The sequence below is a fragment of the Megascapheus bottae genome, chromosome 10, assembly GCF_031878675.1.
Source record: "Megascapheus bottae isolate mThoBot1 chromosome 10, mThoBot2.hap1, whole genome shotgun sequence".
Lineage (NCBI taxonomy): Eukaryota > Metazoa > Chordata > Mammalia > Rodentia > Geomyidae > Megascapheus > Megascapheus bottae.
Window position 1 is genome coordinate 14,622,476 of NC_143518.1, and position 72,089 is coordinate 14,694,564.

Sequence of the window (72,089 nt, forward strand, 5' to 3'; positions counted from 1 at the left end):
TTATGCGGGCCGTTAGCTTGATAGAGTTTATTCCAACCTCTCATTTTCAAAAGGTGTTTGTTTTTTTGGGTAAGATGTGTCTCTTGAAGGCAGCAGAATGATGGATCCTGTTTTTTGATCCAACTAGATAATCTATGCCATTTAATTGGAGAGTTCAGTCCATTGATACTGAGAGTCAGGATTGAGAAATATTTATTAGTTCCTGCCATTTTTACAAGCTTTCATTAGGGCCTGTGTCTTGATAGTTTTTGTGATTCTTAGATGTTATGAGTCTTAGGTGCCATGTCTTTGTATTACATTTTTGTTGGTTTTCCATGTGTAGAACATCTTTGAGAATTTTCTGTAGTGTTGGTTTTGTTGTTACATAATGTTGAAGCTTTTCCTTGAAATGGAATATTTTTATTGTTCCCTCAGTTATGAATGAGAGCTTAGCTGGGTACAGTATTCTTGGCTGGTATTTACTTTACTTCAGGGCATGGTATATATCGTTCCAATCTCTTCTTGCTTGCATGGTCTCTGCTGAGAAATCTGGGGTTATTCTGATTGGTTTGCCTTTATAGGTGATTGTTCTCTTGTACCTGACTGCTTTTAGGATCCTATCTTTTGCCACTATTAATCCAATTCGGATTAAAATGTGGTGGTGGGATGTCCTTTTCTGGTCAGGTCTGTTTGGGGTTCTAAAAGCTTCTTGTTTCTGGATGGGCCTGCCCTTCTTGATATTTGGGAATTTCTCTGAGATGTTTCCCTGAAGTATATTTCCAATGGCATTGACTTCTTTCTCTAGACCCTCCTCAGTACCAATTAGCCTGAAATTAGGCTTCCTAATTGTATATTGGACCTCCTCTAGTGTTTTCTCATATTTCCTAGATTTGAATTAACTCATTTTCTGTTCTTTTCCTATAACAACTAAATTATCTTCAACCCCGGAAATTTTCTCTTCTGCATTGTCTAACCTGCTATCAAAGCTATCTACTTTATTCTTCATCTCCCTTGCTTCTAATTGCTCATTTTTGATCCCTTGCATCTCTTGTTTTAGATAATGTATGTATTTCTTTAGCTCCTTGATTTCCATTTTAGTGGTTAGCTCAGCAGCTTTATTCTCTTTGGACATTTGTTGGAGTTCAGTCACCTTTTTGTTTGTGGATTCTATGAATTCATCCATTTTTATTTGAAAAACATTTATTATGGCTTCCTTTATGGCTTCCCCTTTTTCACATATCACCTTCTTTATGGTTTCCTCTTGTTTAGCTGTGGCTTCCTCCCTTACCTCTTTCTTTATGTTTTCACATTTTTCATTGATGTTGTTTATCAATTGCATTTGTATAGCACTTGGAAGGCTCTCCTCTAGATTTGCCACTGACTGCTCTATTGCCTGTTTATGTTGGGTGGGAGATACTAGTCCTTGATTTGACATTTTTCTTGAGTTTCTTGTTCTGCGCATTTGAGGATGGGAGCAAGAGAAATACTAAACAAGATTATAATTTTTCAGATATAACCAACCTAGACCTTTTTAGTTGGCTGACAATTTATATTAGGTATTTTAGATTGGTAATAACACTCTTTCTTTTTGTACACTTACATACAAAACTAATACAATCATAGATGACCAATTTATGACCAAAACAATAAGCCCCTCAATCCAATCTCTATTGTATTTAAGTTCCTGTGGACGTAGAGTAAAACTGAACACCTAGACACACAGCATTGTTCAACAACTATCAAATATAGATCCATGCATTATATGAGTTGAAGGACGAACAGAGGACCAGAGATAGAAAAATAATATGAAAGACGACAAGGGAGGTAGGAAAAGAATAATACAGGAGTGTAAGAATATTATAGTTATGAAGAAAGGGTATTGTGTAAGGATAACTGACCTAAGGTGATAGACAGGTAGAGTATTTGTGTAGTAAGTTTAGATGAACTTAGATAAAACTTATCAAAATAAGAAGAGTAATAAGAAGAATATATAGAGAAAAGAGAGAGAGGTTGATATAGGTGATTTCAATGATACCAATTTAAGAAAGAAAAAAGAAAAAGAAAAAAACATAAAACAGCAACAAAATAAAAGAAAACAGAACACACACACACACACGCACAACACGAAAACAAAACAAAACAAAACAAAAAAAAAAAAAGAAAAAAGGTGGAGGTAGATTCCTTGCTGTTCTGTGTTCTTACCCAAGAGATACTAGGGTTGAAAACCCAGAGTTTAAAAAGCAGGTGACTGTATTAATGTGGGTATCGTTTTTGTTCAAACTGGGGGAAAAGAGAGGAGAAAAAAAGAAAAAAAAAAGGAATGAATTACAACATTAGAAAAAAAAGGTGTAGGTTAAATGGCAAAGAGAAAAATAAGAACATTTAAAAATGCAAATGAAATGGGGTAAAAAATAGATTAAAAAAGTGTATTCTCCAGTTTTTTTTTTTTTTTCGGTGGGGGGAGAGGTTAGGAAACTTGTGTCTCCACTAAATTCGGGATCTAAACACTTCACAAAGTCTTTTTCTCTTGTGATTTGGCTTTCCAGTTTTTCAGATGAGATTGCTTGTTTGGTAAAACAAAGCTGAAAGATCCATGGGTGGCTTTGTTTACAGGTCTGCGGGTGGCGCAGTGGGATGGACTTCAGCAGCTCTGGGACCTGATTTCTGGCTAAGGGATCTCTGAGAAATCCTTTGCCAATTAGGTGGCGCTGTAAGCAACACCTCTCAGGCTCCAATTGCCTTGGCCTGGGTCTTTGCCAGCAGTCAAGATGGTGCTGCTCTCAGCTGGTGGGGGAGGGGCTCCCTCCCAATGCCATTCCCAGAGCAGAAGTGGAAACTTCTCCTCGGAGCTACTCACAAATTGCTAGATTCTCCGGTTCAGTGAAGCTGGCAGGTCCGTGAATGACCGGGTGTCGGCTCTGGGCTCGCGCAGGCTCTGTGTGGCTCTGTCTGCAGCCAGCGGGTCTGTGCTGCTGTGGAGCACTTTTTCTGCTCTGATTCAGAAGAGCCTTTGTCTCCCCGGCCACTCCGTGGCGGAGCTCCATGCTCTCTTTTCCACCCCAGGCTGGCTTTGAACCATTGTCCTCAGTTCTCAGCCTCCTGAGTAGCTAGGATTACAGATAAGATCCACTGGTGCCTGCCTTGTGAAATTCTTTTTATTTCTGTAATTTATTGTTATTATAGTAATGATATACAGAGATATTACAATTACATGTATCAGGTAATTATATTCCCTTCCACACAGTGTCTTCTGTTCCCTAGCTTTCTGCCCATCCCCACTTCCTGTGTCCAAACCCTCATGTTGCATGGTTTGCTTTCATCAGTGTCCACTGAGTTTGACTGCTACATTTTCACCCCTTTTCTCTTGATTTCTGTACCCTACCTCCAATCCTTCCAAAATTTACATTTGAATACCCATACAAAAGAAAAAGAAGACACAGTCATAAAAAATAAAGACCAAAAAATTAAAAAAAATAAAAGAAACAAGGAAAGAGAGGTGGCTAGTTTCCATGTCAGAATTTATTTCAGTATGTTTATTATTTTATGTAAATATGAAGAAGCACTTAAGTATTAGTCTTTGTGCTTCTCTTCGAGAATCTTCTTTTGGCGTTTCTGTGTGTGAGCATTTGGGTTGCTGTATAGTTTTATCATAGCCCAGTGTGTTTCAGATCTAATTTCCCACATCAGAGAGAAAATGTGGCTTTTTTCCCCACTTAGCTCAACTTACCTCAGTTAATATGATCTGTTCTAAGTCCATTCGTTTCCACGAAAATTACGTAATTTTATTATTTCTAATGGCTGCATAAAACTTTGTTGTACATAGGTACCATATTTTTTGGATCCATTGATTTATTGAGGGCCATCTGGGTTGTTTCCATATCTTGGCCATTGTGACTAGTGTCTCAATGGACATAGATGTGCAGGTGAGGGCTAATAAGGGTCAGGGCAGAGGCCCAGGAGTGGTATGGGTGAGTTGTAGAGAAGGCCTATATTTCATTTTGGGGGAACAAACAGACTGCTTTTCAGAGAGGCTGTGCTAGTTTGTATTCCACCAACAGTGCAATATGGTTCCATTTTTCCTCATCTTCACTGACATTTGTTGTTCAAATTCACAATTTTGGCCAAGGGAATCTCAGGAGTTTTGATTTGGATTTCCTTTATGGTCAGGGAGTTAGAGCACATCCTCATGTGTTTCTTGGTCAATCTTGCCTCTTCTTCTGAGACATCTCTCTATAGTCCCTTTGCCCATTAAGTGATTGATTTAGTAGGTTTGAGAGGGGTTAGATTTTTGAGCTCCTTATGTATGTTTGATATATTGTTGGTAAAGATTTTCTCACAGGTTACCTTTCTACATTCGTAAATATGTCCTTAGCAGAGAAAACACTAGCAGTGATGCATTATCTTTTTGATAATGGAGCCTGACATGCAGTGAAAAAAATAGCTTATTCAATTGGTGGTGGTAGGTAAACGTGGCATCCATATGCACAGAAGTAAAAGTGGATCCCTGCTTGTCATCAAGCAGTAGAATCTATTCTAAATGGATAAAAGATCTCAATGTTGGACCAGAAACTTCTTGAAACTACTGCAAGACAAATGAGAAGAAACATTAAAACTTATATTGTTAGAAACTTGGAAAGAGTCTCGGTGCATAACAAATAGGATATAGATTTTGTGGATAGAGCCGGTCAGATCTGGCTGAGTCAGCTAGAGCAGCAGTAGAAGCACACTTCCTGCTCATAGAGACGTGACCCACAGGCATACCTGCCTATCTTGCTGGCCATGAGCTGTCCACACTCCCTGCACTACCCCCAAGGACCAATTGGTACCCACCTCAAGTGCCTTACATCAGCTCCCTGCTAGGTGATTGGCCGGGGAAGACTCAGGAGGTTGAGGTGTAGGGGATATATAATTCCTGATCTGCGCAATAATAAAGGAGACCTGCTCTTGCTTGTTCTTCCGGCTTCTGTTCTGGGTGCTGGTCATTCACACTTACCTTCTGCCAGAGATCTAACCCCATAGATTTGAGAAATGACACTACATTAAACTACAATTGTTGGCATTCTTATTAAGTGATCCAAAGTAAACCATTCTTGATGATGTGTTACAGATGCAAAAACTTCTAAATTGAGGTCATCAACCAGAGTGTCTTTACATTTTCCCAATGATTGAAATGTTTATGAATGTTTTTTTGCTGATTTTTATTTATTGTAAAGGTGATGAAGTACAAAATATTTGTTATATAAGGTAATAAGTACATATATTTTTAGTTTTCATGAAGGTTTTCTTAGTCCTAACCATTTGACTTCGTAGGTAAATAACAAAAAAGATTAATATTGAAACCTGAATAATTCCAATTTGATCTACAAGAGAGTTTTCTTTACAAAGACATTATTTGAGACATAATATTAATCATTATAAGCAATAAGTAGAACAGACTGGCAAATTTAATGATATTTTATGTGCATATTTTTCTTGGGCTATCATGGTGATGAAGTATAAAAATATTTAAGAAAAGCACTGACAATTACGTATGAAGAGACAATGATAATAATAACAAGTGGAGATTAACCACTTGGAATCATCTGTAGCATTCTGCATGGTGGTTGTTAAAAACTTCAGCAACATACCCAATAGTGCATTATTGGTGGATTTGATACATCACAGGCTCTCAGAAAAATTTAGCTACCATGAGAGAAAAAATGAAAAAAATGTGTGCTGTAAGCTAGCAAACTTCTTTCATAAGTGAAGACAATTATTTTCTCTGTGAGTCTATCAATTTTTTGTTTTGCTTGTGAAATATAAACAAATGTTTCAACTTGAGTGACATATTATTTTTTCTTACTTAATCGTCCTATATATCTTATATTTTGGTTTTTATATTAGCTTGTAAATACAAAAAAACCTGATATTTTGCCTCCAGGAAATATGTAAGATACAATTAATAATATGATTTGAAAGTAGAGTAGCAAAAAAAGAAAAGAAAAACTCTGAAATAAAATGTGACAGAAAGATAAAAAACATGTTTCTCTTCTTAAATTTTATTTCTTGTTGCTCTAATACTAAAAAAATGATCTATATACTGGTAAATTAAGGAATATGCACTTTAAATGAATTTAAGTCTTTATAAAATTCTACTATACCAAGACAAGAAAGCATTGCTTAGATATAATGGAAAAAATTACTTGGAATTATATAAAATTTATAACACAACTATGAAATTTCAAGTTTCATTGTCTATATCTCTGTGAGAATGGAGCTACTGAAAGACTAAACAATGCAGATAACTATTTTGTTTATATTATTGATAATTAGAATTGAATTAATTTATTAATGTTTAAATGGTATCAAATTTTCTTCTAAATATTTCAGCTTATCACTTATGTTAAAATAACATGCATTCCCGTATTAAAAACAACACCATCCCATTTGTTAGGAAATGGAAAGTCTTAGAAAAAATCATATTAAGTAAAGTAAGCCAGACTCGAAGGAAATTAGGCTCAATGGTTCCCCTCATTTGTCATAATCAGTAGAAACCTTGGGCTCTACTTGCAGAGACCTGCAATAGAGCAAAACCTTGATACATAAGGCCATATAGTATGAAGCTAATTGAAAGACCTCCAGGATATTGAAACAAAAGCCATACAATGAATGATTATTGTCCTTAATGTACTATGTTATTTCTCATCTCTTCTGCTGTCCCTTGGTTATCTCATACTGTTACAGTATCTCACTTTGTTATCTGATATATTGGATTTATTTGTATTGGTTATTTGAAATTGGATAGGGAAGGGGGGAAAACCAAGGCGGGGGGGGGGTGGAGGGGGGGTAATGGGGACCAAGACATGTGAAAGGGTATCAATATATGTGAATTAATACACCTTCTATCTGGCAAATATCATGTAACCCTTTTATTAATTACAATAAAAAATATATATAATAAAAAAATAAGTAGCCAAAATAATTTCCATAAATTCGATATTACATTTCAAATTCTTAAACTGTATAAACATGTAATCCACGCAAGAGAGTGTATATAAAGGATAGATTATTTGAGATTACTTAAGGTTTTGGGTACTTTTTGAAATACATTAAGGAAAACAAAGCCTGAGAATTTTATTTGCATTGTTATGCAGATCAAATAGCATATATCCTATAACAATGTTGTTTAGAGATTCTTATGGTAATTCATTTCATATGTAGTATTTGTCAATGAGCATACTAAATTTATTCTGTTTTATTCTTTTATTCTTTATTCTTTATTTATTTATTCTTTGTTCTTGTATTCTTTTATTATTGTAGGACAATAATTTGAAGAAAACAAGTATACATGCCTAAAAGAAATGACAAATTTCAGAAAGATAAACAGATAAAGCAATTTAAATCTAAAAGTAATTGATTATGTTAACATTATTCACATATATTTTGTATAATTAAATAAAAAATTAATTGATTCAAAGATTAAATTATACATTGGAAACAATTTCTAAAAGTCTTATCTTCATGAATATATATATATAGTTTAATTACGTATGTGAATATATGTGTAATTAAGACAATTTATTATTTGAAAAATGAACAACTGAGTTAAAATATTTTATGTAAATAAAACTGAAAAATAATTACTTAATTCTAATTATGAAGCTCATTTGCATTAAAATGACATTCAGCCTTTTACCTTGAAAAACAAAGAATTCTACCATCTGTTATCAAACAACATTAGAAAGCATTAACTTGAGTACCAGTAGAAACTATTATTTTCTTTTGTGTGTGTGGGTGATGGGGCTTGAAATTGGCATGGGCACTGTCCCTGAGCTCTTCAGTTCAAGGATACCATCCTACCCTTGAGCCAAACCCCACTTCGCATTTTCTAGTTGCTAACTGGAGAAAAGGGTCTCAGGTCCTTTTGTGCCTGTGCTGGCTTTGAACCTTGATCCTCAGATCTCAGTCTCTTGAGTAGCTAGCATGAGTCGCCACATCCAGCTCAGTAGAAATTAATTTTAAGAAGAAAATACTTGAGGAATGATCAATAGTTGGCATTTTAACATAAATGCATAAAACTTTAAAGTCAAATCAACTCATTAGAAATTCCCAAACTTTGTATTGGCTTATCACAGTTTCTACATATGTAAAGCACTGATGATCATCTATTCACATCAAGGAATAGTGAAACTCTTCCATAAAACATGATTTTAATTCTATAGATTGAATTGGATTGAAACATTATTCTTTTGGAAGTTCAAAATTTACAAGTAATTCTCTAGAATTCTTTTTCTACCACTGCAAATATATGAAAACAGTCACCAGGTTAAATTTATATTTTAAGAGAAGCCATGATTGATTTGGTATTAATAAATAATTTAATAAGAAAATAGTAGTATGCATATTATATTAGATTTCCAAATACCTTAGTGTGTGTATATCTATTTATCTCTCTATCTGGATAGATACACACACACATGCACACACATATGTATACATATACAGGTATGTATCATTTCCTATCTGTTAAATCATTTTTGTATTCATATTTGCTATTATTTCAGCCATAATTTTTTGGGCTTATCTCAACTTCTGTGGAATTTAATCACTACCAAGTTTAAGCTGCAATTACTATATTCTTGTTTTAATGCCAAGTATGTATGCTTTTAATTTAGTGAAGGACATGGAAGTTAAATTTCATCTTGAACATTTGAGATTGCTACACATAATTTAACTTTAGTAATGAATTTTTTGCATGGATTTTGCATGAATTTTACAGATGATTTTCATATAAGATTTTCTAAATATTCTTAGCATATTTCTATTTTTAGTTTCTTATCCCCCAATCATTTTAAAAGCTGTAGCTTCTTTTTCTGCTCTAATTTTAGTAAGTTATATTACTAACTTCATAGGAAACACAAAATTAACATGTGCTATAAAAAAGAATATATCAGAGGTGGGAGTTTGACCTAGTGATAGAGAGTTTGCCTAGTATGCAAAAAGATCCAGGTTTGATTCCTTATTGTCACGTACATAGAAAAAGACAGAAGTTGTGCTGTGGCTTAAGTGGTGGAGGTCTGGCCTTGAGAAAGCCCAAGAATAGTGCTCAGGACCTGACTTCAATCTCCAGGATTGTCGAAAAAAATAAAGAATAAACCAGAAATATCTTTGATATCAATTATATTAGACAATGGTGGACTTTATTTAAAAGATATTATAAACTACTCTAGTTTTATTCATCAAATGTACTAAATAAACGAAGGTGACATTAAGACAGCTACATTGTCTACATTGTGATATTTAGGTTTTATTGATAAAATATATAGTCATTCTTTTAATTACTTATTTTTCCTCAAGAATATCTTAAGTGTAAGTCAGGAGCTGAGGCTCCTGTAATCCTAGCTACTCAGAATCCTAGATCTGAGGATCACGATTCAAAGCCAGCCAGGGCCCTGAAGTCCCAGCAGTGGTGCTGTGGCTCAAGTGGTAGGGTGGTATCCTTGTGCTGCAAGCTCAGGAATAGGGCCCAGTTCCAGAGTTCAAGCCAAACCACCGACAAAAAAAAAAAACAAAGAATATTTAAACGTATTAAATACTGAGTTTTAAGAACATTATAGATGATCTCCTTGAGTTTCTATTGCATAATGATATTTAGTAATGGCATTAATATTCCTGGCACTGCGATGGAGAAATACACTTTATCTTCGTCAGGGAGACATGAGTCACCATAAAGCATTAGGAATGCCAAACGCACACAGGTAGATTGTACAGAGTTGTGCCATCCTGGGAAATTTTCATTAGCATTTAAAGCAGTCAGGAGGCGCTTTTCACAATCTATTGGAAGGAGGCAAAGCTTTTTGTAGAAGCTATTGATAAAGATGTACTTCGTAATGCAAACTGCGAGTGATTTTAAAGAAAATACTAATCACTTCCTGGAATTAGCCAAGACTCTGTATCAAGCTGCAGGTGTTCCAGAAAGGTGTTTTGACACTTGCAGGAGATCAGTTAAACCTGGAATAAAAACTTGAAATATTTTTTGGATGATTAATGTTTCACTTAGGAAAGTGTCTGTATTTAGTTTTAGAAAATAAATCTATGAAGAGAAGGATTAAATGCCTTATAATTGTTATGTATTTAGCTAAGGGTGGATTCCTATTGTTTGTATTATAGGAAAATGCCATAGGGGTGTGTGTGTGTGAGAGAGAGACAGAGACAGAGACAGAGACAGAGAGACAGAGAGAGAGAGAGAGAGAGAGAGAGAGAGAGAGAGAGAGAGAGAGAGAGAGAGAGAGAGATGGGGGGGAGAGATCTCCAGGCCAAAACTCAGAGACTTATCCTTTGTAAGCAAGGAATCCACCATTTGAACCATGTTCCAGAATAATTTGTTTTATATTTTTGGAATAAGGTGTCATTTTTTTATATTCAGGCAAGCCGGCACAATGCTCATCATATGTATGCTTTTAATGAAGATGCAGTGAAAGGCACATAGCTTTTATTTGTTGAGATGAGATCTCTCTAACATTTTGTTAAGGCTGGTTGCACACTATGATTCTCCAGCTCTCCACCCAATGAGTACCTTGGACTACCCATGTGAGCTATATCAACCAGTCCTCATAAAGCTTTGGAAACATGCATCATTAACTATATAGACATTACCTGCATCAGGAACAACTAAAAGTGTTTGTGGCAACTCCAATAAGATATTTCCAAAAGAGAGGTTTCATGTGATTCCATTTCCATTAGGTACTTAGAGAACTCTGATTCTCAGGAGCAGAAAGTGCAGAGGTCATTACTAGTGATGAAAATGGGAAGCAGTGATGTCTAAAAGATTCAGAGATCAAAATCTTACATGGCTACAATCTCTTTCCTATATGAAATGAAATGGTCACCTATAGATTGTATCAACAAAACTCATTTAGACCATACTCGTTTGCTTCTTCATGTAACACAAACTTCAGAAAATATTTCCTATGTAGTAACAAAAAATAAGCAGAGGTTATCACTTTACTAGTAAAATGCTTAAAATATTAACACAGTATACACACATGTGGGGAACATAGAATTCGATGCAAGTATATATTGTATATTAACCCAATTAGAGTAATCATTGTTGCTATCTCTTACTACAACTTTAGATCTCCTCTTGTAGTTATTCAAGAATCCTTCTTTTTCTCTCAATGAAATATAACGAAGCCTTACAAATAAAATCCTTCCTCTCATTTGTTTTACTTAACATAGTGCCTTCCAGTGAGGAGAAGAAAGGGGGAGAGGAAAATGAGAGGGGATAGATAAATATTGAAATACATGGTGTCTCTGTATGAACATAGAAAACGGAATACTCATAGAAACCAATTCCACAAAAGAATTAGGTGGATGGAAAAGGAAAGGATTACAAGCAAGTTTAATCTGAATAAATGAATATATACCTGTGTAAATTACCATGGCACAACTTATTTTTAAAAGATTTATATTCCCAAGAATGTATGAATCATCACATGAAAGTAAAATAAATCAGAATGGGAATGATGTAAATATATAGGAGGGGAAAGTGGCTGAAAAGGGTAAATGAAGGTGAATCTTGGCAAAGTACTTTAAATGAAGGTGTAAAATAGTAAATATTGTCTAAGGTGGGGTAGAAAAAGAGTAAAAGAGAACAGTGAAGAAGGATAATTTGAGTATACTGTATGCATGTATGACAATGTCAAATTGGACATCACTTGTAAAGCTAATAAAAACAAATTAAAAAAAATAATAAATGGGATACATAAGGCTTATGTTTCCTACCTAGTAATCACAGCTACTCAAGAGTCTGACTATAAGAATTATAATTGGTTAAATGAGCTCAAAAGACTAAGCATAGAGCTCCCCTATTGACCCAGCAATTCCACTACTTGGCATTTACCCAACCGTCCAGAAACAAGGGCATACTAAATCCACTAGCACAATGATGTTCATTGCAGCACTATTTACCATAGCAAAGATATGGAACCAACCCAGATGTCCCTCAGTTGATAAGTGGATCAACAAGATGTGGTATTTAAACACAATGCAATTCTATGCTGCTGTCAGAAAGAATGACATCGCCCCATTTGTTAAGAAATGGAAAGACTTAGAAAAAATCATATTAAGTGAAGTAAGCCAGACTCAAAGGAACTTAGGCTCAATGGTTTCCCTCATTTGTCATAATCAGTAGAAACCTTGGGCTCTTCTAGCAGAGATTTGCGATAGAGCAAAACCTAGATACATAAGGCCATATAGTATGATGCTAAATTAAAGGACCTCTATGATATAGAAACAAAAGCTATATAATGAGTGATAGTTGTCCTTAATGTACTATGTTATCTCTCATCTCTGTTGCTGTCCCTTGGTTATCTCATGTTGTTACAGTATTTCACTTTGTTATCTGATATATTGGATATATGCGTATTTGGTTATTTGAAACTGGATAGGAAATGGGGGAAAACAAGATGGGGGGGCGGGGGGAGGGAAATGAGGACCAAGTCATGAGAAAGGGTATCAATGTATGTGAAGTAATGCACCTTCCATCTGGTGAATGTAATGTAACCCTTCTATTAACTACAATAAAAAATATATGAAAAAAAGAATTATATTGGGGCTGGGAGTATGGCCTAGTGGCAGAGTGCCTGTCTAGCATGCCGGAATCCATAGGATTGAATCCTCTGTAACATATACACAGAAAAAGTGAATTGGCCCTTTGGCTCAAATGGCAGAGTGTTATCCCTGAGCAAAAAGTGTTCAAGGATAGTGCCCAGACCCTGAATTCAAGCTCCATATTCAGAAACCAGCCCTGGCAGAAAAATCCACGAGGCTCTGTGTGTGTGTGGGGGGGGTGGGTGTGTGTGTGTAAGAGAGAGAGAGAGGCATAGACAGTGACAGAGAGACAGAGATCACATGAGCACATGACTATCATAGGGCTTGAAATCTGCCTGGACAAACAGATGACTATGACACTGTCGGTGAGAGTGAAAACTCATTCAAATACTCTAGGAATCCATATGGCTATTCCTCAGAAGACTAAATAATCATAGAGCTCCTCCATGGCCCATCAAACTCACTTCTTTGCATTTACCCAAATGTAGAGAAACAAGTACATAGTAAATTTATTAGCACAGCAATATTCATTGCACCATTATTTACAATTACTAAGATATGGAACCAACCCAGATGCCCCTCAGTAGATGAATAGATCAACAAGATGTGGTACTTACACACAATAGAATTCTATGCTGCCATCAGAAAGAATGATATTGCACCATTTATAAGGAAATGGAAAGACTTGGAAGAAATCATATTAAGTGAAGTAAGCCAGACCCAAAGGAACATAGGCTTCATGGTTCCCCTCACTTGTAAAAACTAGTCCATATCTAGGACTTTCCAAGCAAAGGATCACAATTAATCAAAACATGGCACATAAGATCGTATATGATGAGTCTAAATGAAGTGAACACTAAGATTTGAAAACAAGAGATTTATATTTGTGATTGTTTTTTAATGTACTATGTTATTTCTTTTCTCTTTTTTTTCTCTTTATGGTTAACCTCATGTGGTTACTGTATCTTTGTTATTCGATAGAGTGCATATACATTTATTTGTATACTTGTAATAGGGAAGGTAAGGGGGAAAACAAGATGATTGGGAGGGGATAGGAGGAGGGAAATGGCAAAAAAATGAGAAGGAGTATCAATGAGCAAAAAGTAAGGCACCCACTACCAGATGAATGCAACTATAACTCCTCTATAAATTACCCTGACAATTAAAAAAATGATGGAAAAAATATGCATGGCCACTGTCACTATATTTTCCCCCAAGGAAAAGTACTCTATCACTTTAGCCACAGCTCCATTTCCAGTTCCATGACAAGCATTTTGCAAAATCATTTTTAATCAGCAAAAAATAAAAAAAAATGAGGTATAATTCAAGTGATCGAGCATCAGACTTGAGCAAAAAAGCCAAGACCCTGAGTTATATTTCAGTACTGAGATACACACATACACACATACACACACGCGCACACACACAGAAGGCACAAGAGGAGTAAGAAAAGGAGGAAGGAGGAGGAAGAAGGAGAAGCAGTAACAGCAACAAAATGCTAAGAACATAAGAAGTACTTTACACAAATAATAGGCTTAACAAGTGAGTGAGTTTGGAAAATGAAAGGAATTTGATGACATTTTTAAACATCAAAAAAAACCCCAAAATAGTGAAAGAAGTAATAAATATAGAATGTAAAGGATGTTTTGATGAAAACTTTAAAACCCTGAAAAAGGAAATTAAAGCCGACCTGAAGAAATGGAAAAACCTCCCATTCTCCTGGATTGGAAGAATTAACATCATGAAAATTGCAATCTTGCCAAAGATTATCTACAAATTGAATGCAATACCCATCAATATTGCAATGTCATTCTTTAAAGAAATAGAAGAGGCAATCCAAAATTTCATGTGGAATAATAAAAACCCCATATAGCAAAAAGAATTCTTAGCAGAAAGAACAGCACAGGAGGAATTTCAATACCAAACTTTGGACTCTATTACAAAGCTATAGTGAACAAAACAGCTTGGTACTGCCACGAGAATAGGCCTGAAGACCAATGGAATAGAACTGAGGATGTAGATATTAACCCACAGACCTATGGCCAACTAATCTTTGATAAGGGAGCCAAAAAAATAGAATGGAAGAAAGACAGCCTCTTCAACAAATGGTGCTGGCAGAACTGGTTAAGCACATGCAGAAAACTAAAGTTGGATCCTTCTTTGTCACCGTGCACTAGGATTAACTCCAAATGGTTCAAAGACCTTGAGATAAAAGCAGATACACTGATTGTTGTCCTTAATGTACTATGTTATCTCTCATCTCTTTTGCTGTCCCTTCTTTTTCTCATATTGTTACAGTATCTCACTTTGTTATCTGATATATTGGATTTATTTGTATTTGGTTATTTGAAATTGGATAGGGAAGGGGGAAAACCAAGACCGGTGGGGGTGTGGGGTGGGAGGGAAATGGGTACCAAGACATGTGAAAGGGTATCAATATATGTGAATTAATGCACCTTCTATCTGGCAAATATCATGTAACCCTTTTATTAATTGCAATAAATATATAAAAAAAGAAATTCTGATTTGGACATTAAAAAAAAGAAAAGAAAAATAAAGCAGATACACTGAAAATTTAACAAGAACGAATGGGAGATACACTGGGTCTCCTTGGCTTAGGTCGAAACTTACTTAATAAGGACCAGGAAACAGAACAAATCAGAGAAAATCTGGAAAAGTAGGATTGCATTAAACTGCAGAGCTTCTGTATGGCAAAGGACATAGCTAGCAAATTAACTAGATAGCATACAGAGTGGGAGAAGATGTTCAATAACCATACAGCAGACAAAGGCCACATATCTAAAATAAAGCAACAGCTCAAAAAATTGAATCAGTTCAAAACTAATCGCCAAAGAAATAACCATCCCATTAAAAGATGGGCCAAAGACTTAAAGAGAGTCTTCTCTGAAGAAGAAATATGAATGGCCTATGGACACATGAAGAAATGCTCGACATCTCTGGCCATAAAAGAAATGCAAATCAAAACAACTCTAAGATTTCACCTCACTCCAGTTAGAATGGCCAGGATCAAGAAATCTAATAACAACAGATGCTGGAGGGGATGTGGCCAGGAGGGTCACTACTACACTGTTGGTGGGAGTACAAACTCGTCCAACCAGTATGGAAAGCAGTATGGCTGTTCCTCAAAATACTAAACATTGAGCTCCCCTATGACCCAGCAATTCCACTACTTGGCATTTAACCAATCGTCCAGAAACAAGGACATACTAAATCCATTGGCACAATGATGTTCATTGCAGCACTATTTACCATAGCAATGATATGGAACCAACCCAGATGCCCCTCAGTTGATGAGTGGATCAGTAAGTTGTAGTATTTATACACAATGGAATTCTATGCTGCTGTCAGAAAGAATGACATCTCTCCATTTGTAAGGAAATGGAAAGACTTAGAAAACATCATATTGTGAAGTAAGGCAGACTCAAAGGAACATAGGCTCAATGGTTTCCCTCATTTGTCATAATCAGTAGAAACCTTGGGCCCTCCTAACAGCAATTTGCAATAGAACAAAACCTACATACATAAGGCCATATAGAATGAAGTTAAATGAAAGGACCTCCAGGATTTAGAAACAAAAGCCATATAATGAGTGATTGTTGTCCTTAATGTACTATGTTATCTCTCATCTCTTTTGCTGTTCTTTGTGTCATATTGTTACAGTATTTCACCTGGTTATCTGATATATTTTATATATGCTTATTTGTTTATTCAAAATCAGATAGGAATGGGGGAAAAATAAGGTGAGGAGTGGCGCCGGAGGAAAGGTAATGGGGACCATGACATGAGAAAGGGTATCAATATTGTGACGCAATGCACCTTCTATCTGTTGAATATAATGTAACCTTTCTATTAAATATATGGAAAAAAGAACACTGCTTAGATGATGTTTTTTGCTTGTTTTTATACTGCAATAGAAAATGATAAACCGAATAGTAATAAATGCATCTTTCACCTTGGAAGATATAAAGGAGTTTAACACTAAGCCAGCAGCTGACTTTGTGTCAGGTAGAATTTTTTCTCTGTGAATTCATGTGTCAGAAAGGAGAAGGAACATTCTGCATTTGTCTTCGGAGCCTCTTTTCATGAAACCATCCTAAGGATGTAATCTTTTCTGATCTTCCAAATACCATCTCTAAACTTTCATCTCCACTTACAGTTATATCAAAGATTGTACTTTACCATAATGAATTTAAGGTGTACAGAAATTATCAGTCTATCTTCTGGATACAGTCTTCAGACAATTAGGGAACACGAACCAGGTAGAGCATATTTATTTTGTATTGTAGGATATCAAATTATTACATATTTAAGTGCTTAAAGCAACTCAATCCTTATTACACTGGAGACTTGGACCAGCTTTCTTGATTCTCAGTCCTCACACAGCTGAATTTAGAAGTATGAGTCTGACAAGATAGTTTTGACCCTGGCACCCTTTTCCCAGGGTAAACAATTCAAAACATATAAATATATTTGTGGTCTAGAGTAATATTTTACTATTATTTTTATCTATTCTTGTGAAATGTTTTCACTAGAGCAGTTCTATAATTTGTTAAATCGGTGTCCTGCAAGCCTAGTTTTGTTTATCATGATGTGGAAAAATACTTTACCACATCTCCATTATAGAATTTTATAGTGATCTTATTTTCAATGAATGATTTATCCCCTAAATATTCTAAATAATATTCAAGGTTTTATTTTTATTTATATATTTTTATACTGCTTTTGACATTCCATTTTGGGATTTCAGACGACAATAATTATATCTTTCATTTCTTAGTTTTTAAATATCTCTATTTCTCAGCAGTACTATGCTTATTATGTTTGGTAGAGGGTAGTATTGGAGTTTTACCTGAAACAAAGTGGTTGATTTATGTCAGCAAGAGCAAAGATGATTGGCAGAATTGACATCTTGTCCTACATCATTTTATTTGACATGGTTCAATGCACAGGCTCATCCCTGTTTATTGGCCTCAGTAAATATTGTTATCCAAAATATTGTCAAGCCAGACATACAGTTTTAATCGAAACATTTCAGGCACACATGAGAGAAATGTCAAATCTTAGAAAACATGCCTACAGATTTTTCTGCAATACTGTGGGAGTGTAGGGATATGTGGCTATTTTATTACTATAGAAGATAATATCAGAACCTATAGGGTTCAGAGGGTTTTCATCACCCATTCTCCATGCATGTCTCAAGGAAACAGGAGAAGAAAAACTAGTTTCTCAATACTTCTTTGAGTCATATATAGCTACAATTATGAATTTTTGTTTTTAAAACACTATAATTTCTATTATTTTTGGCCAATTATTTGACTATACACTACTACTTTACACAAATATTTTAGTGCATATGAAAAATATATTCTTCCATTATCTCTCCATATTGCAGTTTTTTATTTATGCATTTTTGTTGCTATTATAAAGGTGATGTACAGAGGGGTTATAATTTCATAAATCAGATAAAGAATACATACCTTTTTTATTGCAGCACTATTAACAGAACAAGGTTAACAAATGGTATTTAATGCATCTGTAAGTCAGTTTAAATTTAATTTATATTCATATCATTTTCAATAGTTAAAGGGCCTTTCTATTGCCACTATAACCCAGGCCCAAATCTAAAATCCTAGCATCTTTCAGTTTTATATCGATTGTCTTACAAAGAAACAATTAGACCGACAGAGCATAATTTAATTCTTATCATAGAATCCAACTTGTCATTTATCCAAGAGATTAAAAGTAAGGATGCAGTAAAGACACTTGCACAACCATGTTCATTGCTTCATTGTTCACCAATCCCAAGTTATAGAAATAGTCCAGACACCCTGCAGTGTATGCATGGATTAAGAAAAATCTGGTATATATCTATAATTGAATTTCACTCATCCATTACAAATAGTATGTCATTAGCATGGAAACAATGTTGTAACTCCTTTGAACAACTAATTTATATTTCAACTAAATGAATCACGGAATCTGAAACGTGTCATCAGGCTAGACACTAACTTCAGCGGTGTGGGAAAGGCAGAGAAGTAACCAGAGCGTAAATACAGTCATAATTTCCAATGCACATGTGTGAAAACAGAACCAGATTAAGTGAGGAAATGTCTGGGGTTGGGAGAGATAAGGATTGTTATCTTAGCATGTTTTTCTCCCAGGCAACCTATGGCCATATTTGGTACAAGCAGTAAGTAACCGGTTTTCTTTGCCCTTAGCCTTGAGATGGTACTCCTTTGGGCCAGTTACAACTGTAGGAGCCACAAGATTCCCTTAACGTAACCTTCAAGTCTGAGCAGCTGCAGACCCCTTTTCTGCCATTTGGTCAGCAGCTATAAATTGTAGTCACCATAATGAAGCTTCTCTCCACCTGTCCACACCAGAGTCTCTGCCTCCTCACATTGTAGGTTATATAGATCATTTCAGACAATAGCCCACCTTCTTCTCATTTTCAGAGAAGGGGTCTTGCCAGTCCCTTTGCTGGCAGAAAACCTTTCCTTTGTTTGTTTGCTTAGTTGTTTGTTTTGCCTGCATATTTACATGGTTTGTATCAGGGCCTACCAGGAGAGATAGATAGAAGTGATGATATTGCTCAAGATGCACCGTTTTAACAGACATGTTGAATTAAAACACCATTGTACAGATGTCTTCATCAGTAAGTAAAAACACAAAATATATGTAATTAAAATTAGGAAAAATAAAAATGAAAAAATATTTAATAAAATGATTGTTTATTTTGCCATTAGTGGTGATGATGTTCCCTGGCTCCATACATATTTAAATATATCCATATATGTGCAACAATGCATATTAATAAATGCATTTGACAAATTATAATATATAAATACAGATATTTATTTATACCAATGAAGCATCTGAAAATGCTATTTTTATTCATTTTTAAGAGTTTTGAGTCTGGCTTTCATATCTAATTCCTATTATACTAGCTACACAAGAAGCTAAGGTCATGAGACTCTTATCTCCAATTAATCACCAAAAAACTGGCCCTGTGGCTTATAGTGGTAGAGGCTTAACTTTGGGTAAAAAGAGCACAGGGCCAATACCCAGTCTCTGAGTTATAGCCTCAAGGTCAACAAAATTCACACACATACAACACAGACTTTTGGATTTATTATTCTAGAAAGCAAAGAGATTTTCTCTAATTAGTCAAGAATCAAATGATATTGTAATGCCTCATGTTTGCTTTTACACCATTTAAATTTTGTTACTATAAACAATGATAGTACTTATTTTCCTATATTTATTCAATCATCTTCTTTCATTAAGCCTCATTGTCCATGTTTTCTGCCTGTTTTATTATTCATTAATGATTTATTATGTATTATCATTATTATTATTAGACTGAAGTTTCACATAGTTTGTTTAGAAAATCTTATAGTTATTGGACAGAATGAAATGAATTTTGAATCCTGGTGTCATCTCTTACCTTCTATGAAAGACTTTAGTATTCATTTAATGCTAACTGGATACTGGTTCTGAAGCTATCCTCAGACACTTACCTGTTAAATTGTCTTTGTACTGAAGAACAAAGTAATTCACTTTGAATGTCTCTGGTTATTGATTTTTATGCAGACTTGGAAAATATTTTTACATTTTTCAGAATGCATACTTTTGTAGTCCTTTTTCCCCCCAAAATTACATGCATATGCCTGTTTTATACTTTGGTTGGAGTTAATATAATGAAATTATATTTATAATTTTCTTTCAGAATTGATTTATTATTCATTCCTGTAACCTTTTTCTCCTCTTCTCTCCTCTGCTTTCCTGTCTTAACCCTGTCCTCTCCTCTCCTTTCTTTTCCTTTCCCCCTTTCTTTCCCTTCCCCTTCTAGGCTTCAGCAGACTATTAAAATTTCCAAAAGAGACACTTTTTAAATTATGTATTATGAGTTCTTGCTCTTTATAGATGTTACATATTAATTTTTAACATTTATTAATATTAAATGTCTTAATTATATTGGTGAGAGTCACAAGGGTACAAGGGAGTCTCTCTTTCTTATATTAAATATTTTCATAAATAACATTAATTGCTAGTCCAATTCATAATTATATCACCAATTATTGACAAGGATATTGATCATTTTTGTCATACAGTTTTAAAAATTATATCTTGTTAGCAGTCACAATATGAGTGTTTTTTGAAATGTAAATAACACATTACATAAAGAAATTTCTTTCCAAATAATTTATTCTTAATAATTGTTCTTCTATTCTTTTTCATGTCTTTGGATGAAAAAGAATTTGTAGGTATTTGTCATATTCTTGACAATCTATGAGCCCACAAGTTTCTTTTTGGCTAACAATTATTTAACCATATTACTAATTCTGATGTTTGTGATAATTTATTTACCATTTCTTTGGTCAGCTTAGGTAGTTATAAAAATATTATGAGTGTTTTAAACAAGAGATTTTTTTTGCATATTAGTGGAAGGGAAAAAGAACAAGTCTAAAATGCTGATTGATTACATTCCTGCAGAGGACACTTTCCGTTGCCTATTGAACACTCTTCTCTCTTGTTTCCTCACATAGAAATATAGAGGCATGGGACAAAGAAAGATAATGAGAAAGACGGGAGAAGAGAGATAGGTTGCAGAGGAAGCCAACTCTCTTTTCCCTCCCTGGGGCCACTAAGCCTAGCTTGATGTCCTCATTACTTCCAATAAATGGAATTACTTCTAAAGATTGCCCCAACCTCCAGGTGAAATACAGCTAGTATAATTTTAATTTTATATAATATAATTTATTTAAATTCAATTAAATATATTTATTTTCTACCACAAGTTGTTTCTCTTCTGTATCCATCTACATAGTTGTTTATTAAATATTCTTGATAATTTTAATATTCCAAATACAACTAATTTTTAAGACAAAAACCTGTTTAATAAGCAGTAAAATATGCAAATAGAATGACTTAATAATTATATTTCAAACTATATATATCCTGCATTTTAACATTTATCTTTTTAAAAAGAAACAAAGATTTTGCAGACTGTATTACTAAAGCTTGTTTAATAAGCACATTAGGAATTAATATCTTTCCCAAGTTCCTCCCAAATTCAAAATGTGTTTCAGCCAGGAACCATAGCTCAGATCTGTAATCCTAGTTACTCAGAAGGCTGAGATCTGACAATCAAGGTTCAAAGCCCCCCTGGGCACTATAAAGCCAAGAGACTCTTACCTCCACACTAATCACTAGAAAATGGGAAACGGGGCTGTGGCTAGAGAATAGGTTAGTAGCTTTGAGCTGAAGAGCTCAGGTTCAGTGCCTAGCCCAGATTTCAATCCCCATGAATCCCCCCCCCCAAAAAAAACCCTCAAAAAACTGTTTCAATCTTGACTCACACATAAAACAAGTTTAGAGCCAGATTTTATTTTATGTGGGTGAATAGTGGGAACATGTATTTCAGCCATAATCCTCATGTCATCAGGGTATTGATAACATGAATATTTATCTAACAGCCAACCTGTGGATTAACTATTGCTATCAACTTCCCTATTTCATATGCTTGCATCCTTACATATATAGACCAAGGATTTCCTAGACAACTCTTCCTTTTTCTTTCATTTTTTATTTTTTTTATTATCAAGGTAATGTATAGAGGGGTTACAGTAAACATTCTACATAGTAGGTGCAGTACTTCTCGAACACATTGATACCACTACTTATGTTTTCGTCCACATTTCCCTCCCCTCTACCCTCCCAATCATCTTGTTTCCCCCCTTTCCTTTCCTATTTCACATAAACAAAAGTATATACAATATACCAAGCAACAAAGTCAGATACTGTAACAACATGAGATTAACCAAAGGGCAACAAAGCACATCAAATAGTACATTAACAACAATCACACAAGATAAAGCTCTAGTTTCCATGTCCTGGAGGTATTTTTGTTTAGTCTCATCCTATATGACCTACGAATCTAGGTTTTGCGCTATTGTAATCCTCTGCTAGGAGAGTCCTAGATGTGGACTAATTATTACAAATGAGGGAAACCAATGAGCCTATATGTTCCTTTGAGTCTAGCTTAATGTGATTTTTTCCCCCAAGTCTTCCCATTTCCTTACAAATGGTGCAATGTCATTTTATCTGATGGCAGCATAGAATTCCATTGTGTATAAGTACCACATCTTCCTGATCCATTTATCTATTGAGGGGCATCTGGGTTGGTTCCATATCTTAGCAATGGTAAATAATGCTGCAATGAACATGGTTGTACTAGTGGCTTAGTATGCCCTTGTTTCTGGACTTTTGGATAAATGAGGAGTGGGATTTCTAGGTCATAGGAGAGCTCTGTTTAGTCTTTTGTGGAACTGCCATACTGCTTTCCAAAGTGGTGGAACAAGTTTACACTCTCACTAACAGCGTAGTATCCATCCCGCCATGCCACATCCATGCCAGCACCTGTTGTTGATTTCTTGATCATGGCCATTCTAACTGGAATGAGGTAGAATCTCAGAGTTTTCATTTGCACTTCCTTTATAGCCAGACATGTCGAGCATTTCTTCATCCCTATAGGCCATTCTTATTTCCTCTTCAAAGAAATCTCTCTTTAAGTCTTTGGCCTATTTTTTAATGGGATGGTTGCTTCTTTGAAGATTTGTTTTGGAGCGATTCAATTTTTTAGCTGTAAATATATTTTAAATATGAGGCCTTGTCTGTTGTATGTTTAGTGAAGATCTTCTCCCACTCTGGGCTTTCTATTTAACTTGCTAGCTATGCCCTTTGCCATACAGAAGCTCTGGAGTTTAATGCACTCCCATTTGTTCAAACATTCTTTAATTTGTTGTTTCTGGGTCTTTGATCCATTTGGAGTTAATCCTGGTGCAGGATGACACAGAAGGATCCAACTTTAGTTTTCTGCAACTCTTTCTAATGCTGAAAATATTCTCTATTAAGGCTAAGAAATACTGTCTGGAAATGGCTTTTGAAGACTTGAAAATATGGCTAGTATAGCATTTTGTTTTGTTTTGTTTTTGCTAGTCCTGTGGCTTGAGCACAGGGCCTGAGCACTGTCCTTGAGCATTCTCAAGGCTAGAGCTCTACCACTTGAGCACAGCACCTCTTCGGGCTTTTTCTATGTCCGTGGTATCAAGGAATTGAACATGGGTCTTCCTGCATACTAGCCAAGCAAAGCACTATGCTAAACTACTGGCCCCAGATTTTTAAAAATTATTAGATCATATAATTAAAATTGAATGACACAACTACATGTGGGTAGAGTCATGCAAGTAGAGCAGCATCTCTGATAGCAAGCTATATCAAAGATTTTAAAGAAGCTCCAAATTATACCGTTCCTCTTAATCAATATCACAGAAAAAATCCTGTTTGCTCATTTCTCTAAACTGTTGAGTTACCACAGATGTTTCATTCTCACATAAATTGAAGGAGATAACATGTCAAAAATTTCATAAAACTAATGGCAAAATCATAGCAATTTAAGTTTCCTTTAAACTCTTTGACATCATTCCATAAATAACCTTGTATATTTAGTGCAATCATGGTATCTTGATTTTATTATCTGCAAGATAATCACACTGGAATGGCCTATTTCATACAGCTTTGAATTAGCTAACCAGAACGATGCATACATCATACCATATCACGCTTTACAAAGCATGAAGTCAGGATAATGAGGTGGCTCAATGCATGAGCTTGGAGGTCACACAAGTTGTGGTTCACTGAGAGCCCTACCATTTAGTAATTGCCTTATACTGAACACAGTATTCAACTACTTTGAGTTTCCAATTCATCATCTGTAAAAATATCAGTAATAATGTTTACTTCTAAGATGTTTGTGCAGATTAAAGAAGACAGTGTTGACAAAGCCCTTGGTACAGGGTTACAAAGAGGTTGGAACAAGGTAATAGATCAGAGACACAGATGTGTTCATGCTGTTATTGTTGTTGTTCTAAAAGCAGTAAATGCAATCTTCTCTCCAAAGGATTCTTATAAAGTTCTTATTGCCAAGGTAAAGGACAAATGCCTCCAACAGAATAAAACAATCTGTTTAATTTGAATATGCTTTGTATTAATTACAAAACAGCTAAATGCCCAAAACAATGGGGTCTCAGACCTGAAAGCCTTCTGGCTGCATTTGGACAGTAATGCACTTCTTTGTAGTAGTTTGCAGGTTCAGTCTCCCTTAGGCAGCAAAAGAAAGGAATATACTTTGTTGATCCAAAAAAATCATGATTAATAGTTTCCCATCGCAGTCATTTTTATGTCCTGCCTTTTGTCCAAATTTGGCTTGGCTAAGATCCTAAATAGAACACGGGTGAACTTCTTCATAGAAATTAACTCAGTGGTTGGCAAAGACACTTAGCATTTTTTTATTGTCAAAAAAAAGACATATCCTTAAATGACTTTAATTTTCAGATTCTGTAAAAATATATAGGAAAGCAAAAGGCAAAAACTTTCTAAATCTACACTGTTTCAATCACTACTTGGCAAGGCTTCACACAGTGGTGTTTTCAGGTGTTTGAAAAATAAAATACGAAATGTATAGCTGTGCATCACAGCAGAGAAGTCTTTGCTTCTCATAATTAAGGTGATTCTGCCCTGTACCCTTAAATATTTCTTCTATTCTGTTTTCAGGACACTGAGTTGTCAACTCTTCAGATACTTTCTTCTCTCCACCCACATACCCTTGAATCATCTGCTGTTTTTCATCTTTGTACTTTAAAACCCATGTGACCAATTCTTAAAAAATAATTGTTCTCTACTACAGCAACCTTTATAATCAAATCAATGTGATTGGATATAAAGATTAAACTAACACCTAGCTGAAAATGGGCTGCTTTACGGTGGTCACTGAGTCTTTCAGCACTAAGTTATGGTTCGACTGGCAGGGTGGCATGATATACAACACTATATGTAAATAAATTTAAATATATACATAAACATAGTACATATAGTTTATATGTCATATATAAATATCTTTACACACTGCTAGGATTGTACATTTAGCAAGTACTCTTTTTGACATTTAACATATCATAATCTTCAAAAATGATAAAACACACACACACATATATATATATATATATTTCTTATATCTTGCTTAGAAGTTCTTCAGAGTATAAGCTCTTCAAAGCAGAGCTCACACCAATACTCCTCAAGCTCTTCAACAAAATTGAAAATGAAGGTTCTTTACCAAACTGATTCAATGAAGCCAATATAACCCTCATCCCCAAACCAGACAGAGATTCGTCAAATAAAGAGAACTATAGACCTATTCCTTTGATAAACATTGATGCAAAACTTCTCAACAAAATACTGGCCAACCGTCTACAACAACTCATCAAAAAAAAATTATACACTGTGATCAAACAGGATTCATCACAGGGAGGCAAAGCTGGTTCCACATACACAAATCAATTAATATAATTCAACACATCAACAGAAGCAAGGACAAAAATCACATAATTGTATCAATAGATGCAGAAAAGGCATTTGACAAGATCCAACACCCCTTTCTGTTAAAAGCTCTGGAGAAACTAGGAATCCATGTAACATTCCTCCATATAATAAAGGCTGTATATGACAAACCCACACCTAGTATTATACTTAACGGCCAAAAGCTAAAGCCATTCCCTCTAAAATCAGGAATGAGACAAGGATGCACACTCTCTCCACTCCTCTTTAACACAGTATTAGAATTCCTAGCCAGTGCAATAAGGCAAGAAGCAAGCATAAAGGGGATCCAAATAGGGAAAGAGGAAGTAAACCTTTCCCTCTTTGCAGATGACATGATCCTGTATTTAAAGAATCCTATAGACTCCACTCCCAAGCTCCTTGAGCTGATTCAAAACTTTGGAAGGGTAGCAGGGGATAAAATTAACCCTCAAAATTTAACTGCCTTTCTCTATACCAACAGTGAGAGGAATGAGGCAACAATCAGGAAAGCGACTCCTTTTGCTAGGGCCTCAAAGAAAATAAAGTACCTTGGAATTACCTTAACTAAGAATGTAAAGGACCTTTTTGATGAAAACTTTAAAACCCTGAAAAAGGAAATTAAAACAGAACTGAAGAAATGGAAAAACCTCCCATGCTCCTGGATTGGAAGAATCAATATCGTGAAAATGACAACCTTGCCAAGGGCTATCTACAAATTCAACGCAATACCCATCAATATCCCAATGTCATTCTTTAAAGAAGTATAAGAGGCAATCCAAAATTTCATATGGAATAATAAAAGACCCCGTATAGCAAATACACTTCTTAGCAGAAAGCACAACACAGGAGGAATTTCAATACCAAAGTTTAGACTCTATTACAGAGCTATAGTGACTAAAACAGCTTGGTACTGGCACAAGAATAGGCCTGAAGACCAATGGAATAGAACTGAGGACCCAGATATTAAACCACAGACCTATAGCCACCTAATCTTTGACAAGGGAGCCAAAAAATAGACTGGAAGAAAGACAGCCTCTTCAACAATTTGTGGTGGCATAACTGGTTAAGCACCTGCAGAAAACTAAAGTTGGATCCTTCTTTGTCACCCTGCACTAGAATTAACTCCAAATGGATCAAAGACCTGGAGGTAAAAGCTGACACACTGAAAACTTTACAAGAAGGAATAGGAGATACATTTGGTCTTCTTGGCCCAGGTTGAAACTTTCTTAATAAGGACCAAGAATCACAGAAAATCAGAGAAAGGCTGGATAAGTGGGACTGCATTAAACTGCAAAGCTTTTGTATGGCAAAAGACATAGCTAGTAAATTAATTAGGAAGCCTACAGAGTGGGAGAAGATTTTTACCAACCAAACAACGAAAAAAGCCCTCATATCTAAAATATATCAACAGCTCAAAAAATTGAATCATTCCAAAACTAATCTCCAAAGTAACAACCATCCCATTAAAAAATGGGCCAAAGACTTAAAGAGAATCTTCTCTGAAGAAGAAACGAAAATGGCCTATACATACATGAAGAAATGCTCAACATCTCTGGTCATAAAAGAAATGCAAATGAAAACAACTCTAACATTCCACCTCACTCCAGTTAGAATGGCCAGGATCAGGAAATGAATAATAACAGATGCTGGAGGGGGTGTGGCCAGGAGGGATCCCTACTACACTGTTGGTGGGAGTGAAAACTCATTCAACCACTATGGAAAGCAGTGTGGCAGTTCCTCAAAGGACTAAACATAGAGCTCCCTGATGACCCAGCAATTCCACTACTTGGCATTTACCCAATCATCCAGAAACAAAGACATACTAAATCCACCAGCACAACAATGTTCATTGCAGCACTGTTTTCCATAGCAAATATATGGAACCAACCTAGATGTCTCTCAGTTGATGAGTGGATCAGCAAGATGTGTTATCTGTACACAATGGAATTCTATGCTGCTGTCAGAAAGAATGACATTGCCCCATTTGTTAGGAAATGGAAAGACTTAGAAAAGATCATATTAAGTGAAGTAAGCCAGACTCAAAGGAGCTTAGGCTCAATGGTTTCCCTCATTTGTCATAATCAGTAGAAACCTTGGGCTCTCCTAGCAGAGATTTGCAATAGAGCAAAACCTTGATACAAAAGGCCATATAGTAGGACGCTAAATGAAAGGATCTCTAGGATATGGAAACATAAGCCATATAATGAATGATTGTTGTCCTTAATATACTATGTTATCTCTCATCTCTTTTGCTGTCCCTTGGTTATCTCATATTGTTATAGTATCTCACTTTGTTATCTGATATATTGGATTTATTTATATTTGGTTATTTGAAATTGGATAGGGAAGGGGGAAAACAAGATGAGGGGTGGGGGTGGGTGGGAGGGAAATGGGATCCAAGACATGTGAAAGGGTATCAATGTATGGGAATTAATGCACCATGTATCTGGCAAATATCATGTAATGCTTCTATTAATAACAATAAAAAAGAAAACACTATATGTAAAGAAATTTAAATATATACATAAACATAGTAGATATAGGATATATGTCATATATAAATATCTTTACACACTGCTAGGATTGTACATTTAGCAAGTACTCTTTTTGACATTTAACATATCATAATCTTCAAAAACGATAATCCATATATTTATATATTTCCTATATCTTGCTTAGAAGTTCTTCAGAGTATTTGTTCTTAGCTTCAAGCTTTTCAGATTTTTATACTATAAACTCCTTCAAATGACTTTTATTTCCTGCAATACTATTGAGTCTCCTTTTTTATATTTAATATAACATTTTAAGAAAAGTATGATGAAAAATTAAAAATAATAATTACCTTAAAGGTAATTATTAATACATTTGGAAAAAGAATATTCAATAATGGAAAGTAGAAAAACACTTGAGTGGTTATTGCATTGAGGAAGATATGGCAAGGATGAATGAGTTACCTGTTTTTCCATAGTAACACTATTTCTCTTTCTCTAACTACATCAGTCTTTAATACAATGACTTATTATTGTATGCGATAAATTCATAACCCCCACATATTTAATTAAAATATATGCCCATTTCATGAAACTTGACACAATAGTTATTAAAATATATATTGTGTGAATATTCAGTGAGTATTCCACACTGAAATTCAACTGCATATGGATATGCTATCTTTTTCTCATAATAGTCTTTATCATGTTTGAAGAAAGGGTAAAAGTGAGAATACATTCTATCTTTAGAAGAATTGCTTTGCTTTAAGTTTTAAATACTTGCCATTTCACTTGTGTATTGAGGCACTTGGGAACCACTTGACATAAAACATTAAAAATTGGCAACATTTCTTAAAATATACTACTATGATATAGGCTTTAGTGGCTCATTCCTGTAATACTAGCTACTCAGGAGGGTGAGATTTGAGAATCCTGGTTCAAATCCAGCCTGGACATGAAAATTTCTAAAACTTTTATAACAAATTAAACACCAGAAAACTAGAAGTGATGCTGTGGCTCAAGTGGTTGAGTGTTATCCTTGGGCTGAAGCGCTCAGGGACAGCACCCAGGCCCAGAGTTCAAGTCCCATGACAACAACAACTATGCAAACATTTTTGCCTCCACTATTGTTTTTTTTTTTATTTTAAACAAGGTCTATTCTAATTCAATTTCACTCCAAAGGATGAGCAGAAGAATTTGAAATATTTCTCCCAAGTACAATTCAAAATAAAAGAGCCACGTGCTGCACATCCTTTATCTAATATACAGTATTCTAAAATTTATAGCTAACTTTCATGAGTTATTACACATTCCCCACCACCAATGGAAACTCCCAGCTTTTAAAAAAACATAGCAATTTATTATAGCAATTTAGCAAAAGTATGTCTGCTTCCTGTAAGAATTTACTGGCATCTATGCCCACAAAGTGGACATTATCTATGCCAATATGACCCTTATATGTCTCTGATGCATATCATTGATTGCATATACTCCTTTTTCCAATTTTATATCTATGTCTGGTAGTTCTGATAAACACTGAACACTTCTTCATTTCTGTAATGAAATGCTTATAGTTAAAGAAAATAAATTGTTCTTAGCACAATAAAATTGGGAAACTCAGGAAAATTTAAGAGAGACAATTTATGTAACCTGTTAGGAAAGGTAATTATTTACTTATTTTACTGATAGTAAAGGTAATAATTTACTTATTTCATGAATCCAATGCTTCATAATGACAGTAGAAATATGTTATTATGAATTCCTTAGTATGACTGGTGTTCTATTTTGCTATAGTCAAGTTAATATTTCCTATCTAAAATAATAATGAAAATGCTTTCTATTTTTCCTATGCAATGATGTAATCCAAATAATAGTTAATAAGTAGAACCAACAGCATTTTATCTTAGTATAACACTATAAATGAATTCTGTTCTTCAAATTACATCTGTGTCTAACATCATTGTGCCATATTTGTGTGATCCTATAAAATTTACAAGACCCAAGAGCAAGATCTTGAAATTGCTCCTCTGCTCTATTGGCTCAGTTTATACTAGTGTGAAAGGACCTCACGGCTCACATGGAGATATAATTTCTGCCAGCAAGCTTATGTGTTCTTCGCTGAAAAATGGAAAGAAAAGACTTAAAGCTATTAGAAAATTTTCTTAAACTCGAGTTCTTTGAAGTGACATTAAAATCCTTTATGCTTTTTTACTATCCATTCATCCACTGAAGGGCATCTGGGCTGATTCCACACTTCGGCTATGAGGAATAGTGCTGCAATTAACATGTCTGTGCTTAGTGCTTTTGTCTATTCTGGATTATAATCTTTTGAGTGGAATCTCAGGAGTGGAATTGCCATGTCCTCTGTCAGTCAACAATGTCCTTCCCTGAAATACCGTTACCACCAACTGAAATGTTGCTTCTAAGAAATATGTTTCCTATCTATACATGTAATCATATAAGATTCTTAATCATTTAGTTAGAAAAGGAGTGTGTGGTTGTTTTTAGCAATAAGTTTTGATTTACCTCTATCTGTGAGAACAAGCAATACTTTCTGTCAATTCTGCATCCAATTCTTAGATATCCAGAGAAAATATTTCAAAAAGTGTGCATAAGTTATTGTTGAAAAATAGGTAATTTAAATAAGATTTAGCATCCACTTGTAAATAGAACATCAACCACAAAGTACAATGATGATATCTCTTACCTAGAAAATTACTTCAAATTCATTTAGGAACTATTCTGAACATGTATCCTATTGACTTATACATATTATATGATCACATTATCTATACAGTGATGCATATATATTTACATTTAAATATTTTTGGCCTTGTTGGCATAGATGGACTATATATTTCCTTCAGATAGTGAGCACATTTTTTTGAACATTTTTGACCAATTATACTTCTTAAACAACAGTTTATTCATGACATTTGATTATTACTTTATTGTTTCATATTCAATATTTTACTTTACTTTTATTCAATATATTCTGCATGTTAATGCTTGACAGATAAAAGATGAAAATGATTTTATCTTATTTTTGTAGGCAGTCTCCACTCTGGTAATTGATTTGTTTGTTATTTAGAGCATTTTAATTTTGTATAATCCATATTCTCAATTATTGTTATTATTTATTGAGCTATTGATTAATATTCAGAAGGCTTTTGCCTATTTTCAAATAACTTCCCTATCCTTTCCTCTAGGAGACTGAAATTTTCAGGTCATACATTATTTGTGGTTCATTTAAAATGATTTTAATTGAAGCTGAGATAACATTATCAAATTATTTTTTCCTATATGTAGGTACCAACTTTCCTAACATCATTTCTTGAAGAAGCTGTTTTCAAAAACATGTGCTTGTGGCCATCTATAAGTGTTAAATGAGTTTACTTTTGGTCTTATATTTGAACTCACTGCTGCTATTTATGTGCCAATATCATATAGATTTTGTTGCTATGGCTTTGTAATATAATTTTGGGCCAACATTATGATTTCTTCAGCGATGCTCTTTGTTCAAAATGTATTTGACTCTTTGGGGAGTTTTATATTTCTATAAGTGTACATGAACTTTATTATTTTTGTGTGTGTGTGAAAACCAGGTGGGGTGGCTCATGCCTGTAATTCTAGCTACACAGGAGGATGAGATCTGAGGATTCTGGTTCAAAACCAGCCAGGGCACTAAAGAATGTGAGACTCTTACTTCCAATTAACTACTAGAAAATGGGAACTGGGGCTTTGTCTCAAGGGTAGAGTGATGGCCTTGAGCTGAAAAGCTCAGGGCCAACGCCCAGGTTCAGGAGTAGGAGAGTAGCTTTGAGCTGAGGAGCACATGGATAGTGCACAGGCCCAGACTTCAAGTCCCATGAAACACACAAACACACACACACACACACACACACACACACACACACACAGAGTGAAAATTTATTTCAGCAATATGTTAATTTTCAAAATATTAATTCCATGAAAATGAAAAACACATATCCATACTCTAGTGACTTCATCAATGATTTTTTGTATCTTGTAATTTGTATTATACAAGTCCTTCACCCATTTACAGTGTTCTTAGGTGTTTTCTGTGTTTATTTTATATTATTTTTGTTTTAATGCTATTTTGAATAGGATTGTTTTACTGATTTCCTCAATATATTTATTGTTTATATATTGGAAAGTTATTAAATTTTCTGCATTGATAATGCATTCTGCTATATTGCTGAATTGTTTATCAGCAATAAAATATTTATCGGTGAATTGTTTGGACAGGATCCTATTGTTTTAGAGGATCGTATTGTTGTATTAGATTCTATTATCTGCACATAGCTCATTGTTGAATTTGTATTTTGCTTGAATTTGTAATAAGTTTCTCTTTTGTAATTTTAGCATGGGTTTATTATTATGTGAGTTTTAATACTTGTCATTTTCAAAATAGCTCAAATTTAGAAAACAAAATCGGGAGAATGTTTACAAAAATATAATAGCATTAAAATATACTACTATAAAGAAGTACTATTTTAAAAATATTGACTAGATCCATGAATCAAGCATCAGATCACCATGCTAGCAAGTGAATTGTTTCAGTAGTGCCAAATCAAATTATGATTCATGCTAAACAGGTCCTTTATGATATATACATTATTGGTGCTGGGAGTATAGCATAGTGGTGGAGTGCTGCCTAGCATGCATGAAGCCCTGGGTTGGATTCCTTAGAACCACATATACAAGTGGCAGAGCGCTAGCCTCGAGCAATAAGTATCTGTGTACAGTGCCCAGGTCCTGAATTCAAGCCTCAGGAGTGGCAATATATGTATATGTATATGTGTGTGTGTATGTGTGTGTGTGTGTGTGTGTGTGTGTGTGTGTGTGTGTGTGTAAAAAAGGGTTAGATTCGAATGTTAACCAAGCAATGTTGCTTATTGAAAATATAGAAAACCAGAAACAGAGGGTTAATTGCACCCCTCTTGCTGTGGTAAAAACAACAGTATTTACTGCTCTTTTCTGTCTTCCATGGCGCTCTGGATAACTTGATCTTCATTTTGTGAATATAATACAGAACTGTGCATATATAATAGCAGATTATGTTGTTCATCACCAAGTTGTGAAGTGTATATACCACATGAACTAAAAAAATAAATAAAAGGGAGTTTTATAAAAGGCAGATTTTTTTTCAGCTCTCCTTTTACATAAGAATGTACACCATAGGCTGGACACGGTGGCTCTGGTCTGTAATCCTAGCTAATCAGGCAGCTATAATGTCCAATTAGCTTCTAGTAAATGGGAAGTGAGGCTTGGCTCCAGGGTAGGGTGGTAGTCTTGCGCTGAAGAGCTCAGGACAACACCGAGGCCCAGGGGTAGGATGGTAGGCTTGATTTGAAGAGCTCAGGGACAGCGTCCAGGCAGAGTTCAAGCCCCACAAAAGAAAAAAAAAAAAAAAAAGAATGTATGGCAGTAAGTGAAGGAAGGGGTTACACTGTTCAAAACGATATGACTATGTTACTGGGACCCCTCTGTACATCCCTTTACGAGAATTATTAAAAACTCAAATTACAAAAAGAAAACTCATATACCTACCACTTTTGCATGTTTACCAACCCCCCAAAAATTGCTTCCCAGGATTTGAAATATTTTACAGTAAAAGTTTGTAGAGAACGATATGAAGAAACATTTAAATAGAAATTTAAATATTTAAATAGCACCGAAAAGTTGATCAGGCGGGGCCAGAGGCTTATGCCTATATTCCCAGCTACTAAGTAGGCAGAGATCTGAAGAGTGTGGTTCAAAGCCATCCCAGGCACTAAAGACCTTGAGACTTTTATCTCCAATTAACTATTAGGGAACTGAAAGTTGCACTGTGGCTCAAGGTGTAGGACGGTAGCTTTGAGCTGAAGAGCTCAGGGACTGTGACCAAGCCCAGAATTCCAGCCCCACGACTGACAAAAAATAAAATAATATAAATAAAAATGAGTTGATCAGTGTAAGAGCCACAGTTACATTGCCTCCCATCTCCAGCTGCCTCTCTATTTGGGTAGATCCCTTATGACAGCTTATGCTATGAACTTATGTTTATTTCATAAGACTGATTATGGATGCTAACCACTCCTACCTCACTTTTCCCCATTAAACACATTTTAAATTTAAATACTTTGTAATGTGTACTCTGGGTAAAATTTCTGCATCTGAAATAAAGTCCCAATTGATAGATTGAAATCTGACACTTTTCTCTTTTCTACTCAATCTGAAAGTAAGGGAAAGTAGAAATAATCAGAGTAGGTGTAAGACAGAGTTCCTTCAATAAATTGTAATATCAATGTTACTTTCAACATTTTAATCTGGTAAAACTAGTACTATGAAGCTTTGAGGTTAAGTAACAGTTGTTTGGTGGTTTGAAGTTTTAGTTGAATTAAAGTATAGTTCCAGAATTGCTTAAATCCTTTTTGCATGCATTATCTCATGAAAAGAGATCAGATGTGTTTATCTGTCTTTAAAAGGATGTTAGGAAAGGAAAGTTTTATCTCTGTTTAAAATGTTCCTTTTTATTTTTTATTTATTTTTATCAAAGATTTTATTAACATAGATTTTTACCTATTTCAAATGATGTGTTTAACAAACAAGTATTCAAGAAGGGAATCTCTATATACAATCACTGGCACTTAGATTTTAAAATTAGGCTGAGGGTTTGTATGTCACAGATACATATTAACCTATGTAAGAAAACATTATGTCTATAGAATCATAAATTTTTATGTTTATGTAGCTGTGTTTATATTTCAAATACCATGTCCTTAGCATTGGATATTCAAATATTGAGTCCTCACTCTTGCACTGTTTGCATCTAATAGCCACATATTAATGATACCATGTGCCTTTTGTTCCTTTGATCTTGACTTGTCTCACGCAACATGATTTGCTCTAGATTCATCCATTTCCCTGCGAATGCCATTATTTTATCTTGCCTGTTGTCTATGTAGAATCCCATTGTGTATACCACATTTTTCATTTCCATTCATCTGCAGTAGGGCATATGGATTCTTTACATCGCTTGGTTATTGTGAATAGTGCAGAAATGAACGTGGCTGAGCAGGTGTCCTATCATATCCTGGGTTATGATGTTCAGGATAAATGCCCAAGAGTGGTATGGCCTTTTGTAGAGAAAATGACAATAGGCAAAAAGAAGGACTCATGAAGTAGTATTGGATAGAGAGTAAAGGATTAAGAGTTCTATTGCAAAGATCACAAGGACCATATTGTGTAAGAATAGGGAAACAAAGTCCTAAGTCCTATTATTGATGAAATGTCTACCTCCAGGGCTTCTAGTGTTGGTGCAATAATGGTGACTTATTTGTTGTCTTACTCACTTTGGACTATGTATGAAGCCACAGCAATAAGTTACAGCAAAATGTGCAAGCCTAAGGCCACCACCTGTTTACATACAGACTTGGCAAAAAAATGAATCTTGTGAATCATTCACCAGATAGGAATTTTATTTACTTTGACAATGCTACATTCTTGACCTCCTTGCAGGAGAATTGTTTCCTGCCAATACTGTTGACATGTTCTTTAAATCATGATATATCCTATTACTTATAATGGCTAACAGGATTATTTTAGCCACTCTTTTAGTTTATTTTAATGTGTAGTATGTACCAGTTATTTCTGCAGGAAGTCAACAGGGAAGATAAAGGTTTTTATCTGTTCAGGGAGCTTTCCTCCAGGAGACAGATATTGACAGAGAAGGAAAGCAACACATATGTGTGTTATTTCTCTCTTGACAGAAGATGTAGTGGGAGTAGATATTCTGCATATGGTGCTCAAAAAAGGCTTTGTCATCAGGGATGGAAAATCTGACCAAGGATTTTACACAAATTAGTGTTTATGATAGAACTACACTCCAATATATTTATAGAAATGCACTCTCAACAGAAATGGAAACATCTATTTCTTCCAGATTTTCTAATTTATTCGATGGTCACTATAATCCTCTGCACATCATTTGTTGTTTTATCCCTATTTTAATCTTTGTTTCATTCATTTGTGCTCCCTCTTTATTTCTGGTGGTTTTATTTTATTTTTATTTCTGGTGTTTTTATTTTTGGTGATATTTATTTCTGTTGATTTTTTTAAATTTCTGGAGATGGTCATGAGTGTTATTCATCTTTTGAATGAAGTAACTATCATTTTTTCTGACTGTACTTTAGACTCAGGGCTTCCTTCTCTCTCAGCTTGCGTGGTTGGCTGGAATTCTACCACTTGAATAGTACCTGAGTACTTCTCAGTTCTGTCTGGCCATGAACCACAATTTTCTGGATACTACTATCTACCTTCAGTAAACCATCTTATTTGTTTCAAAAATTCTTTGCATTATATATTTAGATTTTATTTCATTGATTTCTGCCATAAACTATTTTTCTTTCCATCTAACTTGAGATTTTTGTTTTTGTTGTCCTAGGAGTATGAAAAGCATCATTATGCTATTTAAAACCTGTCTCTTGGGCTGGGTATGTGCCTTAGTGGTAGAATGCTGGCCTAGCATGAATAAAACCTGGGTTTGATTCCCCATAAATAGAAAAAGCCAGAAATGGCATGGTAACTCATGTGCTAAAACACTAGACTTGAGCAAAAGAAGCTCAGGGACAGTGCCCTGAGATCAAGTCCCCGGACTGGGGAAAAAAAAAGTTATCTCTTCTCAAATGTAGACATTCAGTGTTATACATTTTTTTTACCTTTTTTTTCAGTTTCTCTGTGTATATACATAAATAAATATTAGTATATACATACAAACACAAGCAATATAACTACTGTCCTACCTCATCTCATATTCTAACTGATGTTCCTTGAAGGTTTCAAGTAACACAAACACTTTGATGGGTCTCCGTTTCTATTTTTCTTACCTCATAATGAGATACACATCTTGATATTTTTGTGTTAATGAAAATGTTCATTAAAACAAATTCACAGGATATCAGGACATCTTTATAACAATCTTATTGTCATGTTTGTGATGGAAGAGTTATTTCTTTATTCTCATTAACTTAGTAGGCAGATGTCCTAATGGCAATGAAGCACATGAGAATAATACATTTCACTTTTAGACAAATGTAGCAGGAAACTCAGGACAAATATATGAGCCATAATATTATTTTAGAATAATATCTGAAGGGAAATTTTTTCTGTATTTTTTCTAATTATACAAACATCAATTTCTAAATAAGAATAATTACCGTAGCTATTGGAAAAATTTCATTGCTCTTTTGGATATTTTGAACACAAAGTTTATTTTAACATTTTAAATAGAATTTCCTTTAATATAAAAAATAAAATCAAACGGAAACAGTTCATAATGCTAGGATTTTATGTTTTTATATGAAATACTAGATTCATACCCTAAGAGTTAAACAAAGCTTTAAGATTAGAGATATAAGTTTGAAGGAGGTTTTTCCATTTCCTCAGTTCTGCTTTAATTTCCTTTTTCAGGGTTTTAAAGTTTTAGTCAAAAAGGTCCTTTACATTCTTAGTTAAGCAAATTCCTAGGTACTTTATTTTCTTTGAGGCTATTGCAAAAGGAGTCGCTTTCCTGATTGTTGCCTCATTCCTCTCACTGTTGGTGTAGAAGAAGGCAGTTGATTTTTGAGGGTTAATTTTATCCCATACTACCCTTCCAAAGTTTTGAATCAGCTCAAGGACCTTGGGAGTAGAGTCTATAGGATTCTTTAAATACAGGATCATGTCATCTGCAAAGAGGGAAAGGTTTACTTCCTCTTTCCCTATTTGGATCCCCTTTATGCTTGCTTCTTGCCTTATTGCACTGGCTAGGAATTCTAATACTATGTTAAAGAGGAGTGGAGAGAGTGGGCATCCTTGTCTCGTTCCTGATTTTAGAGGGAATGGCTTTAGCTTTTGGCTGCTAAGTATAATACTAGGTGTGGGTTTGTCATGCACAGCCTTTATTATATTGAGGAATGTTCCATGGATTCCTAGTTTCTCCAGAGCTTTTAACAGAAAGGGGTGTTAGAACTTGTCAAATGCCTTTTCTACATCTATTGAGACAATCATGTGATTTTTGTCCTTGCTTCTGTTGATGTGCTGAATTATATTTATTGATTTGCATATGTTGAACCAGCTTTGCCTCCCTGTGATGAAACCTGTTTGATCAGTGTATAATTTTTTTGATGAGTTGTTGTAGATGGTTGGCCAGTATTTTGTTGAAAAGTTTTGCATCGATGTTCATCACAGAAATAGGTCTATAGTTCTCTTTATTTGATGAATCTCTGTCTGGTTTGGGGATGAGGGTTATATTGGCTTCATAGAATGAGTTTGGTAAAGAACCTTCATTTTCAATTTCATTGAAGAGCTTGAGGAGTATTGGTGTGAGCTGCAAACTCGTTCAACCACTATGGAAAGCAATATGGCAGTTCCTCAAAAGACTAAACATTAGGCTCCCCTATAACCCAGCAATTCCACTACTTGGCATTCATCCAATCATCCAGAAACAAAGACATACTAAATCCACCAGCAGAACAATGTTCATTGCAGCACTGTTTTCCATAGCAAATATATGGAACCAACCAAGATGTCCCTCAGTTGATGAGTGGATCAACAAGATGTGGTATCTGTACACAATGGAATTCTATGCTGCTGTCAGAAAGAATGACATTGCCCCAGTTGTTAGGAAATGGAAAGACTTAGAAAAGATCATATTAAGGGAAGTAAGCCGGAAACATAAGCCATATAATGAATGATTGTTGTCCTTAATATACTATGTTATCTCTCATCTCTTTTGCTGTCCCTTGGTTATCTCATATTGTTATAGTATCTCACTTTCTTATCTGATACATTGGATTTATTTGTATTTGGTTATTTGAAATTGGATAGGGAAGGGGGGAAAACAAGATGAGGGGTGGGGGTGGGTGGGAGGGAAATGGGGACCAAGACATGTGAAAGGATATCAATGTATGGGAATTAATGCACCATGTATCTGGCAAATATCATGTAACCCTTCTATTAATTACAATAAAAATATATAAAAAATAAGTTTGAAGGAGGTGAAGCAGTAATTCTGAAAATTTGAAGATTATAATAAATAGAAAAAAGCAGAGGAACAGCAGTATAGAGGGACTTGAGTAAATCTTCCTGATTATTTCCTGCTCTCTGGAAATGCTGAGCCTCTAGAAGCAGTTTCTGAAAGGTATGTACATTATTGGAGGGAACATAGGGACTTTAAGGGTCATTTCTATTGCTTATAACTTTAGGCATAAAGATAGCACTTATGGTCATTTAATTCCTTATCATTGTTCCTAATGCAATTTGCACTTGAATGATCTTGAGAGAACAGCTTCTCTTTCCACCGGTGTATGATGCTTTCCTAATGAATACCTGTGCCTGATATAATGAATGAGTCATTGAGTTGCTACACCAGAAATCAAATTCTGATCTATAAGAGATATTTGACAATCATTCAACCTTTACTAAAATATACATCATTGTATTTCTTATGGAACAACAATACACAAAAAAGCAACAGGAAAAGGAATTTTCTTGTGAGTTATCTAGACATGAATCTTTAATACAAGGAATACAGGTATGTGTGATTTTATTGTTTATACTTTATCTGATTATCCTCATGATCTGGAAAAATTGGAGCTTGAGAAAGCATACATATTTATAAGTATTTATTTCATATAAAGTTTATTATATATTTTAAGTAATTACATGTAATTTTATATTATATATTTATGTTTATTATGTTATGCATAAAAGGAAAAGATATCAAATGTAATATTTGGGCCTTTATTAAATATTGCAAGTTTTTCTCCTTAAAGGATTTTAATTCACAATCTATGTAGACCCTTCAATCAGTTAAAAATGCAGTTTGAATTGGATTCCGTGGAGAAGCAGGAATCTCCATTTAAATAGTCCTGCTTTTTTTTTCCTGTGAGTGCCTTAGAAACTTGACTTTCAAAAATAGCACCAAAAGTTATTTAAAATATTTCATAATATTCTTTGTTTTATTTTAAATTTTAGGTTACAATACTTGGTTTATTTAATAAGTCAAAATCTATAGAAATATATATACATATGTATATATTCTCCCCTATACTTTCAAGAACTTTGGAGTCATTCTTTGAAAAGCATTGCTAACATTATGGTTCATACATTTTGATACTGATATATGTGCATACGCACATCAATTATATTGTGCAAAATAAATATGCTTATCAAGTGGTTAATATCAGGGCAAACAAATAAATAATATCATGAAAGTTGATATGGACAAGACAGAACATCAACGGCTATCAGATGGCTAATATAAAAGAGAAAGAAAAAATAGAGAAAAGATGCATGAATAGAGAGTTGATTAGAGACTCAGAAACTTTTTCATTTATGTACATTTGGTGCAGACGAGCAAAGACTCTGCAACTCTATGTCACCACACAGAAAATAGAAGAAGAATGACTGGTAGGATTTATAGTACTCAAAGACAAATCATCTAAAGGGATGAAGTCTTCTGCTATTAAATACGAACATAATATGCAATATGTACATTATCAGTACACTTGCAAAAGGGGAATAGAACTCTCCAGAAAAAAAAAAGATCAGAACTAATTTGGGGGGATGTATAAGAGCATAATTTGAACACAAAATAAAGAACACAAAATATCTCTAAGGAAAGATAAATCTAGGAATGCTAAATGAGACAAAGCTAATCACTTGATTCTAACAGTGTATATAAGACAATTGGATTTTAAAGGAGTAATAGAAAAGTAGATCATAGTTGAATTTCATATTTGCTATTATATGGAAAAAGAAAACATGAGAAATCTATCCTTGAGGATCAGGTACAGTGATCTGAGCAACAGAGTCAAATGACTGCAGTTCAAATTCAGAATGGAAAACAATTTACCAAAATTCTCTCGATTAAAAAAACAAAATAATTGTCTGCACCTGTAATACTATGTATTCGGGGGACCAAGATGATTGCAGTCTGAGGCTGGCCTAAAACAAAAACAGGATAAACTTCCTGAAATATAAATAAAGCAAAAAATGGAGAAGAGCATGACTTAAGCATTAGATAGAGTATCATAACAACTGCAAGGCTCCAATATCACATCAGTAATAACATGTGTTTTTTAAATCCTATGAGTCATCAAACCAATGCATAAAAACTGTTAGACCAGAACATAAAAACATTGTAACCTAGTATTTTATATGAAAAATTGATCTATAAAAAGGGCATGTGAGAAACAGCAAAACATAAAAGTTAAGTAAATAAAAATTTATTCGATGAAATATTAAGAAAAGGAAAATATGAAAGAAGACAATTGTGAGAGTAATAGTAAATACCAGTTTCAAGAACTTAAAAGAATGAAGTAGTGAACAAGGAAACTAAATCATAAGGAAGGGGATATTAGAAATTAGGTATAAATCAAAGGAAAATAGTATATAAAAGGTAGATATATCATACACATATACATAAACATAAGTGAAGTATACTTGTGATTTTAAAAATATCTGAAATACTCATTTGTGATTAAATCACCATAATATCTCAAAGAAATGCTTCATTTGTAAAAAAAACCAATTGTACAACCAAGAATAAAGCATAATCAAGTGAAATTATTGACTAATAAACAGAAATACTGAAAACAATTAGACAAAAAGGTAATTTCATTTTAAATATAAACCATTGATATTATTCAGTAAATATTCTTGAGGTGTCTGGAAATCTTTTAAATGTAGAATTCCATTATTTGCAACTGTGCAAATTTTACTTTGTTTTCCATTTTAATTCTTCCTTTATTTCCTTCAATTGCACTATTGCTATGGATGAGGAATAATCAACCATTAGACTGAATATTACTGGTAGATTGGATAGAGATTTTCTAAAATTATTACCAATTTTTTAAAAAAGTCTTTTTATCTTCCTCTATTTAGTATGCAGCTAATTACAATTCTCTCAGCAATAGTGTAGACCATGTTGACATATAAAATTTCTATATTGTTGACATAGGTTTTCTATATGGTGACATAAACTTTCTATTCTATGTATACTTTCTATATTGACATATAAACTTTCTAGATTGTTCAAGACTTTTATGGGGAAGGGATATCCGAATTTTTTGAAGACTTTCCCTGCACTTTTGATATGATATTGTGATTATTTTCTGTGCTTATGCATAGTATCATATTATCAACTTACATGAGTCAAATATATTACATATCTAAAATGAACCCAACTTGAATATGCACATGATTTAACATCGAGAGTTTTTATTGAAAGGCATGTATTCTGGCTGCCATCATCTTTAATTCTTGACATTATCTTAAGTTTTCTTTAATCTCCTAATGTTCATTTGATTATCTATGTTTATTTTGTCTGTAAGATTATTTCTTTATTTACTTTGTGCTGATCCTAGGATTTGAATTTAGGGCCAGTGAGTTGTTTTTTTTTTTTTTTTTTTTTTTTTTTTTTTTTTTTTTTTGCCAGTCCTGGGCTTGAGCTCAGGGCTTGAGCACTGTCCTTGGACTTTCTCAAGGCTAGAGCTCTACCACTTGAGCCTCAGTACCACTTCCGGCTTTTTTTTCTATGTATATGGTACTGAGGAATCGAACCCGGGTCTTCATGCATGCTAGGCAAAAACTTTAACCACTAGGCCAAACTCCCGGCCCTCCAGAGAGTTATTTCTAAGATTTTTTTGCTCAAGGCTATAAACTAACACAAGCTATAGTTTTACTTCTGACATTTTTAGTAGTTTATTGCAGATGAGAGTCTGGTGGATTTTCCTTCCCCGCTGGCTTCAAACCAGAATCCTTATATTTCAGCTCCAGGAGTAACTAGGATTATAGCTATGACTCACAGTTTCCCAGCTATCAGATTATTTTCATTGTCTGCTACACTTTTGGCTCAGTAGTCATGCATTTGTTAAGTTTTCATTCATCATGGAAAGTTTTTTAGATATCTTTTAATTATGAAAGATAGCTTTTGTCTTTAATATAATCCGTTAGCAGTTAACTTCTTTCAGGGATTGAAGTATATTATATCTTATCCTATTGGTCTTTTCCATTTATTTTGAGAAATCTTATCATTTGTTTTCTGTTAATGAGACTTCAGGTTAATCTATTGCTGCTTATAGTATCTCATTTTTGTTTTGTACATAAACTGTTTTGATTATAATATAATATGGGGAAATTGCTTTCTACTCTGTCTGTTGGTTTTTTTGAAACATTTCTACATCTGGGAAATATTTTCTAGATTTGGGAAAATTTCTGAATATTATTAATATATTTGTGTCAGTTTTGTATGTCTGTGACACATAAGTTTGGTTTTCTAATCTTTCTCTGGATGCTATTACTACTCTTACCTTTATCTTTATTATGGTCTAGATGCTCTAATTTGCATAATTTTCCTTCTCACCATGGCATTCTCTATTCTATTTGTTCTAATTTTAGCTAAGAATTTCAACTGAAATTTTAGAGTTATTTTCATTTTCAAAATTTCAAGTAGACTTGTTTTTCAGAATTTCTCATTTTTGAGTTCTCTTTTATAACCTTAATTTTCCTCATATTTTATTTCTGTATCTAATTGTATTTTTAAAGCTCATCTACTTTTCTACTCTCTCCTTTGACATAATTATTTTATTTTATTTTTTTTATTTTTCATTTTTATTTTTGCCAGTCCTGGGCTTGAGCTCAGGGCTTGAGCACTGTCCTTGGACTTTCTCAAGGCTAGCACTCTACCACTTGAGCCTCAGCACCACTTCCGGCTTTTTGCTATGTATGTGGGGTACCGAGGAATCGAACCTGGGTCTTCGTGCATGCTAGGCAAGCACTCCACCACTAGGCCAAACTCCTGTCCCCGACATAATCATTTTATTATTGTGAATTTTTTTCCAATACATCTACCATTTTACTATCACTATCAATACTTCATTTCTTTGTAGAAATGTTCACTTTTAAAAGAATCATAGTGCCTTATTTTTATATTTGTCTCTATCCTGGAATTTATACACCTAGTGGATAATTCTTCACTGGAGGTCCAATGACCTGTTACTTGAAATTTTCGCAATGTTCAGGTAGACTAAATAATAATGGCTGTGGTATTATGTGGCTCGGCCACTGAAATACTATTCACTCAGTCACTAAGCATTTCCCACTGTGCACAAGACATTGGTTCCAACCACCTATTGTATTCAGGAAAAATAAGTATAGGCACAGAAACAATTGCTCTAATACCCATTATAAAATACAACCCAATGAAAATTTCCCACTATGCAAACCATGAAGATATGTATTTTGTATTCTGTGGGTACTATTTTATAATACTGCAGCTCAAATTCAAGTTTTCAGGTTTTGTTTTCTTTTTTCAAATTAAACAGATGGTAAATTATGAGCTGTGTGTTTGCTGGCTTCCTTTTTAAATTTGTACTTTCCCCTTAGAAACTACATCCTGAGTTGTTCAGTAAGAGAACTGGATGAGTTCCCTATAAATTGTCCACTGAGGAGTCCTAATGTCTAGAAGACCAATTTTCTGGTCCTAGCATAGGGTAGCTCAACAGAATCACATACTTTCAATAGAATACTCCAGTATGCCACTACTGTGACTAGGTGATTTCCTTTTTGCTACTCTTACTTCCCTTGTCCAGTGGTTTCTTTTTTTTTCTTTTTTTCTTTTTTTTGCCAGTCCTGGGCTTGAGCTCAGGGCCTGAGCACTGAGCACAGTCCTTGGACTTTCTCAAGGCTAGAGTTCTACCACTTGAGCCTCAGCACCACTTCCAGCGTTTTTTTATGTATGTGGTACCAAGGAATCGAACCCGGGTCTTCGTGCATGCTAGGCAAGCACTTTAACCACTAGGCCAAACTCCCGGCCCTGTCCAGTGATTTCTGGAAGTGTTCAGACAAATTGTGCTCAACAACTCTGTGTTTCCCCAGAGACTACAAACACTTAACAATCAAGCTGAATGATGTCATTATTCACACAATAGGATATAGCCAGTGGACAGGACATAATATCAGGACAGAATCAAATGTGGGCTAAAGATATTTCTGTGCCTATAAACATGATGATCCTCCAACATCACTAGACTTCACTAGGTTCCATAATTAGTCAAATGTGTATTGAATTTTCAGATTTGCTTTGTGTTTGTTTCATCTAAACTCCCATCTTTTCTGTATCACTTTTGCTAAACATTTCTTTCTGTCCAGTTCTATCTGAAAAGCTCCACTGGTGTTTGTTTTATTTTTAAAATTTCACATTTTCAATGAAGAGATTATATTAAAAGCCAAAGACAAAATACTTCTACTTTTCCCCATTTTTTTTCCTCTGTCCCCATCCTTTGGAACTTCATGAGCAATACCTTTGGTGCCAAACTCCTATGCCACTTTAAAAATAGGTTAGCTAGGTAAATGCACAGATATAGGATTGCTGGGCCATAGGAGAGGTCTGTGTTTAATCTTTTTAAAATTTTTTATTGTCATGGTAATGGCAATTACCAGGGCTTACAGTTACATTCGTCAAGTAATGAATGCATTACCTCTCCAACATTGATACCCCTTCTCATATTTTTGTTCCTGTTTCTCTCCTCCCAATCATCTTTTCTCTCCATTCCCTTCCCTATTTCAAATGAACAAATAAACGTATATGCAATATATTAGGACATCGTTGTGTTAGTAGCTTCAGTGTGGCCTTGCTTCTGGTGTTTGGGTAAATGCCAAGGAATGGAATTGCTGGGTCATCGGGGAGCTCTATGTTTAGTCTTTTGTGGAACCAGGACACTGCTTTCCATAGTGGTTGAACGAGTTTCCACTCCCACCAACGATGTGGTAGTGATCTCTCCGTCCAGGCTGATTTCAAGCCCTGGGAAAGTCATGGCCCTGTGCACACACCATACTGCTTTCCATAGAGGTTGAACGAGTTTACACTCCCACCAACAGTGTAGTGGTGATCCTTCCTAGCCACATCTCTACCAGCATCTATTGTTATTAGATTTTTTGATCATGGCCATTCTGAGTGGAGTGAGGTGGAATCTCAGAGTTGTTTTGATTTGCATTTCTTTAGAGTCCAAAGATTCTTACTTCCTCTTCAAAGAAGTCTCTTTTTACCCAAATCTCCACTAACAAGGCCATACTCAACCTACCAACACAACCCTATTCATTACCAAATAATTTACCATAAGTAAGATATGGAATCAACCCAGGTGCCCCTCAGTAGATGAATGGATCAAGAAGATGTGGTTTGGGATGCTATGCTGCCATTAGAAAGAATGACATTACTTCATTTGCAAGGAAATGGAAAGACTCATTAATTAAGCCAGACACAAAGGAACATAGGCACCATGGTTTTCCTCATTTGTAACAATTAGTATGTATCTAGAATTTTCCTAGCAGAGGAGAGCAATAGCTAAAGAGCTTTGTGCATATGGCCATATAGGAAGAGACTAAGCAAAATAAACTATAGGATAGACAAGCCAGAGACTTATTCCAGTGGTTGTTTTTAATGTACTTGTTTTCTTCCTATTTTTCCACCCTTACAGTTTACCCTCTGTTGTTACAATATCTGACTTTGGCACCTAGAATACTATATATACATTTATTAGTTTATTCAGGGGAAGAAAGGAGAAAAACATGATTACAAAACAAATGACAAAGAGTAATCCAGTATAACAGTGATATTCACAGGACAATATGCTAGAAATAAACTTTACAAATTGGGAAGGGGAGAGGGAAAGTGGGAGAAACACATGGGAAGGGGTAACAATGTTCAAAAAGTAACATACTCACTTCCTTTATTAATGTAACTGTTACCCCTCTATGTATCACCATGGCAATAAAATAAAATAAAAAATAAAAAGAACACAGACAAAATGAACCTTAACAAATAAAGAAACATTAGATTTCTCTAATTTTTTTTTAGATTGCTTCTTTATGTTCACTTCTGAATTCTCAATGCTTTTCCATCTTGACACACTTAAACAAAGGGTATGACCCCAGCTACTTTTTTTAAATTTCCACAAAATGCTATAATGACTTTCTTATTTGGACATTACAACCATTACCTCTTCACTTTAAAATTTAAGCAGTTTTTAACATGTAAATAACATATTTTAAATGTAATAAATTTATTTCAACAATATATATTTAACAGAAGACATAAGTGTAAAAATGTTTTCCTGGGCTGGGGGTTTAGCCTAGTGGTAGAGTGCTTGCCTCACTTGTACAAAAAACTGGGTTCAATTCCTTGGTGCTATATATATAGAAAAAAAGCCAGAAATGGTGCCGTGGCTCAAGTGGTAGAGCTCTAGCCTTGAGAAAGCCCAAGGACAGTGCTCTGGCCTTGAGTTCAAGGCCCAGAACTGGCAAAAAAAATGTTTTCCTTTTTTGCTTCATTTTCCAGGGATTATTTTGAAGTAATGTCACCATTATAAAACATCTCATAAAATGCTTTGACATGCTCCCTCATTTCTCATAATTAGTAGAAACCTTGGGCTCTCCTAGCAGAGATTTACAATAGAACAAAATCTAGAGACATTAGGCCTAAATTGTGTGACACTAAATGTAAGGACCTCCAGGAGAAGGAAACAAAAGCCATATGAGTGACTGTACTAATTAATGTACTATGTTATCTCTCATCACTTTTTCCATCCCTTGGTTATCTCATATTGTTACAATATTTCACCTTGTTATCTGATATAATTTATATGTGCTTAATTGGTTATTTGAAATTGGATAGGGAAGGGAGGAAATCGAGATAAGCAGGGGGAATGTGGGAAGGAAATGGGGACCATGTCATAAGAAAGGGTATCAATGTTTGTGAAGTTATGCACCTTCTATCTGGAGAATATACTGTAACCCTTCTATTAATCACAATAAAAAATAAAAAAAATGTTTTGACATGGTGAATACAAATTTTCAAGTATGCTATCAAACTTTAAATTAATAACATTAATAACATTGTAGCTTTAACTTTGCCAATGATTTTTTCCATGCTTTACCCTGAGGAACTCCTAGTCAGGGATAACTCATTCACGCTTAGAGTATTTAACAAATATTGTATAACAATAGCAATGATATTCACCACAAATATCAATCAAAAACACGTTATGAGTCCTACAGTCATACTTTAAACCATGTTGGCTAAATTCCATTTCTTAAGTCTCTATAAAAAGGAGAATATCTAATATTTCTTTTGAAGTAAAAATGTGTACAATGGTAGAATTAAACATTATTTAAAAATTTTAAATCTGTATTGATATGGATCTCAGTCAAAGGTAATACCCATCAGTTTCAACTTCATGGATATATTATATGCAAATAGTCTCAATTTGATATATATATGTGCATATATACACATGTATTCATACAAATATAAAACTAAAATATTGTTCACATGATATTGCTACAGACAACAATGATTTATCTGTTTTTATTATATGATGGATTATATACATGATAAAATTAGGGACAATATGAATTTAAGGAATAGAATATTCACTGAACATTCAAAATGGGATTTTTTTTTTGCCAGTCTTGGGCTTAAGCTCAGGGCCTGAGGACTGTCCTTAGATTTTTCTCAAGGCTAGAACTCTACCACTTGAGCCTCAGCACCACTTCTGGCTTTTTCTAAGTATGTGGCAAGGAATCTACCACTCGGCCAAACTCCCGGCCCAAAATGGGAACAATTTTAAAAGTGATTTAATTGTTACTGCATAAAAAGGTACACATTGTAATATTTCTTTCAAGGATATTTTATATGAATCTGATTCCATAAAAATTAAATGTTCCCACTGGAGGGTTCAAGCATACCATCTATGAACCTTTCTTTTTGCCTTAGACAAAGTTATAGTACTACTGTGGAAAATGCAATCATTTGAATGAATGCCAGCCACACTGGAATATGTGTGCCTCATATTACCTACCGAAACACTCCATCCAATATTGTAAAATATATCTTTGAGGTTATTATGTTTCAGATATACTAACATTGTCTTTATTTTACATGGATACTTTTCTTAGTTCACATATGTGAATATGGCCATATAGGATGAGGATAAGAAAAATGAACTCCAGGATAGGGAAATAAGAGGTTTATCTTTGTGATTGTTGTTTTAAACATAGTTTGTGAAGTTATTTTCTCTCTCTCTCTCTCTTTCTCTCTCTGTTTCTGTCTCTCTCTCCTCATGATTAAGATTCTGTTATAACTGTATCTGACTTTGGAACTGATATATTGTATTTAAGTTTATTTTATTATTTGTAATAAGAAAGGGAAGGGGAAAAACAATATGATTGGGAGGGGATGGAAACTGGGAGAAAAACATGGGAAGGGGTGTCAATGTACAAGAAGTAATGTACCCACTACCTGACAAATGTAACTGTAACTATACTATACATTACCCTGACAATAAAATACTTTTGGAAAAAAAAACAAATCCTATACTATTATCTCTGCTTCTAGGAATTAAATTTAAAAAGGATTTCTTAGACATTTAATATAGTTGAAAAGGCTACTAGCAAGTGTTTCAGCTAATGTAGAGAGGAAAATAAAACCTGTACTATCAATGTAGACAGATGTTTATTAAAGATTGGTAACAGACATTATGATATAGACTGGTATTTGCATCATTTATATTTGTTTAGCTCCTGGTAAAATGACTGTAGGAAATTTATGTTATTCAATAAATAATTAATGGAAATGTAAATTAAATCTGAACTATGAAGGCTTACAAAGTTGTGTCCAAGAGGTATACAAAAATCATTTATAATAATGGTTTATGATATCAAATAATCTTTATAATAAAAGCAAAAATATTTTGTAGAATATTCACATATAAGGAAAAATATTTAAACATAAATGAACAATTTATAAAAAGGAAGAACTAAACTAAGAACTTGTAAAAGTACAGAAATGGAGAGAGGAAAAGAGAACAGAAAGAAGGGAAGGAAGATTGGAAGGAAGAAAGGATGGAGAAAGATGAGAGGAAGGGAAGTAGGGAAGAAGGAAGGAAGGAAGGAAAGAAGGAAGGAAGGAAGGAGAAAGACAAAGAAAGGAAAGGAAGAAAGGAAGAAAGGAAAGAAGGAAAGAAAGAAAGAAAGAAAGAAAGAAAGAAAGAAAGAAAGAAAGAAAGAAAGAAAGAAAGGAAGGAAGGAAGGAAGAAAGAAAGAAAGAAAGAAAGAAAGAAAGAAAGAAAGAAAGAAAGAAAGGAAGGAAGGAAGGAAGGAAGGAAGGAAGGAAGGAAGGAAGGAAGGAAGGAAGGAAGGGAAGGAAGGAGGGAGGGAAAGAGGGTCAAGGGGAGGAGGAGAGAGTGAGAGAGGGAGAGGGAGAGAGAAGGAAGGCAGAGAAGAAGGAAGGAAAAGAACAGGAAAGTGCTGGGAGTTTGGCCTAATTGTAGAGAGCTTGCCTAGCATACATGAAGACCTGGGTTCAATTCCTTGTCATCAGATACACAAAAAAGCCAAAAGTGGTGCTTTGGTTCCAGTGGTAGAGTGTTAGCCTTGAGAACACTGCTCAGGCAGTGAGTCCAAGCTCCAGGCCTGGGGTGGGGAGAAAGAAAAGAAGTAAATAAAATAATTTGAAATGGTTAATGATAGTTAGACTGTGATTGAATTGAGTTATGTCTCATGTACTTAAAAGTTTGGCCTATCTTCCATATTGCATACATACCTCTCTTCATATCTTGAACAAATAAAGCTGTACTTTTACTGTGATACTATGATCTGTCTTTAGAAAACCATTTACTGTTATTAATAAATGTAATAAGGAATCCTAGGCATTGATTACTGCCTTAAACATAATCCTTTTCAAATCATGCCTCACATTGTATTTCTTCCTTGCAATTTCAAAGATTTACTTCATCATGCCCTTTTCTGTTTTATCTTTGCAAGAAATCACATTTCAGCCAACTCCTCACTTTCCAGGCTTTAATTTATGCAAATTTCCACATTCCCCCCCCCCCCCAAGTTCAGCCATTTTTAGAAAAAGTTTATTTCTAAGTTTAGTCTTACCGGATAAGACAGCAGTAAATTGAGGAACCACATGGAAAAAAAACCTGCACATAATACTTATTACAGCTTCACTTACGACTTAAAATTGGAAGTAACTAAAATATTTCTCAATAGATTAGCTGTAGCTAGAATATATATGAAAAATGATAAAATTGAGATGGATAATAAGTCAGGGATAGATACAGATGAAAACATAATGCATACTTCCAATGGATAAAAGCTAGTGTGCAAAGCCTTTGTCTTGGGAACATGAAATAAATAATATTAATCTTAATATCATCAAATAAAAAATGTCCTTTTCTGGGCCAAGAGTATGGCCTAGTGGTAGTGTTTGCCTAGCATGTACGAAGCCCTGATTTTGATTCCTTGTTACAACATATGGAGGAAAAGCATGAAGTGGCACTGTGACTCAAGTGGTAGAATGCTTTTCTTGAGTTGAAGAGCTCAGACATAGCACCCATGCTTCATATAAGTTGAAAATGTCTTTTTCCCTTTGCATCCCTTTGTTCATTTCAATGGTAAAAATATTTTGAATGAACTTCGAAAATAGAAAGGAAAACTAGCAACATAAACCAGGGATATGCGACAAATGCGTTGTTTCAAAACCGGCCTCAGGAAAAAGAGAAATAAGCATGTGCATATTTTTCATATATTTTTATTGTAATTAATAGAAGGGTTACATTATATTCACCTGATAGAAGGTGCATTACTTCACATACATTGACACCCTTTTTCATGTCTTGGTCCCCATTTCCCTCCCCCACCCCTGCCCCTCATCTTGTTTTCCTCCCTTCCCTATCCAACTTCAAATAACCAAATATGCATATATAAAATTTACCAGATAACCAGGTGAAATAATGTAACAATATGAAATATCCAAGGGACAGCATAGAGAGATAACATAGTATATTAAGGGCAACAATCATTCATTATATGGCTTTTGTTTCTATATCCTGGAGGTCATTTCATTTAGTCTCATTCTATATGGCCTTATGTATCTAGGTTTTGTTCTATTGTAAATCTCTGCCAGGAAACCCAAGGTTTCTGCAGGTTATTACAAATGAGGGAAACCATTGAGCCTATGTTCCTTTGAGTCTGGCTTGCTTCACTTAACATGATTTTTTCTAAGTATTTCCATTTCCTTACAAATAGAGTGATGTCATTCTTTCTGACAACAACGTATAATTCCATTGTGTATAAATACTACATCTTGTTGATCCAGTCATCAAATGAGGGGCTTGTTATGTATATGGGAAATTTGAGAATTGTTTATCTCATAGTTAGATCACATTGAATAAATCAAGTAGAATCTTTACCTTCTGCCCATGGTAGTTCAGTAAAGAAAACTACTTGATTTCTATTTTTATTTTTGCCAGTCCTGGCCTTGAGCTCAGGGCTTGAGCACTGTCCTTGGACTTTCTTAATGCTAGCACTCTACCTCTTGAGCCTCAGCACCACTTCCAGCTTTTTTCTATGCATATGGTACCAAGGAATCAAACCCAGGTCTTCGTGAATGTTAGGCAAGCACTCTACCACTAGGCCAAACTCCTGGCCCTTGATTTCTATTTTTGAGACTAAATAATTGAAAATGACTCATAAGTTCTTCCTTTCTTTCTCTTCTGATGAGACAGTGGAAATTCAAGCCATGGAAGATTATCTTGATTTTTCCACTAAAATGCAAATATACCCCCTGGGATTGTAACTTAACAGATTCCCTTCTTCCCATAGAAAATTAAATGGAATAAAATACCGGGGCTGATAATGAGGACATCTCTTTCACATACTCATTTTAGACATTTATATATTATATAATACACTTTTATTTATATAAGTCTGAATAATTATGATTCATATAGTGATGTACAAGCATGTATCATATAGTTTTATTTTTGCTTATTTATATTATAAATAAGAACCATGTAGAATTGTGTTTAGTGCCAAACATATTTTCTAAGGAAGATATAAAATGAGAATACAGACTCCATCCATGATGTAAAGTTAGCATTTGTGATAACATGAATTGACTCTCTTTTTCAGATACTTTTCCTATAAGCCCCTAATTCCTTGTAAAAATAAGTAGTATCTTCATCATTCAACTGTATATTCTTTGTCAGCACAACCTTGAAAATGTGGGTACTATGACAACTGTCTAAATTCAGTGTATAAATTAAACATATGCAATGCCTTTCACAGTTATACGAACCTGTGAATAATTTGTCCATAACCATAGACAGATGTTGAACTCCAAAACCATTTAAAGAAATGAAAATACACTCTTGCCTAGAGTTCTTAAAAATGAGTTTTTGTAATAAGGAAGATTTAACTTAGCTAGAGCTTGAAGACTGGAACAGAATTTAGAATGGAAAAATATGAAAGCAAAATAGTTTTACATTAAAGGGTAATGGCATGACAAAAGGAGCAGTGGGAAAATGCTATGAAAAAAAATTCCTTATAAAACAGTGTAGTTTAAAAGAAATTCTATGCAGGAAACATTTCTTTGCTGGAAAATAATGAAAGGTCAGAAAGTTGGTGAAGATGCTATTATTTAGTTCCCTGAATTCAAAGCTGTGGTATTTAACATTTTACTTGCTAGAAAGGATCAATTGTAGATTTTGATAGTATAACGATAAAGAAAGGGCACTTTTAGAACAGCAAAGAAATCGATGGCAGAGAGGTACCTTAAAATGAAACCAAAGTTATTATAATAGTTCAACTATGAGAGTATAAGTGTAATATGAACTAAAAAATGATTAGAATTGAGGTAAGTAAATAAACACAGGGACTGAGCACAATGAATACATTTTGATTGCTTAGATAAATGTATGAGGTTTGGGGAGGAAGGAAATAGTTTCCTTAAAAAGATACAACTCGTACTATATTGGCAATGACCCATAATCTTGGTCTTATTGGTAGTAACTAAATTAATATATGGATGTTGTATTGGTAACATATTCTTAGCTTGGGAATTTCAAATCTTGAAGGTCATTCAATGATTTATTTATATAAAATCATAAAACACACTTTACAAAGACTGATGTGAATTCAGTATATCATCTTTGCCTCATATTCAGAAAGGAATGAATCATATTGAGACCACCAACTTTCTCTTATGTATCAAAACAACATTAAAAAATTAGCATGTGTGCTCCAATGAAATACAGGACATTCATATTAGATCATTTTGGAAAACATTTGTCAGCTTTGATGATCAAGCTCTGCAGCACAAGGAGCTAAGTATTCTTTGTAATATAATATGTGTGGGGTTCATTCAAAATCATTACATACAGAAAATGAATATAGTATTTGATTAATTTTCATAGAGAAAAATGAATAATAATCATTCATTTACTTGAGACTGAATGGTATTAAAAATGTATATGGAAACATTGTATACAGAGTCTGGAGCAACATTTTGATGCTAAGATATATTTGAATTCCTCTGGAGAAATTAGATGTATAACTAATGAAATAAAACAATGCAATTTTGTTTAGGCTCTGTGGACACCATTTACGGGGTGTTTGATATTTCAAAAGTGTGTAATACTTGTAAGCATATTCTTGTACATTTTTGCTCAAAATGAGTATATTCTGAAGGCAATTCTGTGTTGAATGTTCATTACCAGTACAAGTTTATGAACAAAAATAATAGTATTAAATGGTATGGAACTTTCTACCTGCAAAAATCACACTATAAATATAAGGTGAGCATTTAACATTTATATTTGCACTTACTTCCTATACTTATCTCTCTATGGTTATTATAAAAATGAATACCATGAAAAGCTTTGAATTTTGCTTCCCTTTTGGTATATACTATAATAATATTAGGTCCAAACATGACACTCCTAAGCCATAAGGTATAGAAGGCTAGATATCAAATTTCCTACTTTCCAAATGGATGAAAATGAGGAAGTTATTTAAAATAAGGAAAATATTTTTCTAAGCTTTCTTTTAAAAATGAATTCTAATACATTCCATAAACTTAAAATTTCTTTTAGAATACATTCATATGACATGCCTAGGACAATATTCTGTAATATAAAATATTACAACGTTTTTTACTAGCACAATTATTTCACATTTAGTAAACTTTATAAATAAATAGAAATATTTAATGATCATAACCATAAAACCTGCTAACTTTTTTTGTTTTAAAGATAGCTTTGAAAAGCTATCATTTTTCATAAACTATCATCACACAATCTATTTTTGCCTCCTGTATTTATGAGCTATTGTTTATATAGTTAGAATTGTAGACACTTTGAGGCCAGGAGTATGGCCTACTAATAGAGTGCTAGCCTAGCATGCATGACGCCTGGGACTGGATTCCTAGGTACCACATACACAGAAAAAGCTGGAAGTGGTGCTAGGTCTCTAGTGATGGAGCTATAGCCATGAGGAAGAACAAAGACAGTGTCCAGGCCTTGAATTCAGGCCACAAGCCTGCACCAACACTCCAACACAAGAGTTGTAGACACTTTGAATAGTACCTCCCTACTCTCTGCTATGTAGAAACTTTTGTTTTTGAAGTTCAGGTGCCTATTTTTCTTTTATTAGCATTGCTTTTGAAGGGAAAAATAAGTATTTTTTTCCTTGATTCCAATGTTATGAAGCAATTACCTGTGCTTTCTCCCAGAAGTTTCAAAATTTGTAGTCTGAAATTTAAGTTTTAATAGATGCTGCGATAATTTTCTAGACATTGAATTACATATTCATTAATGAAAATGAAGCATTTTAACAAAAAATGGAAAACATAGAAAGTTACTTAATTTGTGATACTACAGAAGCTTATTGCATTTCTTTTTTCATTTTTATTATAATTAACCATTTAGGATCTAATTCTTTTCTTCTACATGTGGGTATTTCATTTCCACAAACCAATTATTGAAAAACTCTTTAGACAGTCATGTGAAAATCAAAATATGTGAAATTCTTTTTAATAATAATATTATAAGGAGTATACATGAATTAAATTAATATTTCTTACTATATTTAACTTCAATGAATACAAATATGCAAATATATGTGTACATTTATATATGTTTGGATATAACGTTTAATGAGTATATATAGTTATATATATATATATTTTTTTTTTTTTTTTGCCAGTTGTGGGGACTGAACTCAGGGCCTGAGCACTGTCCTTGGGATTTCTCAAGGCTAGAACTCTATTGCTTGAGCCACAGCACCTTTTCCAGCTTTTTTCTATATATGTGGTACTGAGGAATTGAACCCAGGTCTTCATGAATGCTAGGCAAACACTTTAACCGCTAGGCTAAATTCCTAGCCTAATGAATATATTTTGATTGGTAAAATAAATTAATTATTTAAAACTACTAATAAATAATAAATAATAATAAAATCACTCTGTTTAAATTTAATTACTTTGTAAATCATATTTTACTATTCTTCCTACTGAACTGGAAGAAACTGCATTATTCTACTTAATTAGAATTTAATTTATGTTAATTTGAGTTCTGATACATATCGATACAACAGAAATTTTTTGATGAGAAGAAAATAAACTACAAAAATTTAGATATATTAATTTGTTTCTTTGAAATAGGAAAAGGGAGGGGAAAGACAAGATAATTGGGAGGGCTTATGGGGAGGGAAACAGGGATAAAAACATTACATTATCCCCATAATAAAATAAAATTAAAAAAGAAAAATTTAGATAAGACAGTGAAAAATGTATTGAAATTTCTCTGACTGTTCTCATTAATATAGCAATTCCTTCATTGAATTAGGAATGTTTTACGTGTTTTTTAGGTATTAGTTTTTTAAAACAATGAGCTTATTTGATATGTTTTACGTTGTTTCATTTGTAAATAACCAAAACATTGAGGCCCTGATATTCTTCCAAAACATTTCCGGGTTGATGATATGGGATAAGTTGGAATTCCCATGTATATTAGTTTCTTCTATTTTTTCCTTCTGGCCTCATGCTCCCCTTCAACTGAGCTAGCAGATTTACATAAAGTGAAGTAAGAAGAAACTAGTGGTTCAGAGTACGAGGAAAAGGTTTATAAAAGTAGCTGAATTTTCAAGTGTTAGGATTAAAATTCATGTACTTTAGTGTTTTATTTAGTTTTATTATATCTCAAGATTTATTACAGATTACTCATATTCCCTTCATGTTAACAATTTACCTATTATGTCAAATAAAACAATGATTTCCATTTCACATCGGTTTCACTGGAGCACATTCCTTTTCACATGACTTGATTTTGATTTTGATGTATTGTCTACTCAACCATTGTTAGCCATGAGGAAAATTAGCATAGTGACGATAGATATTTTCTCAACATGAGATACTTGTTTTGTATACATTTCTACTGCATCTTTCTCCAGCTTTATAGAGTTGTTCTAATTCATTAACAAAGAAAGGTCCTGGAACTGCTATGGGTACTATATTCCAGTTTATATTGACCACGTTCATCTTACAATTAGTAATCTGTTCTTTGAACTGTGATACAAATGTAGGGACTATATATTTGTAATTATTTAAAAGGATTAAGCAACCTAAGTAAGATAGGCAACCCTTTTGGTTAAACTGCCAGAAATATAAATATTATGAATGCGTTTGCCATAATTATTCGGAGGTCACACTTTAAAATAGCTTAATAATTTATACCGAGCAAACTATCTATCTGAACTTAAGTGAGATAAAATAGAAAATGTGTCCTCTATATTTGAAAATTAAAAAAAAATACATATGTAAGCTGGGCCCTGGTAGCTCCTGATGTTAAACTTAGCTACTCAGGAGGCTTAGATCTAAGGATCATGGTTTAAAACTAGCCTGACAAGAAAGTCTATGAGACTCCTATCTCCAATTAATAACCTAAAAATCAGAAATGGAGCTATGGCTCAAAGTGGTAGAATAGAACCTTCAAGCATAGAAGTTCAGGGATAGTGCCAATCCCTGAATTCATGCAGCATGACCAGAAACACACACACACACACACACACACACACACACACACACACACACACACACACACACACACACCAGCCTTGGGGAAAGAAGCAATCTAGTTAGAATAAAAATCTACTTAGAATTACATGATACTACCATTACTGCATAGTAACTATTTAGTGATTTAGCAACCATCTATTTTTTTTCTCAACACTGTCTATTATGATTTCAATTGAGAGATCAGGAAGTTAATGATTTCTGTACAGCCTCAGCTAAATTATGGAAATCTTTATTTTACCAAATAAATCTGGCATCATTACACAGGTTTGTGAGTCCTGGATCATAAGATACATAAATAAAAGTATCTTGGTCTTCAGGAAGCAGGGGTGAAGATGGGAGGGCGGGAGGAAGGGAGGGAGGGAGACAGAAAGGGAGAGGTATAGTTAGGGAAGAAGGATATCATGTCTCTAATCCTCGCTATTCCTAAGGCTGAGATATGAGGATCACTGTTTGAAATCAACCTAGGTAGAAAAACCCAAGACACACTTTTCTCCACTTGACTACCGAAACCACAATGGGCCTGTGGTTCAAGCTGTAGTGTGCTAGCCTTGAACACAAAAAGTTGAAGGACAATGCTCATGGCTTGAGTTCAACTCTAAATATTGTGAGAAAAGAATTGCTTCAGATTTGAAAAGTAAAGAATCTAGTTTTTCAAAGATTTTTACCTCAAATTAAGTTCTTCCTGACATTTAAAGTATCTTGTTGACATTTCTTTTTCATCCTAACAATACCTGGTACTTTCTATTCATTTTCTTTCACACTTTGTATTGGTGGCTCACAGCTATAATCCTAGCTACTCAGGAGGCTTGAGATATGAGGATTACAGTTTAAAGCCAGCACAGGCAGAAAACTCTATGGAGAAACTTACCTTCAATTAACCACCAGAAAATGTGGGGGGGGGGGGAGGGAAGAAAAAATGAAAAGACAGACAGACGGACACACTGTTTTATGATCTCAAAAAAAGCAATTTGTAAGAATGAAGATATGAAGATTCTGTTTAACACATAAAGCAAGTGAAACATCTGACATCAAGAACTTTTTCTACCTTCAAGTAGATTGAAGCAGTTTACAAATACATATTGATTCATTATTACTCCTTTCGTCATTCTCCCCATTCCACCAATTTCACCTCTTCCCTGCATTTTGCTTTTCCTCTCCTCTCCTCTTCTCTTTTCCTCTCCTTCCCTTCCTTCCTTCCTTCCTTCCTTCCTTCCTTCCTTCCTTCCTTCCTTCCTTCCTTCCTTCCTTCCTTCCTTCCTTCCTCCCTCCCTCCTCTCCCTCCCCTCTCTCTCTCTCTCTCTCTGTCTCTCCCTCCCTCCCTCCCTTTCTCTTTTCCTTTCTTTCTTTCTTTCTTTCTTTCTTTCTTCCTTCCTTCCTTCCTTCCTTCCTTCCTTCCTTCCTTTCTTTCTTTCTTTCTTTCTTTCTTTCTTTCTTTCTTTCTTTCTTTCTTTCTTTCCTTCTTTTTCCAGTTCTGAGGGTTGAACACAGGCCCTTGACACTGTCCTGAGATTCCTCAAGGCTAGTGCTCTTCAACTTGAGCCACAGCACCACATCTGGCTTTTTTTTCTTTTTCTTTGTATATGTTAATGAGGAATAGAACCCAGGGCTTTATGCATATTAGACAAGCACTTTACCACTAGGCCACATTCCAGGCCCCTGCATTTCTTTTATGGACAGATATGTTTAGCATTTCTTCCTGTATCTATTAGCTATTTTTACTTTTTTCTTTTCAGACGTCTCTATTTAGCTTATTTGCCCATTTGCTAATTGGGTTGTTGAATCTTTGCAAGTTTAGCTTATTAAGCTCTCTGCCCAAAGCTATTTACAAATTCAGTGCAATTCCTAACAAAATCCCAGTATCATTCCTCATTTGAGGGGTGGGGGGAAACCTACAAAAGCCCTGAAATTGCTAAAGAAATTCTGAATAGAAAATGTAGTTCTGGAGGTATAACTATTCCAAACTTCAAATCAAGTACAGAGCTATAACAGCACAACAGTTTGATACAGCACGCCTGACCTGAGGACCAATAGTATAGAATAACGACCCAGAAGTAAGCCAACAGACTTATAACCAGCTGATATTTAATTTAAAAAAGTCAAAAAAGCAGAGGCTGGAAGAAATAACAGCCTCTCAAACAAAATTATGATGGTAAAACTGGTTCTCCAGCTACATATTAAAGACTCCAATGGAAGACATGAAAGTACTACAGGAAGCAGTAGTAGAACCTACGACTTTTGGTACAGCCAGACGTGTTATCTCCAGTTAACTTCTAGAAAATGGAAAGTGGCACTGTGGCTCAAGGGTAGGTCAGAAGCCTTGAGATGAAGAGCTCAGGGACAGCGCCCAGGCAAAGAGTTCAAGCCCAATGACCCCCCACTCCTCACAAAAAAAGGACAGATTTCAGAAGGATAGAAGATTTTTACCAGGCAATGGTCTAGTACATAGAACATGCATAGATTAATTAGCAACTTTCCATACTTTTATTTATTCTCTGTCATTTTTCCTTACAGAAATTTCAATTTACATAAGCATTTTTTCTTTTTCTTTTTTGGTATATGATTTATCCACTCAATTAATGACAAGTATCAGATAAAACAAAATTTCACTATTAAAGAATGGTACCAAATAGCTTTCTTATACTTTCAATATGAATCAGTGCTTTGGATACCATTACTTAAAAAGGTTTATATTTTCCTTGAAATTTTGCTCATATAGTGCAGATACCTTTTAATCCGCATTTTATTTGATGATAGAATAACAAAATAAAATGAATATATGCAAATTCACATTATTTCATTTTTCTCTAAGTTGGAAATATGTTTGCATGTAGTTCCCCATAATAACAAATTCTTGTTTCATATAACTTTCATTGAAGTAAATTCTAATACTGATATTGTTTACATGTCTTCAACCTACAACTATTTTCATTGTGCTAATAAATACACTTAAATCTTTTTACTTAATATTCTAATCCAAAAATATTAACATATATTCTGATTGCTATATTATACATACTAAAATCTAATCATATCTGGAAAATAAGTTCCTAGATTTTAAGTTTGTTCAAAGAAAACCATGCTGGGAGCACGTGGCTCATGCCTGTTATCCTAGGTAAGCAGGACGCTGAAATCTGAGGATCAAGGTTCAAAGCCAGCCTGGCACCAAAGGACCTGAGACCCTTATCTCCAATTAATCACTAGAAAACAATAAGTGGGGCTGTGACTCTAGGGGTAGGGCCGTAGACTTGAGCTGAAGAGCTCAGGGACAGTGCCCAGGTGCCCAGGTTGAGTTCAAGCCCCATGACCCACCAAAAAAAAAAAAAAGAAAAGAAAAAAGAAAAGCATGGTATAAATTTTCATACTGTCACAAACTAAGAAAACAATCACAGAATACCATGTGGAGGCAGTCAAAACTTTAATTGAATAATAAATAATATAATTGTTGATAATAATTTTAATAAGCTATGTGTAGCTATGTGTTGACCAAAGTAAAGTAACTAGCTTAAATTTGATGGTGCTGGCAATTTTTCACAGATAAAAGACATGCTTTAATGATGCTAAAATGTAATCACTGGAACTATATATTGTGTAGGTGTATCAATGAATTAAAAAGGCAGAATCATTGGAAAATAAATGCTATATTCCTTATAGAAGTACTCTTAAAAATTCAACTCTGAAAAGTCAATTTTGAGTGATATTATACTACCCTTAAAGTTTGCAAGTTACATATGAAAGGACAATTGAGAAACTGAATTTATCTCACAAGGCATAAGAAACTAGAAATCCTAGCCATGCCTATATCTCCATTCACAACCATTAAACCTGGGAAAATAGGTATCTGGCTAGAGCTCTTTCTGAATCTATTTCTTTAGTGCAGTTGTTGAGTGATAAAGATCTATATATTTCTCATATATAATGTTATACAGTGTGTATACTGTTCTTCATGTTAACTCTTTGCAGTTAACATGTATTCATTGGCTTACATGAGAATATGATCCAAACTCAGTAATGGAATCAAGAATTGAATAGTAAGGAAACAAGCTGATAAATCAATCAATCAATCAATCACAATGCCCCATGTCAGTGGCTCAAGCTTGTAATCCTAGCTACACAGGAGGCTGAGATATGAGAATCTCGGTTCAAAGCCAGTCTGTGCACTAAATCTGTGAGACTCTTACTTCCAATTAAGCACCAGAAAACTGGAAGTGAAGCGGTGGCTCAAGGAGTAGGGCAGTAGCCTTGAGCTGATGAGCTCAGGGACAGTGCCCCGGCCCAGAGTTCTAGCTCCACAACCAACAAAAATAAAATACAATAAATGTGAACTCAACTAACATGTATGTAAAAATGTTCAGCATTGCTAAACATTACAGTAATTCAAATTACAACCCATACAATCCATTGACATATTGCCTTAAATCTTTTTAAATGGTTATTATCATATGAGAAAATCCTTTATTGGAATGTGTAGAATATGAAATATGTTTACTCTTTTGTTAAGTATGTGACAACTACTGAAAATATTATTATCTTTTTTTACAAAATAATAAGCATTATTTATTCATTTATTGCCAGTCTAGGGGCTTGAACTCAGGGCCTGGGCACTGTTTTTGGAATTTCTCAAAGCTAGAGCTGTTCCACTTTAGCTACAGCACCATTTCCAGCTTTATTTTTCTTCTATGTATGTGGTACTGAGGAATCAAACTTGGGTCTTCATTCATGCTAGGCAAGCACTCTACCACTAGGCCAAACCTCCGGCCCCTGAGTATCTTTTAAATATTAAAAATTGGTTAATCATTTAATTTATCAGTATCAATGTATTTGAAAAATTTGCATAGTCAGGTGTGTACATTTTCTGTAATAGTATTCATAATATTCAAAATATGAATTAAACTTATCAACAGGCTGTTGAATAAGAAAAATAAACACATTGGAATGCTATTAATCAAGTAACAGAAAATCTTTTGTTAGAGTTCTGATAGTGCTTTAAGACTTTCTTTTGAATTAAGTTATAAAAGCACAGAAAGACATACAGACTCATACACACAAACAATCTAAAATTGCTGTCTTGAAAAGCAGAGTCCAGTGGTATTTACCAAGGGATGGTTGAAGGGGGTGGCGTTGAAGAGAGATGGATCAGAAACAAAAACAAAAACAAGCAGAAAGAAAAAAATCAAATTATAGCTAGACACTGGAAAATCTGAAGGTATCTATTGTGAAACTGTGATGATGGTAGTATATATACCAAGATTTTGGAAAACATTAGAAGAATGGATATAATCTACTCCCACTACAAAATAGCCAACTTCATGAGTTCATACTGAAAACTGGTTAAAACACTAGTTTCATTTTCTATTAAATCAGGCTCTGTGATCAGTGCTTTTTATCTTCAGTGGCCAAAATATTGAGAGACACCAGAACCATAATTGGAATTCCTCATTAACTATTAAATAAGAAAGAACAACAATGCATAGTTAATACTTGGAAATTCAGGCCATATACAAAATCAGTATGTGAATCTGGAAGAGTTATTTATATCCTTCATAATTGTTTTAATCTTGTATGATTTACATGTGTTGAAGAAGTTTTAGTTAAAAACTAAATGGTAGTTGTTTGAGTAATTGTTTAATATGCTTAATACAACATCTAACCATGTATATGACATTATGAAACAGATACTCATGAATGCTATTTTAACCTACATTCTAATGTCTTCAAAATATCATTGCAGTGTGATCACGTGAATGCTGATACGTCACATGCAACATTTAAAAAAAAATCTCCATTTGAATAAATCACTTAGAAATAGCTTCTTTTGTTTTTGTTTTTGTTTTGGCTAGTCATGGGGCTTGAACCAGGGCCTGAGCACTGTCCTTGGGTTATTCCCAAGGCTAGCACTCTGCTACTTGAGTCATAGCCCCATTTCCAGCTTTTTTTTCTATGTATGTGGTACCAAGGAGTCGAACCCGGGTCTTCATGCATGCTAGGCAAACACTCTTACCACTAGGCCAAACTCCAGACCAAATAGCCATGTTTTTAATTGATGCTCATACAAGAAATTCTTTAGCCATATTCACATTGAAGAGGCAGTAGTGAAAAGGCAAAACTGTGATGTAAATTTGGACTCAGTTTTAACTTGACAGCAGTTACCCAGCTAGAAAGGAAATAGAATTATTTACAATTGCAGAACTTGCTTTAGGATTGACAGAGACATGTAAGAAACCTACCCTTTGGCAAGACTTCATTGGCAAGAGTGCTGCCATTGCATTGTAAATAATCCTGCTAGGATCAATTGTTAGGACCTCAAGGGAACCTCTTGTCTATACTATCACAAAAGAAAGTAATGAGAGGAAAATATGTCTTGCTAGAACACAGGCTTTTCTAAGCAGTATATATTAAAAAAAAAAAACAAAAACCTTGAACTACTTGGCTCAAAAAGTACACTGTGGAAAATTTCACAGAAACTGCATGTCAGCAAATCTTGGCTGAAATGACTGGACATATAGAAGGAAACTCTGTCTTATTTATTTGCCACTCTTGGGAACAGTAATAGGAAAGTGGCTAATATGGCATGATATTTCCCAGAACCAATTAATTAATCATAGCATGCCATTAATAGGTACCTTCCTTGAGGGGAGTATTTCATGTTTAGGGACATTAAACCATTTTATTATGATAAAGTTTTCCTAGTAAAAAGTGCTTTAACTTTACATTCACACATTAGTAAGTAGGTAAGTACTTCTGAAAAGATGAATTTATTTTTCTCTAGACTACAGGTGTTTGGGGATCAAAAATAAGTACTCAGGTGAAAACAAATAATGGGAGGGGTCCTGTCTGCTTTTGTTTTCCATATAGTTTGTCTTAACTAAATATTTAGTGTTGAGATCTCATTTTCTACACTAACAAATTGGAATTTAAAAATTCCAGTGCTAAACCAAGTGTTGGTGGTTCATATATATAATCCTAGTTACTCAGGAATCTGTGGTTTTAGAATTCTGTAATTCTGTTTTCATCCCAATCTGGGCAACAAAGTCCATAAGACTTCAGTTAACCACTGGAACACCAAAAAAATGAAGCTGTGACTTAGTGGTACAGCTAGCTTTGAGAAAAAAAAAAAAGAAAAGAGAACAGAATAGAAATCCGGAGTGTTTTCCATGAGCAGAAAATCGTTATTTTGATTCTTAAGATTCTTACTTAAAATTCCTTTGACCTGCAATTTACTCTATGCATCTTAATTAGAACCTCACTTTCTAAAATGACTCAGACAGTATTCAACTGTATGATCAAGTAAAATTAATAAGGATAAAGTCAACTGATGATTTCATCAGTCTAACTTTTGTGACTACTTTATGAATTTTATGTGGATCTGTGTGTATTTTCAAGATTATAGTACCTTAAGAGCTTAGCTTTTCAATTATTGATTTATTATTTTTTTTACTTTTGTTTTTCACCCCAGGACCAGTACTCAAATCTGGTACTTAATGCTTTCACTCATTGGCTAGTGCTCCACCAAGGGAACCATACCTCTATCTCCCTCAGCCCTTTTTTTAATCTTAATCAATAGGTAGCAGTCTGCATAAACTGTAGAGCTGTACTGGCATCTGTAAATGTTGATGAGCAGGAGAGGTCCTATGAACAGCAAGCCATACATGATGCAAAGATTTTTGAACGCAGAAGGAGACATTTAAAGTACTATTTAAAAAAAAACTTGGTTTTAATTATGAAGTGCTGAACATTAGACAGATCTGGAGAGACTAAAGCAACGATTCTTCCTGAAGCATATCTTTTTTGGAGTGTTGCTAGTGTTGTTATACAATTAATTGTTCTAACAGTTATTTTTGAGACTTAATAACTTTTTGTCTTTAGCTTGCATTCTGGAAACTGAGTAAACCCAATAAAATTCAAAAATATAGATACACCTAATAATTAACACTATCTGCAAGTCCAGCTCTATGTTTGGATTCATATTACCCATTTTTTGTGATTTTAGTATAGTACATTTCATTGATAAAATATTTTTATTTTTTTGAATAGTCTATACTATAATAAACTTTCAAAATCCACAAACAAAAAAAGACTTACCTTTGTCTCTCATATTAGTCATGAGTGAATGTCAGTCAATTACTTTGTGAATGGAAGAACTTGCTAGTTTATACTCTTATTATTTTAATGTAGTACTAAGAATTTAGAAAACTACCTTGTGTTCAAATATCTTTTCAAAAGGCAAATAAGGACCAGGAGGAGTTTGGCCCAAGAGTGTTTGCCTAGCATGCACTAAGACCCAGGTTGGATTTATTGGTACCACAGAGAAAAGAAGCCAGAAGTGATGCTGAGACTCACCTGGTAGAGTTCTAGTCTTGAGAAAGTCCAAGGACAGTGCTCAGGCCCTAAGCTCAAGCTCAGGACTTGACAAAAAAAAAGCAAACAAAATTAAACACACATACATAAACACAAAAATGAAAATAAATAAATAAAAGTCCTAGATGGTGACTGTTAGCTACTTTCTGTAATCTTAGCCTGCTCAGGAACTTGAAACTAGGGGACAGAGGTTTAAAACTTAACATGAAAATCTGTGAGTCTTCTATTCAATTAACAGTCAAAAAAGCTGGAAGCAAACGTGAAAGTGAGTGCTAAACCTGAGCAAGAAAATCTTAGAGACAGCAGTCAGGTCCTGAGTCCCGATGAATTGAAAATACAGTAAGTAAATAAATAAATATGCTCAATATTGTATTAGAGAAATCAAGTCACATGACAAATGTAATTGGGCCTATGAGTTTAAATCATACAATTGCAACTATTTGTGGAAGATAAGCAGATTTGGTAAATCAATCAACAGTTTAATGATGTATTTCTCCTAATTCTTGGTGAATCTGTCAATATTTCTCATTAGGTTTGTTTTTCATGTGTATGTAGAATTCTTATTTTGTTTTATTCCCTTTATGAAACAAATTTGTAAACATTTTTTATATTTCTATGCCTGTTTTCATACTTCCTGCTTCTACCTTTTCTTATACTTATTCCTAATCCTTATTCAGACCATTAGCTACTCATCCTTTGGCTCTAACTGGGTCTTTTCTTATCTTTTTCTTTTCTTTTTTTTGCCAGTTCTAGGGCTTGAACTCAGGGCCTGAGCACTTTCCTTGGGCTTTTTCAAGGCTAGCACTCTACCCCTTGAGACATAGCACTACTTCCAGCTTTTTTTATGTATGTGGTACCAAGGAATTGATACCAGGTCTTCATGCATGCTAGGCAAGCACTCAATCAGTAGGCCAAATTCCCAGGCTCTAATTGGGTCTTTTCTAATAATTCATTCTGATAGCTGTCTTTGACATTTTCCTCTGTGGTGGCGATGAACTAGATGCATGCATTGGCTCTACCAATTAATTATATAGTCCTCACATCTATGTCAACATTTTATCCCTTTTGTAGTACAGCTAATGTCTTTAGCTATCTTATAAACTAGTCCATATCCAGTTACTAACACAGTGTCTAACATATCAAATACATTTTATTTGCAATTTTGTTTCAACAAAACTAAATTTTGATTGAACTCACTTCTGTTATCAAAGAGTATGTGTAATGATAGACTGTTAAGGATAATAGTGAATCTAGGAATGGTCTAGTAGTAGAGTGCTCGCTCACCTTGCAGGTATGAATTCCTGGATTCCATTCCTCAGACTACACGCACAGATAAAGCGGGAAGTGATGCTGTGACTCAAGTGATAGAACGCTAGCTTTAAGAGAGCCCAAGGACAATGTCCAGGCCTTGAGTTCAAGCCCCAGGGCTGGCAGTAATAATAATAATAATATAACCATCATACTATTATTAATTATTATTAATAATTATTATTGTTTTTCATAGGAACATGTATATAATGGTTGTCTTTTAATTTTTTCTTTTCTTTTTTTCTTTCTTTTCTTTTTTTTTGGTCATAGGTCTTGTACTCTGGGCCTGGGCATTGTCCTTGAGCTCTTCAGCTCAAGGCTACCACTCTACTGCTTGAACCACTTGAACCACTGGGTCACTTCCACTTTTCTAATGGTTAATTGGAGATAAGAGTCCCCTGTTGTTGGTATCAATGTGTGTGACGTAATGCACCTTCTATCTGGCGAATATAACTATCCCTTCTATTAATTACAATTAAAAAAAGGTCTCCTGTTGTTTAGTGCCCAGGCTGGCTTTGAATGGGCATCCTCAGATCTCAGCCTCTTGAGTAGCTAGGATTACAGCCACAAGCCACGACCCCTGGTTTATGGCTGTCTTTTTCTAAAGGCATAAAATTCATATATGTAGCAACATCATATATTTTACCTTTTACATATACTTAGTTAAGTTATTTTATATTTTATTTGAAAATTGAGTTTTTGGACCCCTCAGATTCCAGAAGCTCTATGTGTTTGATCCCAAAGCTTCAATTAATCTTCAACCATATTTAGGGTACAGATATTTCTTTAGAGAGAAACTAGATAGAAAATTCAAGAAAAAAAGACAAGTTTATACACTTATTAAACACTCCTGACCAAATAATTTCCTGGCTGATCATTATGTCAGAATTTATTTTGTGAATGGCTAAAGAAAAAAATGTTGTAATTATCATTACTGGTCAGGATAAATAAGTTATTGTCACTTGAGTAGTCTGTCCTGAAGAAGCTCTATTATCCTTAGAACTACTTTCAGGATGCCGGTATATGTATTATTGGTCAATAGCAAGTCCAGAATTCCAAGGTGATTGCAAAGTGACTGCAGAGAGAATGACTTAAAGCATACACACATACAAAAATGGAAGCAGAGATGCCAAGCTCTTTTTCCCCTAACTTCAGCTATTTTATGTATCCAGCAAGAGTATCTTTTAAAGAAATGAAATATATTGTAACAAAAATAGGTTTTACCTGTGCTTATGGCCTGTGTTATCAGAATGATTGCATATTATTATTCATGATGTCATGTTAGGTAACAGATTCTAAAAATCTTAATTTTATGTATATGGAATAATAAAAGCTTTTTTCTATGTTGTTCATGATATTTATGCTTTGTTATGGCTCAATTTATATTAGTTAAAAGTTGTTTTAATTTGTGGAGAGTTCATACCATGACCTTGAAACAATTCATATTTCAATACTATTTTGCTAGTACTCTTCCCTAGGATATTTTTGTCTCTGGATCTATTTTCGATAGCTTTTCTTGGTCCAAGGTGTTATAAACTCAGATTTAACTGTTGGTGCCCTGATACTATCACCTGTTCTAGATAAGATATTTAATATTTACTCTGAATGTGTAATCTACCCAACAAGGCTAGAGGGAGGATTAAATAAGAGGATTGTCATGAATGTGGCAAAAAGTCCAGTTCTGTGTAAGAATTGTGAGATCAGAGGCTGGGAATTTGGTCTAGTGGTACAGTGCTTGCCTAGCATGCACGAAGTTCAGGGTTCCATTCCTTGGAAGCACATACATAGAAAAAGTGAAGTCAGGCTGTGGCTCAAGTGGTAAAGAGTATTAGCCTTGAGAAAGGCCAAGGACAGTGCTCTGGCCTGGAGTTCAAGCCCCAGGATTGGCAAAAATGAAAAAATAATTGTGAGAGTAAAAGCAGAGAAGAGAGGCAGTCTGTCTCGAACTAGCCTCATACTTCATTCAAATATGCAGCACTCAAAACATCTAAAAGTTACTTTTAACTAGAGTGAAGAAATGGTCTACAGAATGGGATAAATTTATTACCAGCTTTTGATCTAATAGACATTTAGTATCTAGAATAAATAAAGAAGTAATCCCTTTAACATTAGAAGAATCACCCAAGAAATGAACAAACAGAACAAAGAATTATCAACAAAGAAAAGCAAATGGTTCATAAATTCAGGAATGTTCAACATTATCAGCTATCCATAGTTTAAATCAAGTTATACTAAAATTATCACATATCTGACAGAATTGCAATCATAAATGAAGCAAATGAGGCTGGAAACTCATGGCTCACATTAGCAATCCTAGCTACTCAGAAGGCTGGGATTTGATAATTGCAGTTCCAAGCTAAACTTGTCATGGAAGTGTAAGAGTATCTTATCTCCAATTAGCCACAAAAATTTCATAATATTTTAGTCCCTATAACAATTAATGGGAGTTTTCTCAAAATATAAATGTTAGAACTATCATATTATTTAGCTATATATTCCTGGGCAGCTATTCCAAGTAATCACTTTAGCACAAGAGGTTCCTGCACTGCTAGGGCTGTAGCAGCATTGTTCACAAGAGCTAAGGTGCAGAATCAGCCTATGTAGCCATCAGTGGATAAGGAGGTAAAGAGAAATATGTATCATATATATCATATGAGGACTTAAATACAATTTAGTTTAATTAAGCCCGGAATAAGAACAAAATCGTGTCATTTGTGGGAAAATGGATGAAACTGACAATCATCATGTTGTATGAAATAAAACAGACTTAGAAAAAAAATTGAATGCATTTTACCATATGTTTAATCTAGATAGAGAAAGAAAATTGAAAGTAAACTTTTTCATTTGATGGGAGATGCTTTTCCATTCAAAAATCATAGGAAGTACAGATCCACACGTAAAAATATAACAAGGTACCTCACAAAAAATGACCTGTTGACAAGGTCTAAGTTTTAACAAGAATTAATGTTATTATTTATTAATATGGATATTAGTAGTAGTAGTAGTATTTTGTGGGTCATGGGGCTTGAACTCAGCCTGGGCGCTGTCCCTGAGCTCTTCAGTTCAACCCTACCGCCCTATCCCTGGGCCTGGGCACTGGCCCTGAGCTCTTCAGCTCAAGGGTACCACCATATCCTTGAGCCCAGCCCCACTTCCCGTTTTCTAGAGGTTAATTGTAGATAAGAGTCTCAGGTCCTTTTGTGCCCGGGCTGGCTTTGAACCTTGATCCTCAGTTCTCAGCCTCTAGTAGCATGGATTACAGTCATGAGCGACTGTCACAGCTCAAGATTTAATTTTAGTATAAAAGAATACATGTGGGAATAAATAAGAAAGTAAAGGAGGATTTTCTGCTTTCTATGCTGAAAATATGAAAAACTATTATCTAACACTCTTGCAAGTATTCCTTAGACTCCACAGTTCTGGGAGGCCATTAAGTGTAAAGTACTTTATTTATTTATTTTTGCCAGTCCTGGGCTTGAGCTCAGGGCCTGAGCACTGTCCTTGGACTTTCTCAAGGCTAGAGCTCTACCACTTGAGCCTCAGCACCACTTCCGGCTTTTTTCTATGTATGTGGTACCGAGGAATCGAACCCTGGTCTTCATGCATGCTAGGCAAGCACTCTACCACTAGGCCAAACTCCTGGCCCCCTCAAGTACTTTTTTAAAACATAATGATGTGGCCCAGGCATACCTAGAGAGGACAATAGGTGAAGTTCAAGATATTGAAAAAAAATTATGCCAGGCATAGTGGCTCATGCCTGTTATCCTAGTTAATCAGGATGCTGAAATATGAGGATCAAGATTCAAAGCCAGCCCCGGCACAAAAGTGGCACTCTTAACTCCGATGAACCTCTAGAAAACAGGAAATGGCATTGTGGTTTAAGTGGTAGAATTCTGTCCTTGAGCTACCGAGCTCAGGGAGAGCACCCAAGTCTAGAGTTGAAGCCCCATGACCAACCA